Source organism: Nelumbo lutea, chromosome 1 (assembly GCF_056320005.1).
Source record: "Nelumbo lutea isolate HS-2025 chromosome 1, American lotus-T2T, whole genome shotgun sequence".
NCBI classification, from domain to species: Eukaryota; Viridiplantae; Streptophyta; class Magnoliopsida; order Proteales; family Nelumbonaceae; genus Nelumbo; species Nelumbo lutea.
Genome location: NC_142684.1, coordinates 63,318,732 through 63,390,820, shown reverse-complemented (window position 1 = coordinate 63,390,820; position 72,089 = coordinate 63,318,732). Strand labels below are relative to the sequence as shown.

General features: G+C 38.9%; 2 protein-coding genes and 2 long non-coding RNA genes across 7 annotated transcripts; 2 read left to right on the top strand and 2 right to left on the bottom strand.

Annotated features, from left to right (window-relative positions):
- The first annotated feature begins 16,409 nt into the window (after positions 1-16,409).
- On the top strand, positions 16,410-23,401 carry LOC148874907 (Homeodomain-like superfamily protein). Of its 3 annotated transcripts, none has more exons than XR_016102602.1 (6): positions 16,410-16,652; positions 18,843-20,962; positions 21,137-21,209; positions 21,387-21,540; positions 22,228-22,352; positions 22,945-23,401. XR_016102602.1 is itself a non-coding variant. In XM_088955405.1 (6 exons), exons 1-6 carry the CDS (start codon positions 16,566-16,568, stop codon positions 22,952-22,954), a joined length of 2,532 nt encoding a protein of 843 aa, XP_088811531.1. In that variant the 5' UTR covers positions 16,410-16,565; the 3' UTR covers positions 22,955-23,401. The 3 variants fall into 3 exon arrangements, 1 of the variants encoding a protein (XP_088811531.1); XR_016102527.1 differs by having other exon boundaries at positions 21,681-22,352; positions 22,945-23,245; XM_088955405.1 differs by having other exon boundaries at positions 22,265-22,352.
- Positions 23,402-25,192: 1,791 nt separating this feature from the next.
- Positions 25,193-27,464, top strand: LOC148874906 (uncharacterized). The gene is made up of 2 exons (XR_016098426.1): positions 25,193-25,377; positions 27,142-27,464. It is a non-coding gene; the product is annotated as an uncharacterized LOC148874906 (long non-coding RNA).
- Positions 25,807-28,566, bottom strand: LOC148874905 (uncharacterized). The gene is made up of 3 exons (XR_016098424.1): positions 28,201-28,566; positions 27,938-28,035; positions 25,807-26,347 (listed from the first exon to the last, which is right to left on the bottom strand). It is a non-coding gene; the product is annotated as an uncharacterized LOC148874905 (long non-coding RNA).
- A 6,831-nt stretch (positions 28,567-35,397) lies between these two features.
- On the bottom strand, positions 35,398-40,438 carry LOC148874904 (putative galacturonosyltransferase 4). 2 transcript variants are annotated; one of them, XR_016104833.1, is made up of 10 exons: positions 39,917-40,438; positions 39,785-39,819; positions 39,634-39,675; positions 39,425-39,548; positions 38,904-39,157; positions 37,645-37,916; positions 37,052-37,409; positions 36,381-36,956; positions 36,060-36,245; positions 35,398-35,968 (listed from the first exon to the last, which is right to left on the bottom strand). XR_016104833.1 is itself a non-coding variant. In XM_088963853.1 (9 exons), exons 1-9 carry the CDS (start codon positions 40,071-40,073, stop codon positions 35,693-35,695), a joined length of 2,094 nt encoding a protein of 697 aa, XP_088819979.1. In that variant the 5' UTR covers positions 40,074-40,438; the 3' UTR covers positions 35,398-35,692. The 2 variants fall into 2 exon arrangements, 1 of the variants encoding a protein (XP_088819979.1); XM_088963853.1 differs by lacking the exon at positions 36,060-36,245.
- Between the last annotated feature and the right edge of the window lie 31,651 nt (positions 40,439-72,089).

Genomic DNA, 72,089 nt, shown 5'->3' with positions numbered 1-72,089 from the left:
CCAATAGTGACAAGGTCCCTCCTCTTTGTGGAACTATAGTCACCACCATCTCATCCTCACCTTCAACATCCAAGTCCTCCAGCAATTGCATGCACATATTTAGCTTATTTATGCTAATATTAAATATGGATGGGTTTGGGTTTGGGTGGGTTGTGACCCTTTAAAAATGATTGATGACGGGTCATGGTGGGTTGGTATTCAACCCTTACCCAACCCAACTCACCCATTTGCCACCCCTAGCCAATATATGATGGATAAGTTTCTAACTTGTTGTTTAGGAGTTTTGCTAGAGTATACTAGGTTGTAGTTGAGATCAACCAACATCAGCGGTTGGTGTTTGGCATTGCGAATCTCATCATAAAGAGGTGTGTTTGGGTTGGCATAAATGGGCAGCATTTACATGTATGTAAGAAAGTCCTAGTTCTAGAAGGGCAAGGTGAAAGTTAGATCGTTAATTAACTATTAGGTTTCTGGGACCCACTCAGGTGTTGGGTTGGTTGCCTTGGTCAACATGTAAGTGACTTAAGAAAGAAAAATAAAAAGACAAATACAGTTGTGAGACTCTTGATATTCTCTCATTAGTGAGAAAGAGACAAATTATCTTGTCTTGGTTCATGTTAGTGGATGGTAGGAACCACTCTCCACTATCTCTTGTCTTTGTCTACAAGCCTAATTTTGTGTTAGAGTAAAAAGTCTCTTGGACTGCTAGAGAGTTATATTGGTGTCCTCTTTTGTGAGAAAAGAGAAGAACGAGATATTCAATCTTCTTGTTAAGTGAATAAGAGCACTTCAATCAACGGTTTTGGTTGCTACCTCACACTTATTCTATCAAGCATTTGATGGGTTTCTTGGCTCTTCAATAGTGGTTTAGGAGAGGGCTTGGGTAGCTTTGTTCGGTGAGATCTTTGTCATGTTTGTTGATTAAAATATTTCTTATTTGATGATTGTTTTTGTGCATCCAAAAGAGCTTCTTATCTCTTGAAGTATTTATCGTCTAGTTGGAACTAAAGAAGTTGTAACCCCATTATTTTGTTTAGAGTGGAAGATTCTTGTATTAGTGCCCTGTGGTTTTTCCTCTTCACGTTGGAGAGGCTTTCTACATTAAAAATTACTGTGTGTATTTACTTTTTATTATGTTGCTTATTATTGATGTTATCTTGAATCCCATTGAGATTTGAATCAGCTTGAAACAAGACATTTCACACTATAGTGCAAAATAGAGTATTGTGAATCCATAATACTTCAATTTAATACCAAAATAGTATATTATGAAGACAAAAATAGGGTATTTGCAAAAAGGCCTGGAAGAGACATTAATATGAAAAGCCTACCAACCTTGCTAGGCCTGGAAGCTGAACAAAAGAGCAAAAAGGCTCAATCATCATCATTGATAGTTGCCACTCGTCCAATTGAAACTAATAAAACTACTGAAAAAACTGAGAACTATAAAGGTAAAGAAAAAAAGTATCATAATAAACCTATTTTTTTCAAAGAAGTTCAAGAAAACTAAAGGCAAATGTTTTATTTGTGGGAAACTAGGCCATACCAAATATAATTGTTATCAAAACAAGAAGAATAAAGATAACAATCATAATAAATCAACAAAAAAAGATATCATCTGTGTGGTTTCTAAATCGTTACTTACTGATATTGATTATGTTGATTGGTGCATTGATTCGGGTTCTTCTCGCCATGTATGCAAATCCAAGGAACTATATATGGAGATGAAGGAAATGAAGCCTGACGAACATAGGATCTTCATGGGAAACAATACCTATTGTGATGCACTAGGTGTTGGGAAAGTGAAAATAGTAATCAATGAAAATACAAATCTAATCTTAAATGACGTAATGTATGCGCCTAGTGTTAGGCGAAATCTTTTGTTTGTACCCCTCTTGGATGAAAAAGGTTTTGAGGTTCGTTTTAGAGGAGGAAAAGTGTCAATTAGAAAACATGGGAGAGTCTTATTGTTTGGAACTAAGTCTGATGGTCTGTATCATTTATCTATTAATAAAGTGAATGTCTCTTCTACTTATTTTAATTGTGTATATAATGTGGATGAAAATGCCTATATATGGTACATGAGACTTTGCTATATTAGTAAAGACAAAATGATGAGGATGTCTTCAAGTAGCTTAATACCTAAGATGGAAATTAACTTTAAATATTGTGAACTATATCTTAGTGGAAAATTATCTAGATTACCATCTAATAAAGGAAGAAAATCAAAAGAATTGTTAGATATTGTGCACTCAGATGTTTGTGGTCCACTAAATGTCAAGACACACAAGGGAATGGAATACTTTGTGACCTTTATTGGTGATAGCTCTAGATTCGGATATGTTTATTTGATTAGAAGAAAATATGAGGTATTAGAAAAATTTAAAGAATACAAGTTAGAAGTAGAAACCAATTAGGAAGAATAATAAAGATATTAAGAAGTGATAGAGGTGGTGAGTATATATCTAATCTATTTAATGATTTTTGTATATAAAATGGAATAAAACATCAATTAACCATGGGTTATTCTCCACAACAAAATGGAGTTGCTGAACATAGGAGTAAAACTCTATTTGACATGGTAAGGTCAATATTATCACACTCCAATCTAGGAACACATTTCTGGGGTGAAGCATTAACTACACAATTTATATTCTAAACAAAATACCAACTAAAGTGAATAAATTGACACCTCATGAAATCTGGACTGGTAGAAAACTATACCTATATAATATTAAAATCTGGGGTTCTAGTGCCTATGTTAGAATTCCTAGTTAACTAAGAAACAAACTAGATAACAAAAGCATAAGATGCACCTTTATAAGACATTTAGAAAATAACAAATGTTACAAATTCATAAATCATAAATCTGATGGATCTATTGAACTCATAGAAAGTTGGGATGTCATGTTCTTAGAAGACCAAATAAAAGATGAAAATGATAGTGTCTTGACTCAATTATTTGAAATAGAAAAGGAAGATATACAAAAAGAAAAATGTACAATGGTTTTTGGAGCATTGCTTGAAAGCCCACTCAAAAGTTAAGAAAAAAAAAGTGTTCACTACAAATTAATAAAGGGTGTACAATGGGATGCAACATGGTTTTTGAACCATCGTTGACGTAGGACCCAACCACCTATATAAACCACTGTTTTCATTTTCTTCCAAAACCACTTTTTCCCCCAAAATCGTTGATTTTGGTCAACAAACCGTTGAATCGGTCAGTTAATCGTTCAAACGGTTTTAATTGTTTTCTAATTTTTTAAATTTTTAATTTTTTTCAAAACGGGTCGGCCTTTTGGGTCAAACGGTCAGACCATTCGAACCGGTAATTGGACCCCTAAACGGTTCAGCCACTGGTTTGTTTTTAAAAATCATGATATAAACAGTTCAGTTTTGCACCTAATTCAGAATTTCAAAAAAAAAAAATTGTTGACTTGGTCAACAAAATGCTGCCTAGATAATTGAACTGCTAAAAGTTCAACCTTGACAACGACTTTAGATCAATTTTATATTTTAATTATTTTTTATTTTTTAATATTCGATATTGTAATGGATCATTCCATTCAATTGAGCTATTGATGGAGAAACCATTGACCAAAACAGTTGTATTTCTGAATCGGTTTTAAAACATTGGACTACAAAACCTGATTCAGAATGCCAAGTAATGGTGGCTGTAAGTTGATAAAATTTCCAGTTGATTGTAGCAATTATTTAGATCAAGGGGCATTTTTGTAATGGCAAGAATAATATGTCCATTTGGAGAATTGGGATCTGTTCCTCACATGCAGAGCGCTCCTCATATTGACTTCACAGCCAAATCCCACCGTGTATTGAGAACATCTCTCCATGAATAATAAATACGAGATGTTCTCGATATATGACCAGGACTTTCTGTGAGGTGGGTGTGAAGAGCAAATCCAGATTCCCATCTGGATGCCTTCTTTTGACCAGCATTTGGTGTTTGTAGGATGTTGAAAAGTTGCATACAAAATTGTATTGTCCATTAACATCTCCAGGCCCTAGCAACAAAGCCAAAGCCTCTGGCTCTCCAGTGAAACCTTTGAATAAATTGATGGAAGCGGATGTAGTTCAGCATTTAAGTTTGAAAGCAACTTTTGTGATTCTAAGTTATTTTAACAAACCCAAGATAAAAAATTATTGACAAGCAGAGAAAATAGGAAGAAAACATAAAACAAAGCAAAACAAAGCATATAAGAGATTTACATGGTTTAGCTTATATATAGCCTTTGTCCACAAGCATGAGAGGAAAAGAAATACACTACCAAATAGTAGAAATTATAGCTATAGTGTTTATAGTCTTTTCACCAAAACCCTAGCTTCCAACTTCCAAGGCACAAGTCGGGTACCCAATTTGAAGATTTTATACTATATTAGGGCCAGGCTTTTGGGCTAGGTCCATCAAAATTTTAATAAATCCCCAACCAACCCAAGCTTGCCCAAGTTGTACCCCTATATAGTAAATACAACCAAAGTTTTTTCTCTCTCTCTCTCTCTCTCTGCTCTCTTTTCTTAGCTCTCAAGACAAAAGATCATTTTTGTGCAAGATAAAAAGTTATATAATACACACACACACACACACACACTAGTATGCGTGTATGTGCTTTGTACATGACAGTTCTAGAATTGAATGAGGTCAATAGGATTCATAATCCCATTGACCAGACTTTCCCCCCTTCACTTCATGAAAAACAAACATGCCCTAAGTAACATATCGTTCATTGTCTTCACCCACTAGAAAATGAACAAGAGTAGTAGCTAGGAGATCCTCTCTCTCTCTCTCTCCCTTCTTCTTCTTCTTCTTCTCTATTTCTTTCTTCCTTTCTTTCTCCCTTTCTGCACTACCAACAAATGTAGCAAAGAATGAATTCCGGTATGTCTGAAGCTGAGGAATTGAACCCTCTCACCTCTTCTCTCCGCCTCCCTCTTTCTATTTTTCTCTTCTTCTTCATTTCTTGTTTTATGTTTTTCTTCTATTACTTTCACTCATTTCTCCCTTGTAATCAACACCAATGGACTCCACCTCCCTCTTTAATAGCCACACTTGGTTGTTACACCATCTAAAACAATGCAACAACTTCCATTATTGCCAATTGCTATAATCAATAGAGATAGATCCTAAACCAACCAAAGCTTACCCGAGAAGAGCTCGAGATTTGATTCATCACTTCCTAGAGGAGAGTTCTATTTATTATAGCTCTATCAATGTTTAGTTCCATCACTCAACCTATTGCCATCAAAGGTAACTTCCATAGGAAGGCCAACATTCCTTTGGCCATGGACTTAAAAGGCTTAAGCCTTGAGGTGTGAGAGGCTTACACCTTGAGGGAAGCACTTAGATGTTGCCTTAAGGTCTGATAACTTTAGGTTGAGGCATAAACCTTGTTAAAAAGAGGTGTTAATGAAGGGGATAAAGAATCAAATTTGGAATTTTCTAAAATTTTATATGTTTTTGTATTTTTGGGCAATAAGGGTATTTTTGTCATTTTGACCAGTCCCATGTGGACTTGGGTTATAGAATTTTGTTCCTTTAGCTTAGTAATCATTTTCTTTTAATTTTAGGTTGTTTGCATTAGGTGGAAAGTTATTGTGTTTCTTGACGCACAAGACAAGGAGCGACATTTTTTTAATTATGATGAACAATATTTCGAATCACGCAAGCCACTCAATAATGTATTCTCTTCCTTTTGAAGCTAATGGATGAATGAAGATTTCTTGAAAGCTCATTTGTAAGTTTGTTGTATGGAGTGGTTCCTATAAACCCTATATTCTAGGACCCTTAGAGTGATTGTTTGGGATTTCTCTCTTTTTTCTCTACCCTTTTCCTTTTGTCTCTATTCCCTCTTTGTCTATCTTGTAATTAAAAGAGACCAATTCTATAACAGTTTTGGTATCAGAGCTAATGGTTAGTCACCATGTTCTCAAAAGTGACCATTAATTCTATAGGCTTAAGGTATCTTCTAAACAATCTCATGGGTCTAGAATAAAGGATTATCCATTTTTTGAACCATATGAAGGGCCAATGGTTGACTTACTTGAGAAGTTGGTGGAAGAAAAGATTTAGTAGTTGTATGGAGTGGTTCCTACAAACCCTAAATTGATTCTAGGACCCTTAGAGTGATTGTTTAGGATTTCTTTTTCTTTTTTCTCTACCCTTTTTATTTTCTCTCTATTCCCCTCTTTGTCTATCTTGTAATGAAAAGAGACCAATTCTACAACAATTTTGGTATCAGAGCTAATGGTTAGTCACCATGTTCTTAAAAAGTGACCATTAATTCTATAGGCTTAGGGTATCTTCTAAACAATCTCATGGGTCTAGAGTCAATGATTATCCATTTTTTGAACCATATGAAGGGACTATGGTTGACTTACTTGAAAAGTTGGTGGAAGAAAAGATCTAGTAGTGTCAACTATAGGAGTAAGGTTTTCAAGAATGTTAGAAGAGAAAGGGAAATACTTAATTTCAAGGGAGATGAAGACCTATAAGCATTCTTTGATTGGGTTGTTGAACTAGAAAAATATTTTCATTGGCATGATATGTCTGAAAAACAAAGGTTTAAATTTGCATGCATGAAAGTCATGGATCATGCTAAAGTATGGTGAATTCTTGAGCAATGATTAGAATATAGAGGTGGATATCTTATTACTACATGGGTAGAAATGAAGAAGTGTTTGTGAGAAAAGTACATTCCACAACACTTCCATGATTTATATATGGACTTGACTAATTTCAAGCAAAGCATGTCATCTGTAATTCAATATATGCATAAGTTTGATGAATTGTATATTGCATGTGACATTATAGAAAGTGAAAGGCATAAATTAGTTTATTAATTTCATGAATGCACTAAGGGATGATATCAAGAATAAATTGTCTATAGTTCAAATTTATGATTTAGATCATGGTTTTGAATTGGCTTTCAAGATAGTGAAGAAGCAATTGGTTACAAAAAAGAATTTGAAGCCAATGATTAGATAGTACAAAGTTGAAGATAAAGAAGATGATTTCTTGCATGTTGATGCCCATCCTAGAGCTAAAGTTATGAATGGAGAATTTTAACCTATAGATGTAAACATTGAATATCAAAAGGGTGGGGGCCAAGAATAGATAGGAATTGTTGAAGAAGGAGCTCCCAACACCCATGGCCAGCTTGAGGTTAATGATCAATAAGTGAAAGAGATAGAGGCTAAAGCAAGTTGAAGAAGTTCAAGTGCAAGATGCAAATTTTTTGGTTGTAGTAGATCTTATTGGGGATGGAAGTCATGACTTTAACTTACAAGTTCAAATGGAACCAATTCAAGAATGACAAACTTACATAGTACAAATTCTACCAACATAATGGAAGAAGTTCAAGAGAATTTGTTGAAGAACCAAGGGTAGCTAAATGCATAGAGATGGACATTTCTCATTTCTCAACTAGAGATTGGAGGAAAGTTCCAAATTTTGCAATTGAGATTTTGGATATAAAAGTTCGTAATAATGATGTAAGTGTTCAAGAAGCTAATGTTATTGATGATTTAAGAAATAAGGTTTTGGAAGGCAGTACTTTAGACATACATTGTTTTTGAGATCCATTTCTAGTTATGTATGTGGTATAGTCCAAGTGTGTTGAGGTGGGTATGGGAATGACTAATTCATTTTGTAATTGAGGTACATAAAAAATTCATCCTCAAGTTTTTTAGAGCTCAAAGACTTCTTTTTTTTTTTTTTGAAAGGGAGAGAATAATACAAGAGCTAAAGAACCAAATTCGGAATTTTATGAAAGAAATTGTATTTTTGTATTTTTGGGGAATAGGGTATTTTCATCATTTTGATCAATTTCATATGGCTGTAGCGTTTTGTTCCTCTTGTTTAGTAGTGCTCCTCTTTCCATTTTTAGTTTATTTGCTTTGGTAGGCAGAAAGTTATTATATTTTTTTTTATGCACAAAACAAGGAGTGGCATTTTTATAATTATGATGAATAGTTTTCCAAACCACACAAGCCACTCTATGGATAGATGTATTCTCTTCCCTTTGAAGCTAATCAATGAAGGTTTCTTTAATGGTCTTTTGCAAGTTCAATGTGTGGAGTGATTCCACTTCTCTCTCTCTCTCTCTCTTTGATAGTTTATTCCCACCCTACTACATCATGTTTAAGCCTCAAGGTGTGAGTGTAGAAAGGCATAAGCCTAAAAAACCTACAACAATTCAGTTATTTAATACAAAAAAATTGATTTATTTATGTTTGTTTTCTAAATTTAAAACATATGGTGGGAAGGGCACTTTTGTAATTATAGGTCAATTAAAATGATTCAAATGAAAGGCTAGTAAGGAAAATAAACTTTATAGTTTATCTTAGGCTCCGTTTAATTTGTAGGATAGGAAGGGAAAATATGAAATATTCTGGAATATTCCTCCCTTCCCATGTTTGGTTTGTGGGATGTCATGAGATGGGATGGGGAAAAGGTGGGATTATGGATCCTAATATTTGGGATGGGGAATCCCACCATTTTGGTGGAAAACAAGTGGCAATGTACGGGGAAACTTATTTAACAAAAAATGACACTCCTTGTAGTATTTCTAAGAGTTAGTACTAGATCCATAACCCATAAATAAATTATCAATTTTTAATAATATATTAATAAAATAACTTAATAAAAAATTAATAAATAACATAAAATAAATAATTATTTTTTAGAATAAAATATTAAAATTATTAATTAATTCATAAGTATTAACAAAATAAAATAATAATAGTAATCAATCAATAAAAAATTAAATATTAATTAACAAACTAATTAATATCAAATTAATAATCAAATAATAAATTAAAAATATTATTATTAATTAATTAATAATTTAATTCAAAAAATTAAAATAAATAATTAACCAATGAAGAATAATTTAATTATTTATGAATAAATTAATATTAAAATATTCAAATAATTAATTAAGTTATAGGTATTAATAAAATATAATATTAATAATAATTATAATCTAATAAATAATAAAACAATAATTAATTAACTAATTATGGATTTTTAAATAACTAATCTCTAATTAATAATGAAATACTGAATAATTAAAATACTATTACCTAATCAATAATTAATAATTAATTAACTAAGTAATTAATGGATAAATAAATAAGTATTTTACTATTAATCTATTTAATGATTAAATAAAATAAATAAATAACAAAATGTTAAATAATTAACAAATAAAAAATATATTTATTTATTAATTCATAGTAAAATATTATTAAAATAAGGGTTAAATACTTAAACACCCCCTAAGGTTTAGCAAATGGACACAAACCTACTTTATTGTTTAAGAAATTACTTAAAGTCCCCTGGACATTTCTAATAATGGACAAAATCCTTCCTTGCCGTTAGCACGATGTTATAATCCATTCAAATGTGATGCCACGTGAGACTTTTGTTTTCTCAAAATGCCTAAACTACCCTTTTATGTCCAAAATACCCTTCACTTTTGTAATGGCATCTAGACCCTTGTGGCTTGTGGCTTAAAAATGCAGAGCTCAAAGACGAAACCCTGCAACACGACCGTCTTCAGTTTGGTTTTCTTAGGCGATTCCGAAATTTTATAAATCAACCGACGGTAGGAGCCTTCAGTTCGGAAAAGCAGAATATTCAAGGAATGACGTGCAGGGGCTTCCTTGTATACCCTTCTTTAGGTCCTCGGAACTGGCACCATCCCCAAGCCCGGTGGCTATTGCAATCTTCTCCCATCTCATTGAAAATCTTTTGGAAATGCCTTGAGAGCACAGATGAGAGAAATATCTTCTCTAGAGCTCCAATTTGAACTCCCGCTTTCTTTCTTAGCTTTGACACTATTCGTGTTGAGCCACTTAGAATTTCTCCTTTAGTGGCTTGAGTCCACCTATCCAAAGGTTTCTGCTGCTTCAAAAACTAAGAGAACGAATCCCCACCACCTGGTTTCTTCTTAGACATCGATTTTGCTGTCTTAATAACACTATCCAACCCATGCAACCCTCTAAAAGCCTCGACAATCAACTCCCACTGTCTCCTCCATTTCTCATTTCTAAACTGAATCCATTGCTAACTAGTTTCTTTTAGTAATTTATGAAGTTCTATATCGATTTCGCATATAACAATTGTCTACTTCTTGTTCGTCCTTTATATATACTTCAAATAGAGGGAAACTAAACTGCTTTTAATTAAGCTTTGGCATCAAAATGAGGGTTGTCATTGCTACCGGAGTGTGTGAGTTGAGCATAGAAGTGGGTTACAAGGAACCCCTACTACAATTAAAACAAAAGATCAAACAACTTTTGGGTGTTCCATTTGCTTCACAAACTCTTTCACCATGTGAGTGGGAGTTAATGAATGGACTTGACATGGAAGGTTATCCGATTGTTGTTGATGGCACAAAAATCCATCATGCCATTGCACCGCTTCAATACCTTCTAGAAACTAGTAGTAAAATCCAAATTTTACTATCATTACAGTAGCAATTTCCACTGCCTCAATGCTCCAATGGGGTGCTTCGACATCTGTTTCTTTAGTAAATCATAATCCTCATCGGTCCACTCCTTTTCTTCCTCAATCACGAATCCATTACCATAGGGACAAGTCAAAAAGCAAAGCTGTTTTAGTTCATGGCAGCAAGAATATCATTGGATCTCCATAGATCAATGGAGTTTCCACCCCATGATGACATTCTAAATGTGATTCGACGTTGCGATGGGCTGCTGCTCCACATCACTGTCAGGTACAAGCATGTTCAAAACATGTTCTAGGGTCTCCTCCTTCACCATTACATGTTTAAAACAGGCATCACCACCATCATAATCGCTACCAAAAAGAATAAAATATTGTAAATCAATCCAAACTCGGCAATTGTCTCTTTATTGACTAGAGACAATAGTTGGGTTTCACAGGAGATTCAGAAACCCCGTAAATTGTCCAACAGGAGGAGTTGAAGTCTTCAGTCAAGTATTTTTCCACTATTTTCATTTTCTCTCTCTTCTCCCCACCAATTTTTGTCCCTTTGATTCCGTTTGGATACGGAGTACTGCCCCACCACTGCAACTCCTCTTACTGGGATTTGCAACAGTCACTAGAGATCTTGTTGGAATTTGTAGTGGTCATCTTCTCTTGTGTGTTCTTGCAGCGGTCACCATGTTACCTCTTTACTCAATAGAAGGGCAGTAAGGCCTTTTTACCTTTTCCATCCATATTTAAGGGGGTTGTCAATTGTCAGAAATGTCTGGGGTACTAAGTAGGGTAAGTTTGTGTCCATTTGCTAAACCTTAGGTAGTGTTTAAGTATTTAACCCTTAAAATAAATTTGAAAATCTTAATTCTAATAATTATTAATATTAATTAATTATAAAAAAACTATATTAATAGCTAAAATAGGGATGCAAATAATATCCCATTATCCGATTCCAAATTCGAATTCAATCCTATTAAGCCTGATCCGAATTCAATCCATTTATAATTGGATAAAATATGGATCTACCCCTATCTGATCCAATATAATCCAATCCGATTTGATTTAAATATATATGTTCATATATACTTAAAATGTATATTATATCTATCATTAAAGTTGGTCTTAATGTTGTATTTTCACTAAAATGTATATTATATTATTAAAGTCATTTTTAGCTCACCTTATTAATAATATATAATATTTTGGTTTTTAGTCTAATGTATTTATACTATTTAGTATCCGATTATAATCCGAATTTGATTTGAATCCACTAGATATTCGATAGATATGATCTATTCGGATTCGAATGTTAACAAATCAAATTCAGATATGTCTATATCTGATTCGATCTGATCCCTTTGCAACCCTAGCTAACAATAGTAAAATGTAAAATAAAAAAAAATACTAATTAATTAATAATTGTTTCTAGGGTAAATTTTCCCACTATTTTTCCTTTTGCAACCTAACAATGGAGCATGAGAAATTTTCACACATTTTCCCTTTCTCATCCCATCCCACCAAAATTTTCCTACAAACAATCAATAAAAAAAAATCTTCCCACAAACCAAGTGCAGCCTTAGGGTTTTAGAAGAGTTCAATTCAACAAGGGCCTAAAAGAACTTGCATCATTCTCTCCATTTTATGAAAAATCAAGTGAGAATTCTTTTTTTATTATTCTACAGTTTTGGGTGACTATGAATCTAATATTCTTGGTTTGTCATTTTTTTTCTATTTTTTCCACAAGAAAATACCATTCACCTTATTTTTGACTCTCAATTCTCTTCCTAATGGATTCCTTTTGTTTTTATTTATTTATTTATTTATTTTTGCATAGATAAAACCATCTAGTTGTTACTTTCTTTTAAAATGTTAGGTAGCTAAAAGTTTGGTATGAATTATATGGATGATTCATTAGAAGATTTCATTAGCTAATGAAAGAAACTTGATGAAAGGGAGTTTTTGATAATCTAAAACATATGTTTGGTCATTTGAACATTTGAGAATTCTGTATTTCGAAACATGATATAGTTGGCTTGAGGTTATTATTTCATTAGTTATTATCTTGTTGAATGCTAAAAGCCTAGAACTTGTTTGTTTTTATTTTTTATTTTTTTGGAAAAGAGAACTTAATTCATTAAACATAGAGGAAAACAACTACAGCCACCAAGACAATCATAAATAGGAAAACAACATAAAGCAACAAGACAACAGAAAAAAAAAAAAAAAAGACAAAAGGACACTAGAAACTACAGACTAACTACTACTTAAGTTTGACATAATTCTAGGACTGTTATCTAAGTCACTCAACAATACAGAAGATAACCAAGCTGGCACCCTGCTCAAGAGACAACCTGAAGAAGAGAGAGGCCTTTTTGGGCTGCCACATGGGTAGCTCTATTTGCTGATCTGTATACCCAAGAAAAGGAGATATCTAAGTCTTGACTTAGTAAAACAATGTATGCAGAAAAACAAGTCCTTTGGGCAATTTGATCCTTTCTTCAAAATGTTGGTAACTAACTGTTTGCAGTCAGTTTCCACCTGAGAAGCCTTGACTTTTGGCTAACGTAATTGCTTCCACCATTGCGAGGGCTTCAGAAACAGTTGGTGGTGATGCATGACTTGGACCAAAAGAAGTCGTCACACATGATCCACTGGAGTCACTCAACCACACCAAACGCAACTGAGTTTTGATTGACAAAAGTACCATCTATATTCATCATTAGACTTGGAGACTGTGGCTACCTGACCCAGAAGGGGATGGAATGAATGATGTATGGATGGAGTATGGAGTTAGAGTCGCCACCTAAATTTTTGGAAATGGGAATATAGGAAAATCCGGGATTTTCAAGAAAAATTAAGGTTTTATTGATGACTCGTTGCCCAATTGGAATGAGATTCTTAGGGTTCAGGGACCAAAGTACGGTGTGAGAAGGTGTTAGACACCCCACACATGCCCGGTTAACTCAGATTCTCTATTTCACCAATGTTCCAAGTAGAATTTACTCATTTTGGGCCTTAGAGAATAAATAACAACACACTAAATTATTTAAAACTAAATATTATATCCATGTATTAAGAGAAAAAAGATTTGCAATAAAATAAATAACCAAACATAGCTCTAAATGAATAGAAAACTATCTATACAAGCATTGATTCTAAAGGGATTAACAAGAAGTGATGAAGACTAAATGTTAAAAGAAAATTGCTAAATGATATATGCTGAAATGGCAAGAACAAGGTAGACGACATAATTACTTGAAGAATAAACTAAACAGTAAAGAAAATGGCTAAATGAGAAGGTCTATAGGTGCAAAACAGAATGGGGTTATTAAACTCCTAATCCAAACATAATATGACATACGGTATTCAGTGGTAATGCAAACATAAGCTATTAATGAACATATGGTATTCGGTGGTAATTACGACAGCCAAAGAGTGACCCACTTGGATGTATGACTGCACAAAACAGAATTCAATCATAAAAAGGGGCATGTGATGTGACAAATCTATTCTATATTTTTTTAAAATAATATATACTAGAAGATGTGAAATACAGATACACATGTAAATGATTAAGAATTCTAATAATGTCACGTTCATCTTTAGATAGCTAATAAACTAATCCTACTCGTCTATTTATTGATAACAAAGTAGAAACTGAAAAAAGAATATAATCAAAATTCTAATTTGTTAAAAAGACAAACGTTCAACTTATATTCATATCACACTAACTAATGGAGGTAATGATAAATGAAACACAACCTAATTTGTAAACTTGTTTATCAATAATCATGACTATCAATGAACAATATCATCTTGATCTAATATGGAAATAGAGAAAAAAAGATTAAAATTCCTAGAAAATGTAACGACAAAAGAGAATTGGTTGAACAAAAATGACCGAAACCTTACAAGTAATTAACTTTCTACAGTTGTATGTACCTTGCTCATGAAACATCCTCATGCAGTCTTTTGTGTGTCTCTTGCAACCGTTCCTTCTTTGGGTCTTTTCTTTAGAAATTCTTTGTCACTTGGTGTAGTATGTAGATTGAGGTGTAGAAAATGCTGCTGAATATGTGTATCTTTTACTGCACCATTTCTTGCTTTAAAAATGCTTTCGACCTGATCTCTTCTATGTGTATACGATCTCATGGGTGTCCATTAGCTTCAAATATGTATGGGAGACTCTAGGGATGTTGGAGAGTGAGTAGGCAAAGTCTTGGGACATGAAGGGAGTATTTTCTAGGCTAATGGGTGTATGGTTCTCTTCCTAAGCTAGATTGTGTGTCCTCTTGTGTGTGAGAAATGGGGTATTTATAGATTTTTGAGAGGGGAATGGAGGGCTGAGATAGGGATTCAAGGGAAATCAAAGGCTGAGGTTTAATCAATCAAGAGAATAAGTGGAAGATTTCACCAATTTATCTAAAATGGACATTCCAAGTTTAAGAGATTGGCTTGACTGACTGGAGGCTTCTAACTTGCCAAATCTCGGATTTAAAGATGATTCTAGAGGTTGGGAGAAATGTTTGGTCGTGGAATGCCCTAGGTTCGAAGTTGTGGTGGAGAGGATTCCAAATGGAAGGCTCAGATCGAGTCTAGCTTCGGGTCTTCCACTACAAATCTACTAATGTTGAATAGGTGTTCGAAGGAGAAGAAGATGACTTCAGTGAAAAAATGGCAAAATTCTTCACAATCTCTTAAAGAAGAAAGTTAGAATGTTTTTTGGAAACCTCCCAAGGAGATGCTGCAAAGATAAATGTTAATGCAAGTTTTGATGTACAGGAAAGGCAGCATTTGGAGTGGTGATTAGAGACAATCATGGGTTAATTTTGGCTGTTCTTTTTGGATCATGTGCTAGCTGTTTTTCCCTTCAAGTGGAACCAATTGCTTGTCTCAAAGGGCTCCAACTAGCAAAACAAAATTTCCATTGCCCTTTTGTGTTGGAAAGTGACAATCTGACAATCACGAATGCTCTGAAGAACATGGACCCTTCATCAACAAAAGAAGCTTTCTTTTTGTGCAAAGACATCTTAAACTTTTCAAAGAACTTGAATGTGGTTTTTTCTTTTGTAAAAAGGGAAGGTAATTCTCTGATTTAGAGAAGGAAATTTGAGTCTAGTTGTTTTGTAGATGCCATACTCTTATAGTTAATGGGCAAAATTGACTCTATTTGTATTTCTATTTAGCTTTTGTTTTTTAATGAATTCCTTGTTTACAAAAAAAATACATAATGTATATATTATATTATATAATTTATAAAATAAATTTATATTCATATTTTATATCATTAATATATATATATAATATTTTATATTATAATATAACCCGATAAGCCACTAGGCTATGCCTAGAGTAGGGGTGCAACTTGGGCAAGCCCAACCCAAAATTTTACATGGGTTGGGCTAAGATTTTCGGTCCTCGGGCTGGGCTCAGGCCCAAGAAGTCAGACTTTTTATTTTTATTTTTTGGGCCAGGCTCGGGCCTAGCCCTTAGGTAGCCCAAACCCTGCCCGAGCCCAGCCCAACTATACATATTCATACATACCGGGCTCGAGCCGGTAGTTAGAATGATTCCATTTCCAGATCGGTTTTTAAAACCTTGTATATATATACATACATTTGTATACATATTTACTTATTTACATACATATTTTGCATATATATTTATTTATATATATACATATTTGCATAAATACATATATATATAATTTAGAATGCGTTCAATGACCAATCCGAGCTCGAACCCAACAACCAAATACATCAAATTAGAGTGCAGGCTGGGCTCGAATTGAAAAGATTAGGCTTTACCTTGGGCTCGGTCCAGGCTTGGGCCTTAAGCCCAACCCGCCCGACTTGCACCCCTAGCCCAGACTCCAGAAAAAAGGGGAAACCTTTTAGTGGCAAAATGCCAGCGTAAGGTATATATAAACCTTTTAGTGGTTGTAGCGGAGACTTGGTCCCGCCTCGGCCTGTCCACTGCACCAGAAGTAGGAATCGTTAATCGTTTCGACGGGAGCGCCAAGGTATATATAACCCCACTCCTCTGACTGCCTCTGTCTTTGTAGATCCTGTGAGTCCAAAGGATGAAAACCAAAACCCGAGCATGCAAAGCCACGGCTTCCAAAATTCCTTCCAAATTATGTTCAGTGGCTGCCCGAGTCCTGAACAAGGTAAACTTCTTTTCCGTTTCTCTTCTTCAAAATTTCATATTCTGATGCTCCTGCTGATTGTTTTGTATCATAAACTTGGATTCCTGAGAGGAGTAAATGTTTGCAATCATCCTTTCCTGCTACCTTTCTTGCTTTATTTGTATTTGTATTTCTTTTTATCTGTTTCGGATTCTCTTATCACCAAACGAACAACCTTGGCATACCCTAGAATGGTGGTATGGCAGTTATTTTTGGTAATTGCAATGGCTGTTGCAATTCCAGTTGGCTAAATGATTGAACTCGGGTTTTACAGGCAAATAAAAAAAATTGGGGTTGGAGGTTATTTAGGGACTATAAGTGGCAAGCTTTGGGGAACGGTGGTTTAATCGAAATATGGATTGTCGGGGCTAAGGCTGTCATAAATTTCATGTGGTAGGCACCCATTGCGTCTCTCATTGAACTTGGGAGGAGAATTTGCAAGTGTTTTGGTAATCTATGAAAGTGCATTGCTTTCAAGGTTGGGGTAGGAGATGTGACCAGCTCAGGTATTTCCCTTGAATGACACTCGGTTTGGTTGAGCCTGTTGCTATATCGGGTCTTCCCATGGCTGTATTGTTTGGTGGGCTGGCAGCTATTAAAGAGGTGGTGGTCAGGGAGTGGTATGAAATCTCGCCAGGTCAAATAATATGGCATCTTCTATTTTATATGGCCCCTAATGGTCGGATACTGCTAGTCTGCTACTTCTATCAAGATTGGAAGACTCTGCTATAGCAACTCTTCTTACTCACCCACATTAATGAGGTCTACTTATCCCCTAACACTCAAGATCTTAGGACTTGGACTCTCCATCCCTCTGGCAATTTCTTGGTTAACTCTTTCTCTCAACTCCTTGGTCCAGATGCTCAGGTCTCCACTTTCCCAGCTAAGAAAGTTTGGGATAGGATTAACACTTGTGATGTCTCTCAAAGAAAACATAGAAGGAAGGAACTCCTGTCCCCTCACATCTGTGTGATGTGCTTACAAGATGGTGAATCGGTGGATTGTCTCCTTATCCATTGCTCGGTTACAGGTCTAGAGTCACTTCCTTAGTTTGGTTGGAGTTATCTGGGCAACCCTGCAGCATGTCATCGATTTCCTATGACAATGGAGAACTGGCAATCTTGGCAAGAGAGGGAAGTTCTATTAGAGCTTCATCCCACATACTCTGATGTGGGGTGTGTGAGAAGAGGGAAATTGCAGAATTTTTTAAAACAAGAAGAGGTCTATTATCGACTTGGAGTCTCGCGTCATTATGTTATGTAACTCTTGGGCCATTTTTTGTGATGATTTTTCTGGCTTCACAATTGGAGATTTAACAGGAATATATCACATGTTCTCAACTCTTCTCCAAGGCCAAAACCTTCCATTGCCTCAGGTCAGTGGTAGCTCAGAGGTGTGGCTAATGTTTGACAGAAGTTCCATGTGAAACCTGGGTGCAGTAGGCATAGGTGGAGTTATATTGTTGAGAGGAGGGTGTCCTTTGGGCCTTTAGTGGTCCCATTAGAGTTATATTCCTCTAACTTGCAGTATCTTCAATCCTAAGGAATGGAATCCACTAATTTTTGAGGAAGCTAAGGTGGTGGATGAAGTGGGAATGATCCTCCATGGTTCAATTGCTGGATCTCTATGCTGAAGGGCTTCTAGAATATCAAACTTTATGAATTTCTCCATTGGTTGGGAAGAATTAATTTACAGACCATTTTAGATTTTGATATGATTTTGTGTTCAATATGTGAAAGCTCTTCCTAAAACTCACATATAATTGGATTTGTCCCCTTTTGATATTAATGTTTATTTTTCATTATCTATTAAATGCTCTGTAATTGTTCAAAACTCATCAAGTATGAGACTGATGATTTAACAGAAAAATAAATGATGAGTTTAACAATTGCAGTCATCATAAAGGTCAAAAATAGCTATCACGGGTAATAATTTTTTGCATGTTTTTATCTATTATTTTGAGTACGTACATAGCACATGATTTTGTTTTTCCCCTCCAACTTTAGAATTTTTAAATCAGAATGTTAGCCAGCATGATTTCTTTAAAGAAGCAAAGTTGGCTAATTGTATGCATGGACTGGTAGATGAGTTCCTCTTGGCTTATTTATTTCATCAAATGATTCTCCTTCACCAGTTTACTGTGTTAACATAATTGCTCTGACTTATTACCAGCTTCTTGAAGGCAACCAGCCAACTGCAATATCATTGTCAGAAAGGAGTGAATTGGATGAAGATAATGGAGATGATACTAGAATTCCTGTAGATGGATGTGATGAAGGAAATGAAGGTGTAGAGAGGCTTAATCAATGTCAAGCAGCTAAGAGGCTTGGAAGGAGCATAAAAAATGTAGATCAGCTGACTGCAGGATCATTGTTGGAAAGGAGTAAAATGGCTGAAGATAATGAAGAGGATAGTAGAATTCCTGTAGTTGGATGTGATGAAGTTAATGATTCCATTAAAGGGGTAAAGGGGTCTGATGAATGCCAAGCAGATAAGAGGCTTAAGAAGAGTACAGAAAATACAGATAGGCCAAAAGTTAATCTGTTGGCTGATGAATCCAATCATCAACATGAAACTGAACCTAATAATGCAGATAAGCTGCCGAGCCATGGTATTTTGGCTGTTGAAATCAATGATGAGAGTGAACATAATACTGTCCCAAATAATGTGGGTGGGCTCAACTTTACTGATGATGAAGCCAATGATAAGAGACAATTTCATACTCTAGTAAATGCTGCCATTAGCCCGAACTGTAGTATTCTGGTTGATAAGGCCAAGGGTGAAGGTCAACCTAATACTGTACCAGAAACATCAAGGTGCAGTGATGGATATCATGGTATAACTCCTATTTCAACTTCAAGTAATAAGGTTGATGTCACCAAGCAGAAACTTTGCCTCTTGAATTCCCAGGACCTGTTAACTCTAGATTTTGTGGGAGCAACAGATGGAACAGAAGAAGGGGTTTGTTTAAAGTGTGCTGAGGGTGGGCAGGTGTTGATGTGTAGCAGTAATGACTGTCCAGTAGTGGTTCATGAAAAATGTTTGGGCTATCCTGCTAACTTTGACAATATGGGCAACTTTTACTGTCCATTCTGTTTGTACAAACATGTAACTGTTGAATTTAATGAAATTAAGAAAAAAGTATATTTGGCAAAAAAGGCTCTGTGTAGATTTTTGGGTACAAATTTGTCAGTGAGGTTAGATGAGATTGGGAAGCAAGTGGATACTTCTATAACTTGTCATGCCAATAATGCACATTTTAGAGAAGAAGAGATAATTCCAGAGGAAGATAGACTAAATACTCTGTTAAACAAAGCAAATATGCATGGAAATGGCACAGTTGAGAATGAGGCTGATGTCTCCATAGAAGACACAAACTCTGATGGTGAGACACATGATGTCTTAACAGAAAGAAAACAAGACAAGCCAAGGATGCTCAAAGACAACCAACATCTAACAGTGGAAGAACAAATGCCAGCCGAAAGCAATACTGCAGGTAAAAGAAATGCATCCTCAACAACTGTAAAACATATGCAGCAAATGGACCATAATCTCAGAAATTTTGTAGAAGATCATCTGCAGAAAGTGACGTCTATCGCACAGAGTGGTGAAGATCTACCTTGCAGAGAGGACTTTCCTTTGCTCAGTGATACGTTTGACAAGTGCTCAACCAAAAGGAAAAGAAACCACTCCAATACATTTGAAGGGTATAGATATATAAGAGAGGCTGAACAAAAGAGACATGTAAAATTTTGTGCTACGTCTGAAAATAGTAACTCACCCTGTGAAGGCACCATTTGCGCAGTAATCAATGACAGTGATCATCTAACAGAGGCAGAGGAACAAATGCAAGTACAGGGAAATATTGAACATAAAGGTAGTTCATCTTTATCCAAAGGAGAACATGCACAAAAAGTTGATTGTCAAACAAAGAGAAATGTGGAGGATCAGCTGAAAAAGGAACAATCTACTGCACACTATGGTGATAATGACCCAAATATGGTTAAAGAAGACCATATAAGAGAGGATGAAAGACAGCCATGTGAAAAAGCCAATGTGTGGTCCAGAAATAGGATCTTGCCCTGCAGAGACACTGAGACTTTACTAAGTGACAGTGACAGATATTCGGCACAGAGAATTCAAAAAGCAATACTCCAACCACAGATTTATGATCAACCAGAAGAACCTTCTTTGAAAGCAAGTAGTCTTGTGGATGAAAATGCAGAAGACCAGAATAGAAAGGTTATTGCTTCCAGCAAGTCAATAAAATACCAAAGGGCAGCTAATCATTCGTAAGTTCCTAATATGTTAAGTATATATTTATCTTAATATAACTATTTTACTGTTAATTATAAAAGTTCAACTTTTTTGTAATTCATTATCAATCTTGTAGCTAGAAAGCAATAGGAAGAGTCTGGACAGCACTGGTGTTTATTAGTTGACATTAACATCATTATGATTTACAGCCCCAGCTCTTCATTTTCTAATTCAAGACGTAAGAAACTACCTTGGAAGGCTGAAGAGGAAGAAACTCTAAAGGTGTCATTCTCTCAAACTCTTGTTTAGCTCTTTATTTAACTGAATGGTTATTGAAGTTTTTTGTGCAAGCTGCTTAACTACTATGTTATTCACTTTGGATCTGTTAAAGTTCCTTAAGGATTCTTCTGGGGTTTTAAGATTGTAATGTCTATAATGTTGTACTTAATGTTATTGTAGAAAGGAGTGCAGATGTTCTCAACTACAGTGAATAAAAATATCCCCTGGAGGAAGATTTTGGAATTTGGTTCTAATGTATTTGATGGAACTCGCACCCCAGTTGATCTGAAGGATAAATGGAAAAACATAAAGAAGGCTAAAGGGAAAGATGAAGGTAATTGTTATATTATTAATGTTTTATGTGTGAGCTATAGGAAAGGTTTAACTGGGCCTTTACTTTATTCTTTTGGTGGTGGAAAACTTTTGCATGGGAAACTGAATAATTGGTCATGTTTTCAAACTTCTTGGAAACAGGGATAACTCAATAACGAAAGAAGGAATTCTACCTGTTTTTTTGCTCAAGATCAAGATAAGAGAAAGTCTAAGCTCAGGGACAGTTTGTTTGGTTTGATATTTTTCACTATTTGTAATTCATAACCGGTTTCCATAAGGATAAGTGGAAGATTATTTTAATCAGATAGAAATCAAGAGGGATATTTACTTTCAGGGGTTTAGATTTTTGGATTAGGTTCACTTTTGTAGGCTCACCAGGAAAATTTTTGTTTTTGGTGGGATGTTTTGAGTGTGAATTTGGGAATCTTTTCAATGTAACTACTAATAAATTTCTGATCTTTTTGTACAGTTATCTTGATGTAGATGCTATGTAAATAATGTGCACTTTTCTTTTTGTATGCCAAATAAGGAAATGTCTATTTCTCTATATCACTTCTGTATGAATATTCAAATAAAATATGTAGTAAATGAGTTGAGCAGATAAATGTGGTTGTGTTAGAAACTGGGAGGGAGCTTTGTTGTGTTGCTAAATATGGTTCTTATCCTAGTGTTTCTCCTTTATTTTCAGAAGCTTGAACTGTGAAAGAAGGTGTTGCTTTTTGCAGGAAATTGGGCTTTAAATGTATCACCATTAAATCAGATTGCACCCAGCTGCTGCCTAGTTTTATCTCCTATAATAGTATCTGGTCAAAGGTAAGTGGGCTCCTTGTTTTCTGGATATTTGTTTCGTTTTGGGTGCTTAATGAATTCCTAGAGAGAGAGAGAGTTAAGCAACTAATCTTTCCTTGTCAGAACACAACATGTAACAACCAAGAGAAGTTGCTTCAACAACTCTCTTAGTCCATTATACTTATAGATGCTATGAACTGAATTGTTTATCAATTTGCCTTTTAGTGCATAAAATAGTCATAGAGTGAAATGTTTAAGAGTAAGGTAGTAATGTAGACATGCCATTCGGCAATCAAGGAGCCTGTATCCTTAATTGCTTATTCAATAAAGGATAAGCCGATAAGCAAATCAGCCATTATCAAATGACCCCAGAATGGATCTGATTCAGAAGAAATAATTGCCTAAAATGTACTCGACTTGTTTGGTTCAGAGAGACCACGCAGGAAGTATAAATGAAGGTGGGTGTTTATATTTTTTCTGGTAGTGGGGACCATAATTATTGAATGTTCTGAAACCAATTACTTTATAGGATAATTAAGGGTCTATATTTTTTCCCTCTTTTGTTAATTATCATTGTGACAAAAGTCATGGTCCGTGTATCCTTCATTTTTTCCAGTCCAACATGAAGGGATAATTTCTGCACATGCTCGAAGACAACATAAAAGGGCATCAAGATGACTAACAAGCTTCATGCTGATAATTTTGTGGTAGAAAGTGGCTGCCTGAACCTAATTCAAGCATTGGAAAGGGGAAACTCTCAAATGGTGAGGGATGCTTTTTTTTTTTTTGTGTGTGTGTGTGCCAGGACATCTTGGTGGCTTTAAAGTATAAAAACATTACTTTTTTGTTTTGTAAATAGAAATGTAAATTCAGTGGCTCATGCCTTTAGCCAAGAAAGGGTTAACTGAATCTGGATCCTTTTGTGTTTAGCTGCCCTTGGTGGGTAGACCTTTTTGTGAACCATGGCTCTGTGTCCCTGGGTGGTCTCCTTGTGAGCCATGACATCTTGGAGGCTTAAAGTATAAAAACATTACATTTTTTGTTTTGTAAATAGAAAAGTAAATTCAGTGGCTCATGCGCTTAGCCAAGAAAGGGTTAACTGAATCTGAATGCTTTTGTGTTTAACTCTCTTCGTGGGTAGAACTTGTGAGCCATGACTCAGTGTGACCCTGGCTGGTCTCTTGATGGTCTGCTATTTATTCTTCTCCTATCTTATAATATAACCTTCATGTTTATCAAAAAAAAATGAAAGGTAGACGGAATGGAGTTTTGATGGAAATCGAAACATTCAGTACCTACCTGTGAGAACTCCACTTGGGAAGAATGCCCAAACCGAATGAACAGGGGTTGCAATTCTTTAGCAAGGAACCCTCCCCAACTGTTGGAAACAGAAGTATAAGGAAGTAAAATCATCGCTAAAATGGATTAGATAAGCAACGTCCATGCAGCATAAACCAAATTATATCGCCATAGTCAATAGGGTACTTTGCAGGCATTATGGATGTGGAAACTTGATGCCTAATTGTTGAGAACGTTTAGGCAGCTACATTCAGAGCACTTGAACTTGATGTTTTGAGATGCAAGCAGGGATTTATCACGAAATCTGTAACATTTGGCAAATTGTTTGAGTCCCATTGTGAATTATAAATCTTGTGATCTTGAAAGGAGAGCCTAATTTCTATGATATCATCTTGTGCGTTGGTGCTTTGAGTTCCAGTTGCAAATCTGTTTTATGATCCGGACAAAGTTGAGAAAAATCCAGAAGTTAAATGTTATATTCGCAGTCATTTGGGTATTGCAGCTCGTAGCTTAGAATCACTGGCTAGATTCATAGTTCTCAGAATTACGACTCTGGGCTCACGACAGGGGCATTGTAGGACTTGTGAAATCCATTCGATTCACAGTTTTGTGGGATTAACCTGATTTTGGGTTTCTCATATAAATAGAGAGGAGTGTGTGTGAGATACAGGGAGAGGAACTTGGGGTGTATTGGAAGCTAGGGTTTTAGTGAGAAGCCTATAAACATTACCTGTAATTTCTACTATTTGGTAGTGGATTTCTTTTCATCTGATGCTCGTGGACATAGGCTATAAGCTCAACTGCATTAATCTCTTGTTTGTTTTGTGTTGCTTTGTTTTACATTTTCTTCTTATCTTCTCTGCCTGTCAATCGTTTTCTTGTTTTTGGGTTTGTTAGAATCACAAAAGTTGTTTTCGAATTTCAATGCTGATGAACTACATCCTCTTCCATCAATTTATTCAGAGGTTTCGTTGGAGCTTTTGCTGGAGGCATTGGCTTTGCTGAAGCCTGGAGATACTAATGGATAACACGCTTTTGTATGCAACTTTTCGAACATCCTACAAACGAGGTAAGGGTCCGTTTGGTTCGTAGTTGAATCGGAATCGAAATTCTCCAGAATCGGAATCAGAATGGTCTACTCCCATGGTCTGTTTGGTTCAGAGAAAAATGAAAATAAGAATTGAAATCAGCAAGAATGGGATTTCATTCCCAAGGGAGGGGTAGAGAATGACCATTCCCTCAAATGGGGGAATGCCATTCCAGCAAAAATGAGAATGGGATTTCAATTCCATCCAACCAAACAGTTGAAATCAGAATAGCCCATTCTGATTCTGATTCCAGACCCCTATTCCTATGAACCAAACAAACAGGGCCTTAAGTTCTGAAAGAAAAACACCAGATGCCGGTTAAAAGAAGGCATCAAGATGGATACAGGTGTGTGATAGATGTGGCTGTCCTGGTCGCGCGATATTATATTTTGTGTGGTTAGACTTCAACCGTGGAATTCGGGAGACATAAAATTATAACTCTCATAGGATATAATATCTATCAACCTCTCCATATGCATACAGCTTGGTATTGATAAGTCTTGTATAATAAACAACCTGATATAGAGGAACGCCAGAAGAGCAATCAACAATGAGGAAGTTGTTCATCAGTAATGCTGCTATGTGTGTTTGGTTTTTAGCCTTTCTCATCTTATCGATGAATTCCTGGTTTCTTACTCTTTCAGACGCAAGAGTTGTCCTAGGTAACCATTACTCTAATAGCTTCATTCTCTTAACTTCCCAAGGCTTTTTCCCTAGTAATTTTTGACTAATTTTAAGTGTAATAGCTCTAAATTCCCATGGGAGTTATTTTAATTTTATTGGGTATATTGACAACATACATTATCAAAATCATTTTTAGTTCATAACCGTCATTATCGTTCAAGCCTTAGGATCAGCTACATGAATCCTGTTTTGCTTAATGTCATATCCATTATTGAATTATGGGGTCCTAAAGTTATTATTAATTCAGTTTACTAATAGAAGTGAATATTTTGATTGCTTTTAGTACAATTAATTCAATCAGGATTTGATCTAAATGTGATGGATAAAATTCAATTTGAATCCCAATATCAATAAATCAAATTTATATTTCGGTATTATATCCAATCTAATATGCTTGCAGCCTATGGAGAGTTTAAGAGACAAATATAATAAGGACTAAAATATTGGCATTGTTGTCAGTTTAATTTGACATATAACAAAGGCAAGTAGCAGATTACATGGTAAAAAGATAGGAGGCCACAAGCAAACATACAGATGTGTTACAAACTTATGATTGATGCAATCTCATATTGGCTAGATATTTACCAAAATACTCTCAACTTACATTACATAGATACATGATTTTGAAGCCTATCTAGTATTTAGTCCTTTTTAACATAAAAGATTCATAAAAATTAAGAGACTGTTTGGCTTGCAGGAATAGGGGTCTGAAATTGGAATTGGAATGGGTACTGTTTGGTTGGATGGAATCAAAACCCCATTCTCATTCCTGGTGGAATGACATTCCTCCATTTGAGGAAATGGCCATTCCCTCCCCCTTCTTTGGGAATGAAATATCATTCCAGCTGATTCTAATTTCCATTCACATTTCTGTCTGAACCAAATAGACTATGAGAATAGACCATTCCAATTCCAGCTGTGAACCAAATGGACCCTAATACATTGAAACTGCAACCAAATTCAGTCATACAAATGATGGTGATAAACAAGAGAAAAAAAAAAACTGCTGTGACTGTCTGGCATGCAACCCTTAATGAAATGAGAACATATATATATGCATTTGAAAGAAAAACTAGAACATCACATCAACTGAGTTATTTTTTTCAAAGACTATTGTATTTGTATTTCATTCGAGGTTGCAATGCAACGATGGTTGCAGCAGATGTGAGCTCCACAACCAGAACTTAAGAAGTGTAAAAGAAAAGAAAAGAACCAGTCTTAGCTTGCTTTAGGGAAAATTCCCAATTAGTACCTTATACTTTGAGTTTAGTGTCACTTTGGTCCCCGGACTTTAAAATGCAACAATTCAGTATCCAATCTTTTAAAACGTGACAATCCAATACCTACCGTTAACTAATTGTTAATCAACCATTAAGTGACATTTTAAAAATGCATAAATACCCTTCGAGTGTTTTGAATGGAAAAAAGCAAGGATTTGGAACTGTTAATTTTTTGTCAACATTTAGATGGTTGATAAAGAAAATTAAATGACACTTGAAGGACATTTGTGTCCTTTTCAAATGTCACTTAACGACAGGTTAACCATTGATTAATGTCAAGTACTAGATTGTCACGTTTTAAAATTTTGGATACTGAATTATCATATTTTAAAATTCGAAAACCAAAGTAGCACTAAGCACAAAATACAAGGTAATAATGAAGAATTTTCCCCTTATTTTACTTTCCAATTCATTTATTTCTATTTTGTCGTTTTTTTTTTTTGTTGATGACTTCTTTTGCAGCGTCTTCATATGTTGGACGGCGAGATTTCCCATCTCCTCCTCCTCCTCCCATTGTAAATCCAGGAAGATCACCCATGCATGGATAACTACTGCTTTCCCATGACCAAGAGACCCATGAGCACGGCCATGTTTTGCCTACTATGCATCAAGACTAGTCGTGTATTATATGGATCTGATTTTATTGCTTAAATAAACGAAATTTGTACAAGTTAATTAAACATTTCTCAGAGAGAGAGAGAATGTGTCTCTTTTGGGAATAAATTGAGGAATACCCTATACAATTGTCTTATCTCTAAGATTCTGAAACCAATTACTTTATAGTTTAATTAAAGGTCTATATATATATATTTTTTTTTCTCTTTTGTTAATTATTATCAATGTGACAGAAGTCATGGTCCTTATATGCTTCATTTTTTTCTGGTCCAACATAAAGGGCCAATTTCTGCAGAAGCTCGAAGACAAGTCATAGAGAATAACAAAAAATAGTTAAGCCTAGTTGTCAGTTGAGAGTAAACTATATATCCTAATTGATTCAATTTTTCTATCTTAATTTCATTAGTTGTAGAAATCGCCAGTAAATCTTCCTAAATAATCAAGGACTTGCTGCAAGTTAATTTTCTTATTACTGAAAAATTATTTACCGAATTAAAAAGCCATCATAAATGGATGCAGAATTCATGAAGTAGAAATTAGAAAAAAAAAGACAAAAAATACAAAAAAAAAAATAGTGACCAGAGTTGTTTTGATACGAGATGATAATGTTATCTAGAAATTCAAAATTTATGTAAATACTTACAGTGATTCACAAAGTAGATATTGTTTTCTTTGTTTTGATTCCAAAAATTTAGGTATCACAGTTGATCTAAAAAAACCAAAATACCATATCCAAGAATTCTGAAAACAAAAAATCAAAATAAAAAAGGAAATCAATTAAATAATAATAAAAGAGGAACAGTAAGATGAGAAACAACATTTTTTGAATGGAATGAAAAAAATAAGATGCATTATGTGCATTACAGAAAACGGTGGGTCAACAGGAAGATGAATAGCGATTCTTACCATTTTAATGGAGGAAAAACCGATGAGTAGCGACGGAAACTAGGTGGAGCAGTGACTCTGACAATTTGGCAAAGCAGCGGTAGCAACTGGGAGGATCAATGGTTTCGGCAACAAAGGGGCGATGAAGATGACAGATTGTATGAGGATAAACTCTCCGGCATTGGCGATGACTAGATGGAGCAGCATTGATGATTAGATCAAGCGGTGGCAGCAACTGAGAGAACCAATGGCAACAAGATGACGGAGTGGAGGAGGAGAAACACAACAATGATTTTTGGGAGAAGCAGAAGTCGTAGAGACACTCTCGAACCTTTATATGTTGTGGGGGCAATTTTGAGATTTTCAATTTTTATGTACTTATCCTCCACTCAAAACATACCATGAGTCCTATATTTGAAATCCGAACACAGGTAAATTAGTCAATGGAATTGTGAATCCCATTGACCAAACTTTCCCCTTCACTTCACTTCACGAAAAACGAACACCCCCTCAGTATCACTTCTCAAACTTTAGTCAAATATTTTATTTTCACAACTCATGTGGTATGTTTGTATTAATTTCCTCTTTATGTGTTGAATGGTTTTTTTTTTTTTTTGAGTGAAAAAATGGATATTGATATATACCCAAATTCGTCTTATGAAGTCAAAAAAAAGACTGTAAATGGGCTATGGTTGAATATATGACCCTTGGGGCTTCTTTAATTTTCTACTTTTATTTTATATCAATTATAATGATTCTTTTTGTAATTAATTAATTAAAAGATAATTGTAATTAAAAATTCTTTTTAATAATAATTCTTGTTTTTAATTTTCTATTCATATTTTTTTTATATTATTTTCCCCTCTATCACACGGAACCCAACTAATATACTATAAAAATCATCAATAACAAGTCCGACGATGTTGCTGATGTGTGGGCACCATTTTCTGAGAAAATGGTGTTTTTTTTGTCTAGAAATGTTGCTGCCAACCTGCCAGGTAGGACATTTCCTAGAGCAACAACACCACCTTCTGTTTGGTACCAGTGCTCCATATCTGTTTTTGGCACTACTGCATTGGTATCTATTATATGAAGTCCATGTCATGCTATATCATGTCCTCATTGGCAGCAATGAGCTCCAATCTGAGAAAGCGTCAAATTCAACATTGCTCCAAACCACACTTTCTCGATTTCAAAAACGTGGCTTGGAGCACCATTTTTTACGAAAAAATAGTTCCAAACATTTTGACATTTTTTGAAGCACCGTTTTTTTCAACATGACGTTGATATATCACTTGATGAAGGGTGATTTGGCACGACCTAGCAAGAAGGGGACATGTAGGCGCAATCTGATCGAGGGGTGACAACTTAGCCAAGCGAACCCAGTTCGAGACCTTTGGAGCTCGGGTATTCAGCTACCTCGGCCCAAAAAAATCACTTCGGTGTAGAGGCACCTTGACACCCAATCTAGTTCGGGACTAAAGAATCGAAGTTCTAGCTCAGAGCTAATGAGCTGAAATGCCACATAACCGACTCCAAAGGCTTCCCCAACAGATCTCGAATTTCTCGAGACCATGATGAGAACTCGTCCCGGCTCCGCCTGAATCGGAGATAAACGATAAACCTTATCAACATATTACTCTCCTTAAAAAATGGAACAAACTTTATCTCCACATCCCGGAGGTCCTGGAGCTCTTTCGTAAGGCCCACGGCTATTCCAATATATAAAGACATGAAACCTCAAGGCAAAGGTAGTGATTACTCTACTCACTAGCATTCAAGCTCTCAAGCATTCAGCTTGCATTCACAGCATAAGTACTGATTTAAGCATCGGAGCGACCTCACCGGGTTAGATACCTGGGTTCTCTGATCTACTGTTTTGCAGATTGATCCAGCTCATCGCCCAATTGGAGTTCGGATTGCCATCCATCTAGGAGTAGCCAGATCACGCACCATCAATTAGCGTCGTCTATGAGAAGTGATCGAAAGTTCATCCCCAACTCTTTACAATTTCAAACTCAATCTCAACCTCAATGGCATCTTCCAGCCACATCGGAAAAAGTATTGAGATGAACATCACCGGGGGGCAAACTCAACAATCAACCTTCCCCCAAGGTCCTACGGTATGCATAGGTCAGTTCACTATTCCGCTCATAGTGTCCGGTGTCCCATCACTGTACACACCATAGAGCACCACACAAATGAGCGTCCCCACTTCCCCCAGTGGTAGGCGTGACTTTCTCTGAACCATCCGTGGTTCCCTCCAGAATCGGACATTCCTAGTTCCATGACCTCGTTCAGTGCATCCGAGCAATTCAGATCTAGGTGCAGCAGGTCCAACAGTACCAACAATACTATTTGTACCAGTGGTATCAACACTAGCTCCCTCCACTACAGCCGAACCAGCAACCGGATCCACCCTGGCACCTAGGGCCCCATCAGGACCAGAACCAGAATTGGCCTGGGGTCAACCAAAACATCAGTTGATCTCCCCATCGGGGTGAAGAGACCTCAAAGTACCGATTCCTATCAGGAGTCATGTTTCACCCCGTGGGAGGAGAGATGGACAGTGCACTCCTCCAATCTCACAAGGAAATCTCATAAACAGGTCCGGGGATAGTCAGCCCAATCCGCCTCGGTACTCCCAGCAAGAAAATGATGGCTCGTGAGCAGATAATAACCAATTTGAAGTTCGAGGTGCAAAGTCAAGACAAGACCTCTCTATCCCTCGAGATAGCTAGTTCGAGCCCCACAACCAAGAGAATCCAACGAGAAGGAAGTAGGATCTACCTCGCGACAACGCCAAAGTACCAAACCAGACCTAAGTGAGCAGTACCAACGTCGAACTGGTGAAGAAGCAGCAGCGACGATGTCGCAAAACATACTGCCCCTCGGCCAGGAACAACACATCGGCGAAGGCAAGCCAACAAGAAGAGCAAGCCAAAGGAAAGGTGGAAGTGAGCTCGGTGGATATGAAGACTGCGCCTCCACTACTTTGTCGATCATCCCCTCTATCTCCTGAGCTCTTAGCAACTCCAATGCCAAAAGATTTAAGATGCTCTCGTTAGACAAGTATGACGGGTTGTTTGACCCCAACGACCATGTGGACTCTTTCTAGTCTCAGATGCACCTATCTGGGGCTGATGAGTCCTGCATGTGTGTGGCCTTCTCCACTACGTTTAAGGGGGTAGTTCAAACTTGGTATCAGAACCTCGCGCCGGGCTCCATCAAAAGCTTGTCACACTTCACCGATCTGTTTACTGCGCACTTCATTACCATCAAAAAGTGTCCGAAATCGCAAGAAATCATTCTCAATGTGGTTCAGAGGGAAGGAGAATCAATCAGAAGCTATATTAAGCGCATCAATGATACTTGCTTGCAAATACTAGACCTCGACCCGGTGGTATGTCTCACTGTAGCAAAGAAAGGAATCACCCATAGGGAGTTTAAGTGGCATGTGATAGCTAACAAACCAAAAGACATCACCGAATTCCTCAAGTTAGCAGATCAGTCCATTGGTACCGAGGAGGAGATCAATCAAAAGATTGACATCCCACCGCCGGAAAAGAGGAAGAGAGAGAATGAAGGAACGAACAATGGTGGGTAGAAAAGGAAGAAAACCAAGTCCCCGAGAAGGGGAAGAAGCAAGTCAAGAAGCCAATCCCCCTCACAAACTCGCAAGTCAGGTCGGCGCTCCAAGACCTAACCTATGGAGAGAACGAGCTACACGCATTTGAATGCTAAGCGAGGAGAGATCTCAATGGCTATTAAGGACTCCTCCTTCGTCAAATGGCCTCCCAGGCTAAGGGGAGATCATGGAGTTGTGCTTATCTACTTTTGTTGGTGATTTTAAATTTGAACTTTGTTTGATTACAGAAGTTCATTATGTTCTCCTTCATCCATTTATATATTTTGTTCTTCTTGAAATATTGTATCTGGGTTCTAATTGGCTATGTTGGCAATTCTCAGTACTTGTATCAATTTCTTGAATGAATGAAATATGCTTTAAGCCTTAAAAAAAAAAAAAAAAAAAAAAAAAAAAAAAAAAAAAAAAAAAAACTCTATAGGGCTGGAATGTGTGAGAATGTGGGTTCTAGCCTATGGGCGACCACTTTGTGTGAAAAAATGCCGAAAGCTATATCCCACATAGCTGGAACTAACATTTGGGTAATGACATTTTTATCATTGTATATGGAAATGAGTTAAAAAAAAAAACTAAAACTAAAACTAAAATAACACAAGAGAGAGTATAAATAAACAATTTTTTTCTTGGTTTTGAAATTAGCATCAATTTATAGAACCTCACCAGGTCATGAAGGCATGACTATTAGTTGGATTGCTCTGTGGACTGTGGAGAAGCCTCAGTGCCAATTGTTCATCTATGTGGCAATGCAATTGGACCCAAGAGGGCCAACATATTTCTTTCATTTGTTCATCCCTTTGGCTCCGTTTGTTTGCGATACAAACGCCAAACTGAGGTATTTATGTACCCCGGTTCGTGTTGCAAGTGTTTGTTTGATATGTAACAAAGTAATGATTATCAAATCAAAAATGTATTTTTTGACACTTTTTTACTTTGAGAAGAGAGCATTACTGTACCTATTTTTTTTTATACAATTTTGTGTTCTTTTGATAATTAACTTTTTGACCAAAGTTAAGGCATTGGAGCATAAGATAGTTGGAGCAAAAACAGTTTAAAATGTGTCATATTTGCATTGATAAACCAAAAAAAAAGAATAAATATGCAGTGTACATATTTGTATTTGCATTGCAACCAAACGCAGCCTTAACATCAATATTTAAATTTCAACCCAAATACAATTGTGGGGCCAATAAGGAAGCAAACAGATTGGATCAGGTTCAAATTGGGATAGATTCGAATCCAATCTGGCAATACATATCCCTAAATTCACTCCAATCTCAAGATCAAATCAGATCTCACAAATGGATATTCGAATATGAATTCGTTAAGGATGCCAAATATTCAAATCTTATCCAATCTGATTTAATATCTGAATTTTTAATAAATTATTAAAAAACTATAACAGTTTATATAAAGAAAAATAAAAAACAAAAGTATTTTTTCAAGTAAATAATTTATTGGGAGTGATTCAAATTTTAATCAGATCTTATATCCAATCTGATTCAACCGAAAAATCTGACAATCAACTATCTGAATCCAGTAAAAATGGATATTGGATTGGATGACGGTCCAGTCCATTTGCACGCCTTGGGGTCAATGGGGCATAAATAGATGATAGTGCTAGTGTAGCTGGATAGATGAGAATAAGATGGGCCTCACAATAACTCCACATGGCAGAAAGAGGTGGGGTCGTGTGGAAAGCTTTACTGCTTGCTTCACTTTAATATCTCTTTTGTCTGAACAACGAGCTTTATGCAACAGATCTCCTATGGTGTGCATGCATGAACTGAGGCTAAACTGAAGAAATAATGTTTTACCTACCACCTCAGAAACTGGGCCATTAGAGTCCAGCTATCATACCGAAAAGGTATCTTCCCTAAATAATTGATAACCAATCAACCGGTATTGTCTTATTTGCCCATTTATGGAGAAACAACAAACAAAGAAACCGATTTAATCGATTTTTATTTTTATTTTTTTTCCAAGGTGTTCTGCTGGTTGTAATGAAGATTTGGGATTGAATTCCGCCTGAGTTGAGGAATGGGTTATCCCCGTTGTATAGCCAACCATCCATTGCAACGTCAAAATTACATTAAAAGATTACATTTTAGTGTTTTCTTGTCTTTTTGGCTATTACTAAAAACACCTTTCTCTCTCTCTATGTTTAATTTTGTTTACATTTATTAAATAAATATTTATTAACAGTACCACGTAGGAACCCATCATCAAATGACTCATTAATTGCATGTGTGTAGTGCATCTCTCCCGTTTCAAAAAATTTCATTTTAGAGTTTCCTAAAATAAGTAAGTATTTATTAACATTTTATTGATGTGGTGTTTAATGACGCCTATGCATCATAAAACATTTTCATTAAATGTATTTCTCGGTTTTGTAATCACACAAATACAAAACGTTTATCAAATAAACTTAAACGGAACTAAACAAACAACATTTGTCATTGTTTCCAAACACCACCGTAAATATCGGAAGAATCGGTACAATACATGAATGAGTACATGGGAAGAAAAAGACATCGAAGCGCAATCGTTTTGGCTAATGATGCATCATTCGCAACAGTAGACAAATCGTAGACGCCACCAACCCAGGTTCACCAAACGGAATCGCTCGAAAGTCGAAACCCCAAAACAAAATGACAGCACCACGTGGAGCCACATATCTGCCAACAACTGCTACAATCCAACACAGACAAATAAAAGATGACAAAAGATGGCCAGATCTTGTCGTCAATGTCAATTGAGTTCGGGCCCTCCATGTGATGGTAGCCCCCCCTATTATAATAATGTGGGCCCAAAATATAATAATGTCGGTATCACTTTAAATTGCCCATCCAGTCATCCACCTGTCGTCACGGACTCACGGGCATTTTCCTTACATTCTCACTTCCCCAGCAAAAGTTGTCCAACGACGAAACCCCATTTTTCAAGCACCACAGCTTTTCCATCCAGAGGACAAACGCATTTTTATCTGGGACCCATAGTGGTGGGTCCGGATCCTATGAATTACCACGTGGCAGGCTATCAGCAGAGCTCACGGCAATTACACCAAACTCAATGAAGGCCAATCTGTCGGTAGTGCAGTGAAAGAATCAACCCGCAACCGCTAACTTTTTTTTGACATTTACTAAAATACCCCTATTTATTTATTTACTTAATCATCTTTTCACTAATTGTTTTTCACAACAACATGATCACCTAAACCTCAATTAAATAAAAAAAGGGCATGAACCCATAAATCTTTTTTCCAAAATTATCACTAACACTTCGTATAAAAGCAAAATGATCCTTTTTTAGTAAAAATGATATTTTTATTTTTATTTTCTTTTGATTAAATTTATTTGAATAATCATTAAATTTAGTAAATCCAATAGGAGGCGTTTTAATAAATGACCCTTTTCTTTTTATTCTTTTTGTTAAAACAACGGTTGCTAAGGTAAATTGAATTAACTACAATCTCTGCGTTCTCAAAGCAAGAGTATGATTCATTGATCACATAAGAAGAAGAGCTAAAAAGTTCGATGGGCTTCATACGACTTACGGAGGAGAGTACAAAATCATAAAACGTATAAACTTATGTTAACTTCAATCACTAATCACTGAAACATTTACAAATGTATCTGCACTTTTTTCCCGGATGGAACTGGAAACAAATTTAAGAGATGAGAAAGATTTGTGAATTGGGGGGTGGGGGTGCCAAGACTGCGACTGACTACACTTGGGTTCAGTCTTGAAAGTAACAACTTTTGATTCAGAAGAAAAAAAGAAACCAAGGTAACACAGAGATGCAAAAACCATATGTTACATTTGGCGTTGGAAAAAAATCGAAAGTTGGAGGTGGGATACATGGTCTGCTTACGGATTGATGTTGCACTCTCGCAAATAAACTTGACCATAGTTGATGAATCTTGCCCAGTAGTTCCGGTACCTGGGAATGCCTATCTCAAGCCATGGTTTCATGTTTCCGTTGTAGTGTATCACTGCTGCTCGCTCAATCTCCTTCTGGTTCATACTTGGATTGTAGCCAAGACCCAACACATGCCAAGGCCTATCAAGGGGGAGTGTGCGGTTCCAAAACGTTATCAGACCAGGTGGTAGAGTTCCCAACTTCCACAGTCGTCTGTCATGGTTCTGCGCACAAAACAAAGATTTGCTTTACAATTTGGATTTTCTTTTAACAGTGTTCAAGAACGACAACCATTTGAGTTAAGACAGTGCTAACATGAGGAAACATATGCTGGATGCACGCCGCTAACATCACTCATTACAACTTGAAACTTTAACTAAGGAAGTATGTATCCTTTTGCTTGCATTTAGTTTCTGGTAATGGTATTTCAAATTCTCTCAACTACTATGTCAAAAGAAATCTGCCAGCATTTGCAAGAGGGGGTTGCGGTATAATTCTAAACTGCACAATTTCAGTAGATAATTTCAGAATTCAGACTTCAGTTTCAATGCTAGAAGGCTTTCCTTCTTTTGGTTCAGATAATCATGTGTCTAATAGTTTTAGTAGAAAAGAGAAACTATTCAGATATTCCCTTACCAGATTCTGCCATGTATGATACACCCCTGTTATGTTCTGCTTTTTCCACTCCTCCAGATCAAAGATATTCATTCCATATGCCCAACCACAGGCATGGGGATCAAAGTTCTTAGAAATGAGTGGATTTGAGAAATTGAGGTACCGATCAAAACGGTGAAAGCTTTCTCCACAGGTCTCTACTGCACCATTAACCTTTCCTTTTAAATTGACCGACCAAAGTCCAGTAAGGTCTTTCTGCACCACTGTATCATCATCTAAGAAGAGAACTTTGTTGAGCTTTGGAAAGATCTCTGGCAGGTAAAAGCGGAGATGGTTCAAGATAGATAGGTACTTTGGGTTCCGGAACTTTAAATTTGAATCAGAGTTTGCACGATGAGCCTTGAAGTAATAATCTATCATGGATGGAGAAAGAAGCTGCTTCAGTACTGGACTATAACTTGAATTTAGCCATGTGAACTCTTCAAGGTTCTGAACCTGGATAGTAGCTTTGCCTGGTGGATTAGCTAGAAACCACATTCTCATTGCTGCATAATTAAGTCTGTCGGTTACAATGTGGAAAACATGTTTTTCTGGATCCTGAAGAAGAAAATAAATCACCGTTAATAACGAATCCTTGTATACTTAGAAAGAATATCTAATTACATATTATGTTTGTAGACCATCAACTTTACCTTGGCATGAAAAACAGTTGAGTTTACAACGACTGCAGATGCCAATATGTTATCTGAGAATAGTGCATAGTGGTACAGCCTATTGTCTTCTAGTTTCTCTTGATTTGGAAATTGCTGTTGGCCAGGATCCAAAGAAAAGTATTCAGTTGAAAGGCGTAAAGGAAGGCAGTGAAGACCCTTGGGAAGGGTCTTTGCTGCAAGTTGTGTCAAGAAGATGATCTGCTTCTTGTGCACTTTAAGCTGCTCTTCTGTTGAGTGGAGGATAGCACGGAGCTTCTTTACCACAGCAGCACAATCATCTTGGATTTGCTTGCCCTTAGCCAATGTTTGCTCCATTGCTTTCATTTTGTCATAGGCACTGGATTCATAAATCGCATCTTAGAGATTGATCAAAAATAAATAAATCATATCTTAGAGAGTGGAAGTAACAAGAACATGAATCTAAAGAAGCAACTATACAAGGCAACTGATTAAATTGCCAGAAAACAGAATCATTAATACACAGTCATGCATGCAAGCACAGCCAACACCCTCTTCCCCTTCCCCCCTTTGAATGGAAACTCACTAATAATCTATTTAAAGAAGGGACTTACTTCCTTGGAAGTTGAGAATCCTTGACTGCATCTCCAAGTGCTTTCTGAACTTCTTTGACCCGCAGTCGGAGCTCCCTTATGAAGTGTGGGTTGTTTCTTGTAGCACCAAGTCCAAGATAAACCCTTGCCCTGATCAACTGATCTCTAAGTTGTCGGACATGAGCATCAGGCATAACTGTCTGGTCACTCCTCCTCTCAGTGTTTGTTGTTAGATGCTCTTTTGAATCACCTTTACTAGAGGTTTTTGCAGATTGCTTGCCACTTTTATCGTCCTGACAGAATCAGGAAAGAAAAAATTAACTTCGCCACTCAGGTTTATTTTCTCTTTTTTCATTTAATTTGAGAACAGGCAGTCATCTTCTTTTTAATATCATTCTAACAACCATTTTCCTCACCAGGATGATAGAAGGGCTATTAATCAATGTTTGAATCCTGGCTATCCAGTAGGTCTTGGGATGGGTGAACAGTGAACTGGACACAGACCATACCTTTGGTGCTTTTTGTACAAAAGTAGCAGCTCTCAGACTTGAACCTGTGTTCTCACACTTGTCAGCCCAAATTTTACCATTGCACCAAGCAATGACCCCTTTTCCTATCAGGATGAGGATATAGGAAATTCATTTCAAGTTTGATAGAAAGTTGCATTTCATTTTCTATACAAAATGGTTCAATATATACAATTAACAGTCTCTGGCCTAATGGAATTCTATGAAACATGCACTTAAAAACTAAAAGAAAAATTAAAGAGACTGCAAAATGGAGAATTTTCCCAAACAAAGACATCGTATAGCTCTAGGTTTTCATGTGCAACTCAAATGATCAAAAGTTGCTTTATTTTCAATTTCATAAGTCCCATGATAAATTAGGATTATTAACAGTTTTCTTCTGTATCATAATTCCATTGACTTCCGGCTTTTTCAAGCTCCACATCTCAGAACTCTATTTTGCGTAACATAAACAATAGAATGCATAAACTGTAGCAGCAAGTATTTTTAACAACTCTGGACTTCAGGCCAATTCTAATCAGCTTAGCTGAAACCAAATTTTGGGAGAGTCAGAACCCTCGGAGGTAAATATTTCCTCCACCAAAGTGACTCCAAACCAGAAAATGCTTATGTATCCATCACGAACCAATAAGCCAATGAAACCCATGGCATGATAAATCTAGACCAACAAGCTATGGATGACTCAAGGTTGGCACATTCTCTAAAGGACTAAAATTGACAGTACAACAACAGAAAAAAGGATTCAAAAATTACCGTCACCATCTTATCAGAGGCCTCGTTGGAAGTCTGCTCAGCCAAATGAGGTTTCTCTTCCTTCTCCATGTTATCATGTTCTTCACCTTTCTTCTCCACAGTTGACTCATGTTTCTGTAAGCCATTGTTTGTGTTTTCTCCCTCAGCTCTGTCAGTTACCTGCTTGATAAGGTTCTCCTTTTCCGACTGAGTTCTTTCATTAGTCGTTGACAGTACTCTGGTCTTAAGATCCCTGGATTCTTCCAATTTCGATACTATAAATAATAAAAAGAAAATGAAGCAACCAAGAAGAAACTTTTGTTGTAAGTTTTTCATTCGCCAATTGTCGAACTGTAAATAATAAACACAGTTGAAGGGTTTCATCAGAAGTTTAGAACTAAGAAATCAAGAAGAAAAACTGGTTCAAGTTTAGAACTATCAAACCCAAACTGTACAATTCCCAAAATTAAAAGAAAATCCACATTACATTTTGAGAAAAAAAGGCATGTCCAGATTAAAACGCGAGTTCCTGCAAATATTACCATTTGCGGATTCAATGATTTCGCCGGAGTTATCCCCTGTCGATCCATCAGAACTTGAAAATGCAGTGCTTGTGTTATCAAAATAAACGAATCCAATCGGTTCTTTCAAATTATTAGATGGTTCCTAAAACAGAAAAAAAAAGATTTCAAATACATTTTTCGCATCCAAAGCAATGTAAATGAGTCAAGAAAATCAAATAAAAAAATACCTGTCGAAGCAAATTCAAATTTCCGGTTTCACCAACGAAACTCTGAAAAGAAGACCGCCAAGAAAAAAATAAAACAGATTAAATGATTACACTTCATAAAAAATAGTTCAAAAAACGCGAAACCAAAATTTCAGATAAAGAAATCACTCACGATAGTTGAGAAATCCTCAATGAATTCGCTTCTAGCTGCAGAAACACCAAAAAAGAAAAGATCCAGTTAGCTCAAAAACTAATCTTTTTCCTTTTAAAGTTTGCAGTTTCTTGAAAGAAAAAACAAGCTTACTGGACGAATTGGTGAAGCTTCCAAGCCTGTCGGTGTACAGAACAATCGGAGCAAGAACCGTAACGAAAAGCAAGAATAGAACCGGTTTCCTCAGCTTCATCTTTTTCAACAAAAAATCCGGCTTTCCGGCAACAGCCCGCCAAACACCCCCGTGCATTCAAAGAAAACCACTCACCACCAGAGGCAAAAACCGCTCATTGCCCGATAAAGCCATGCTCTGGGACAAATCTCATCGGAAATAATAAAGAAATTACAAAAAGTAAAACAAAAAATGCTTGTTGAGAAAACAAAAACGGGTTTGTTCTTCCCAGAGTGCTGGTCGAAATACAGCGGGCTTGGGGCTTCTGAGAAATATTATTTCCGAAGTTGCAAATCAGCAAAACCGCTTTCAAGAAGACAAAACCGCTTTTTATCCTAAGAGAGAGAGATGATGTATGTTCAACAGTTGTGCGTGCTGTAAACCAAGATGTCGGCGCGTTTAACGAGTTGGATTGAGACGCGGACGCGTTTATTCACTCGCTTGAGCGGCTTGATTAACGGCTATTTCAGACGTCACGCTTTATTATGGCTTGATTCATTGATATTGATTGAATCGAGACCCCCACCCGACACCTGGCACCTGCTGAATGACTCTTTTGCCCTTTGAGGGAGTGTTGACTACTGAGTACTGGTGACTTTGATGAGTGATGAGTATGGAGAGTAAGGATCCGTTTGGTTGTAGGGTGAAATCAGAATCGAAATCAAAATCTTTTTATACCCAGTTTATTTACCATTAAATATGTACGGAAAAGTTGGTCAATGGTTTTTTTTCTATACAACAAATTTTTCACGTTCTTTTTCCTTTAAACAAAGAGCCTCACGATAAAATCATCTTTAATTTCTTGAATAAAACTTATCCATCTCCCAAAATAAGTAGGGACCATTTTGCTCATTTTAATACTAAATTTTTATAGGTAGAAATGTCATTCTGTTACTCAAGAATCCTATAAATCAAAATAGCATGGATAAGTGAATTTACCCAGCTAAATGCTACCCAATAAATATTTACCTTAATAGATTAACTTGTAAAATTGTAGATGAACAAGGCCTTAATAGAATTTGATTTCATAAAATATGGAAACTCCCAAAAAAGAATTGGTGTTAGCAAAATAGAAATAGGTTTGATGGATTTTTAAGCCCTTTGTCTTTTTTTATTGGTAAGAATGAGATTCTCACTCCCAAAAGGAGGGGCTGGAATAGCCATTCCCCCAAATGGAGGAATATCATTTTATGAATTTAGGTTTACCAATGACAACTCATGGGTGCCGACTCGACACATTGAGAGTATTGATACTAATATAAAGTATAAGAGATGTTCCCAATGTATATTTAGGTGAATGTGATCATGACAATCGGTTAAGTTCAAAGGAATGGGGGTTTTGTAAATTCTAAAGCTACCCACCTCCCTAAATCTCCCCCCCCCCCCCCCCACACACACACACAATGGCACAAGAAAACATAGAATCTTGTTGGGTTTAAAAGTTAAAACTCACATCTAATTTCCTCTAATATATAAGTAATGAACAAATAAAATAACATGAAGAAACGTAAGAAATTTCTAATTATTTGATTAAAACATATATAAAACACAAACTATCAATTATCATTTGCATAAAATTCAAAGTATTATTAAATTCAATAACCATACATAACTTCACATGCCTTCCAATAACATAATATGAGTTGGGAAGGGTTCGATTTAATCTAATACTTCACCCTATTTAAATTGATGATTCATTGACCAAGAATATATATAAAATCCCAAAAACCAGTACCTGTCCCAAAATCTATTTTTCAAATAAAAAAATGGCCCCACGGGATAAGACAGAAATTACCATCCCCCAATCAATCCAGTTAACTAGACCCTAATTTTTTTTTTTTTTTGGGTAGAAATTAGCAAGATAAAGTTCATTCAAATAAAACAAAAAAACATGTAAGTTAAGGAGACATTAATTGACTAATGAGCATTGAGTTCTTTTTTTTCTTTTTTCTTTTGCTTTTCTTGCCCACATATAAATTAGCATCAATTTCGAACTGACACCCACCCCAACTGTATACACTGGGCTGAAAAGCCGCCACCTGCCTTATCGGCATAAATCCAGCCAGGTTGAGCGAACTTTGTCAATGAATCATCAATCGGCGAAATCCCGTTGGCTCTGTCTATAAGAATCAAACACGTCATCAGTGGATCCTCTTCAATAATAACTCGTTAAAATCATTAACTACTTGGGTTGTTATATTTGAGTAAGACCGACAAGAAAACCTGATCCATATCCGATTTCTGTTATTAATCCAACCCGAAATAGCTATCATTAAAGCTCTTCCAGGTTGAAGTTGAAATCAAGGCTGTGTTTAGTTGCAGTGCAAATTTATTTGCACTAGTATAAATGTATTAGAGTGCAAATGTAAAAAATGTAAATTCTCGTTTAATTTTGTTTTGGGTTTTATTTTATTCTGCTTTATATTTTAATTTACTTCATTTGTGCTGTAATCAAACAAAATAAGCTAAAATTTGAAACAAAAATAGGTCAGAATCTACACAAATCATTTGCGTTGACATGGTTTTGCATTGCAACCAAACACAGCCCAACTGATTTTGATTTTAGTAGAACTAGCTAAGGGCATAAATAGTTTTCAAATAAACAATTTTATTGTAAGGGTTGTAAGATTGAAAGACATTATAAAAAGAAAAAAATTGTCTTTTAAAAAACGAAAAATAAATAATTTTCATTAAAATAAAAAATTATTATTTTTTAAATAAAACATTTACAACCTCTCTTTTCTAGCACCAGGCCCTATCGAGTCCCATATAACCCCTCTCTTTGATACAAGGCCCCAACCAATCATCTCTCTCTCTCTCTCTTCTCTTCATTTTGATCCACATGTTGTCTAACCAAAATAAAGATAGTCTTAGTTGAACATAGTAGCTATTTAGTAAGCTATCCAACTAAAATTAAATACATGGGACCCACAACCTAAAATTAAATAAATAAAGTAATTAATTTTATGTGATTGAATTATGTTAAATTGATTTAGATAATTGAATTATGTCAAATAAATTAAATTCATTTAATGTATTTTTAATATTTTGTTAATTAATTTTAAAATAAGATATTATATTTTTAAAATATTTTTTTAAATCATTAAATAAATTAATTTAATCTAAGTAATTAAATAACTATATTAAAAACTTAATTATATCTAGGGGGGGTCAATTGATCAGCTTTGGTTTGGATCCAATCTGATCCAAACCTTATCAAATCGGATTTGGACGGTCCATTATAATTATTGGATTGGGCCAATCCAAAATAAATTGTCTATATTCTTATTGGTTTGAATTAGACCTAAACCAAAATTTCAATAATCCGATCATGAGGCCAAACCCTTGTCCAATTTGAAATCAATCAAAACTATAAACAACATAAAATCACTATTATGAAAGTACTTTTACGAAAGCATTTTTATGAAAACATTTTTATAAAAACACTTTTATAAAAGTACTTTTATGAAAAGTATTTTTACGAAAGCATTTTTATAAAAATACTTTTACAAAAGTACTTTTATGAAGGCACTTTTACAGAAGTAGCTTTATAAAAGCACTTCTACAAAAGTACTTTTACATGAGAGCACTTTTATGAAATCACTTTTACGAAAATACTTTTATGAAAACACTTTTATAGAAGAACTTTTATAAAAGCACTTTTACGAAAGCACTTTTATGGAAGCTGATGGTGAGCGATTTGGATGCTCCTAGCTGGAGGACAACTTAGATGTCTGTTGCTTAGCTGGCCAGTCAAACTGCAAAAGAGGAAGGCTAAGAGGGCCCGGGGTGGCTTACTCGATGTGCGCACTCCGATGCTTAACTTAGTACTTCATTGAGCAAGCTGAATACTTGTATCCTAGAATGCTAGTGAGCAATAAATCGCGTGTACCTTGTGTCATTGGGGTTGATGCCCTTATATAGGTGAGTTGCCATGGGTCTTATGAAACACTTTCGAGATCTTCGGTGCATGCTGTTAGGAGCAACGTTTTAAAAATTGACCCGGAAAAGGAACCGTTTTGGGCACCGTTTTCCGGTTTGTGGTTCAACTGTTTGGGTCGAACGGTTCAACCTGTGATGTCATAAATAAATTAAAAAACAAAAAATATTTATATATAATAAAAAATTACATAAAAATTAAATAAAATACACAAAAATATAGGAAAAAACAACATATAAAAAAATAAAAACATCTAAACATAAAAATAATAAAATACAAAAAAATATGAATGGCGAATGCCCAACAGAGTTCACGAATATCACGCGATCTCTTCCACTCAATCATCCCTGAAGCCCAACACTTGGTTGTCTAGTCAATAGTCTTCTTTGACCAAAACCTTCTAATAGCATCCTTCTCCACTGGGCCAACTTGTTCACCATCCTTGTCAATGAACATCCATTTCTTGAGTGGTTCCATGAAAGCAATTGCAGCTAACAAATTCGATTGCATAGGAATAGAGGTCTTCTCCGAAGCTTCATGAGAAACTGTCAGAAGATCTACAGCTAACATACACCCACTGACTAAGACACAACCTCAGATTCTGTAGTGGCTCAAAAAACAAGGGATTCCTCAACCCTAGATTTTCCAGTGGCTTTCAGCTCCAATGGAGTGGTCACTGGTGCAAATGGTGATTCGGTTCCTTCAAAATCATAGTATTGCAACAAAAAAAAAAGAGTTAATTAAAAGTCATTGAAATGGCTAAATGAGAAATAAAAACTAAAATTTAAAGTTCTAAACTGCATAATGGTGGATCTGAATTGAGCAGTGGTCGTCGGGTCACTTAGTTACCTGGAAAATCACAGTGGTCATCGGCAGCCATAGTGAAGATAGTCGTCGGAGGTTGGAGTCCACAGTGGTCACTGGCAACCGCAGTGAAGATAGTCGTCGGAGCCATTCCTTTCAAGATGCGGTTGAGAAAGAGTGAATATATCAAAAGTCAAAGCTTTAGTTGCCAGCTGCCACTACAACTTTGGTCACTAGTGGGTGCTTGCTTGGATTCTAGGAAGGGCGATGCTGGTGTATCGCCTCCCTCGTCTTCAGTGAACACCTGAAGGCTTTTGGTTTTGGGTTTGGCAAAACAAGACCCTAAGAGGCTAAGACTTTCAAAGGTAAGAAAATCCTATTAGGATATATGTGGCATTTTATTTTTATTTTAAAATAAAAAATTATAAAATACCAAACCACTTACCGTTAACCAGGTCAATGGTCTGATCCACACCAGGAGGTGGACTTTGTGCTAGCCGATAAGGCTTATCGAGTCCGTTCGATCCAAGCAAGATGAGGATAAGGCTTATAGATGTGCGGTGTGATTCCAAAGAGGTTGGGGATAGCTAGCTTACTTCTAGAAGTTGGCTACATGTCACCTCCATAGGTTGGGTCATCACAAGCTACTCGAGCCTTAGTCCTAGCCGAGGTGACCTGTATCGCTGAGGTGGTAGGGAATGCCGAGTCATCATCCAATCAGTAGGTTGCTTTCACATGTATGTCCATGAATAGGTCGGGCCAAATCACCCCTCATCAATTGCCCTCCACTTCCCGTGTCGGGGGTCCCGACCTGGTGTAGGGATTTCATGACGAGCTTAGGTAGATTTGGCCCGATCTTCGTCTTCGTCGAGGTCTGGTCTAGAGGTCAAATTTTAATGACCCAATCGGCTCAACCATAAAGTTAGATCGCGTATCGGGGATGCGCGGATGACACTCAGACTAAAAATTTCACGAACGTCAAAACAACACTTAATCGATTTCAGCCTTGAAAGTTGTGCGGCCGGTTTTTATGACCCATCAAATCAAACTGATCTGAGTCATCCATGATTGACTACAACGGCTATAAATAGGGGCCTTGGGGTCCCATTCACTTTGTCTTGACCTGAGTTCTTTGCATTTCGGAGATTGCGTGTTAGCTTCTAGGTCAGTGGTCTTTCTCCCATCTCCGAGGTCATTCTCCTTTCTCCTTTCTTGGGTATGTCACCTCTCCTTGCCTTAGTTTTCTTGCTTTGAGTTTGTTTCTTGCTTTCAGTATGTCTAGTAGTAGCACTGGTAGTTTATTCGGTGATAGTGGGGAGTCCGGTCAGGCCGAGGTGGGAGCCTTGGCTAAACGTCTTGGGTCCAACCTGGCTAAGGTTACCTTGACACAAGACTCAGACCCCAGTCCATCTGAGGTGGATGGCTCGGTTCATGATCCCAACGATTGGATCCAAGCCTTGGCGGATCAATTTAAAATTCTAGATAACTACAGTTACAAGATTGTCGTATTCGAGGAGCAATTGATCCCAACAAGATTGTCATATTCGAGGAGCAATTGATCGTCGGGCTCCGTTTCCCTCTTCACCCATTCGGTATTGAGGCTTTGAAGTTTTTTGACATCACTGTTGACCAACTCCATCTGAACTCAGTTAGCACCTTGGTCGGAACTATCTCCCTTTTTCATGACTATGACCTCCCTCTAGATTTAGACGTCTTCAGCTCGCTTGTACCATCAAGAAAAATCCAGCCGACCCCAAGGGAATAGAGAAGTATAATTATTACCTCGCTTACTGGCCTAGACACAAGCTTCTGCACGAGTATCCTTCTAAGGTCCCGGCTTGGAAGAGGAGGTACTTCATTTTTACTATTGATGGGGGGATGGCCATTCCCAACTCACTAGAGAAAGGGCATCAGTGACACCAGGGACCAGGTAAGTAGAAAGATGAGGAAGAAGATGCGCTCCATGGTGGAACTCGACCTGAGGAGTCGAGGGGGACCAAGAGAAGAGTTTACTGCCTCACTAACCCGAGGTGGTTTCGTCGTCCGAGCCTCAGTCAATTCATCATGGGGCTGGATCTTCTAGTGAGGGCACCTAGGGGGTCCAAAGCATCCTAAAAGCCTAAACCAGCCTCATAAAGAGTAGGGAGGTGATTTTCCTGAGGAGGTCTCCAAGTTTGCCAGGCTGCAACATTCTTAGTCAGGTGCCAAGGCGTTGAGTCACATCATGGTGGTATGTTTCTGATTCTGACACTATGCTTTTGTTCGCGTCCTCTTTCATACTTAGTGGATTTTTCTCTCTTTGCAGGCAAATTCTATGATTCACTCACTTCTCCAGCAGTCTGACCAGCATGTTGTGTAGATGAAGGCCTTCGAAATGAAGCCATAAGCTGCCGAAGTAGCCCTTGCAGAGTGTCAGGCTCAGATGGTGAAGGCCATCAACACCATTAGGAAGTTGGAGGCCAAGGTGGCAATGTGGAAGAAGCAAAATGATAGACTGGCGAAGGAGGCCGAAGAGCAGAAGGTAGCTTTTTCCAAGTGTGAGGCTGCTCTTACCCGAGGGATCAAAGATGTCAAGGTAACTGCAATCAATGCCTACAAGGGCTCGCTAGAGTTTAACCAGCTAAGGGAGAACCTCCATCTAGATGCCTTCCAGAAAGGTTTTAAACTCTGTCATGTTAACCAAGCGTAGGTTACCCGAGCTTGACCTCAGAGTCATCACTACAATCAGAGCTACCACCGAGATGGTTTTGGAAGCTAACGAAGAGGCAAACTCTGAGGAAGAGAGTGGCGAGAACCTTGACGAAGGAGCGGCAGAGGAAAGCCAAGATGCTACTGTTGAGGCCATGGAGACCGAAGAGCCCAAAAATTCTTCTGAAGCTGCTGGTGATGGGGGCGATGAGCCCCTTGATGTTTAACTTCAGCCTCTTTTCTTCGACCCCCTTGTGAAAACAAACATTTGCTCTTAGTGTGTGTGTGTGTGTGTGTGTGTATATATACATATATATATATATATATATATATATATATATATATATATATATATATATATTTAGGAAATGAAATACAACTCTCTTTTTTTTCACCTCGCATACAACACATTTTTAACAAAAAAAAAATTTAAGTGTAGGTTTCCACGAGGTGCCTAGCTTCAAAAATAACTAGCCATGATAAGGGGTAACCCGAAGTAACTACGAGCCGAGGTGAACAGACATTGCAGGGTATATGATCGGAACTGCCTGTACACGAGTGAGGCATAAGTAAGGTTTGCCCGAGCTGCCCATATGCTTAGAAAGTGACTGAGTCTTATTCATCTTTACTGTCGAGGTCATTATTGGCTCAACACTGTGGCCCTTAGGCTTTTAGAGTGACTCGTGGTCCACTCTTCATTATATAATTTTGCCGATGTGCGGCTTGACTGAATCGCTTGAGTGAGTGGTCACTTGGACTCAGAAAAATTTGACAGATGCTTGGTTCCTGAGCTCACAACTAATATCTCCTTAGGTTGTCGACATTCCAGGCACGGGGCACGCCTCCCTTCCAACGTCTCGAGCTCATACGTTCCTTCACTGAATACTTGCCTTACTCAGTACGGACACTCCCAGTTCGGTCCGAGCTTACAGACATTGGGCTCAGGTACCATCACTTTCTAGAGTACGAGGTCGCCAACTCAAAACTAGCATCGCTTGACCCGGGCGTTATAGTACCGAACTACTTGTTGCTGGTAGGCTATAGTCCGAATGTAGGCCAGGTCGCGTACTTCTTTGATCAAGTCGAGGTTCATCCACAACTCGTTGTCATTGGCCTCCTCATCATACGCCTCTAGTCGTAAGTTGGTACTTCAATCTCGGTTGGGATGACGGCCTCTGTACCGTAAGTCAGGTTGAATGGTGTTTCACCCGTCGCGGTCTTGATAGTAGTCTTGTAGGTCCATAGGACACTGGGCAACTTGTTGACCCACAAACCCTTAGCTCGCGCTAGTCGAGCTTTCGGTCCATGGAGAATTGCCCTGTTCGTCACCTCGGCCTATCCATTTTCTTGTGGATGCAACACCGGTGTAAAGTTTTGCTGGATCCCCATCTTGGCACACCAATTTTGGAACTTGATATCCTTGAATTGCTTCCCATTGTCGGAGATCAACACTTTTGGTAGTCTGAATTGACACACTATGTTCCTCCAAAAAAATTTCTATACGTTTTGGGTTGTGATAGTCACCAAGGGTTCGACCTCTACCTACTTCATAAAGTAATCAACCGCTAGACCAGGAATCTTCTCTGTTTGGTTGCAGGTGGGAATGGACCAAGGATGTCGATTTCCCAATAGGCGAAAGACCACAGGCTGGTCAGATACTTCAGGTTAGCAACGGGCTGGTGAAGTATGTTGGCATTTCTCTAGCAGTTGTCACACTTCCAGACGAGCTCGAGCGCATCCACTTTCATAGTAGACCAGTAGTATCCTTTCCTTAGTGCTTTTTGGGCAAGCGCCCTGCCCCCCAGGTGTCTGCCATAGAGACCTTCGTGGATCTCATGTAGCACCTGACTTGCTTCTGAATGTCGTAAGCAACGCAGGTAGGGGAGCGTAAATGATCTCTTATACAGTCACCCATCAATGAGAACATATCGGGCTGACTGACACTATACCCTCCAAACTGCATTACGCTCTGCTGGTAGGGTCCCGTGGAGTAGATAATTGACAAGTGGGTCGATCCAGCTCAGTTTTTCTTACAACACAAGAGTGACCTCTCCTGCCACCCTAACAATGCTACGCCGAGGCAGGTCTTTGATGTACTCCGTCCTCATAGTGATGTCGCTAGTGCTAGCCAACTTTGAGAGTGTGTCAGCCTTAGCATTCTTTGACCTCAGTACTTGTCGAATGAACCAAGAGTGGAAGCTAGGCAGGAGTTCCCTCACTTTGGCCAAGTAAGCCATCATGGCAGGTTCCCGAGCCTTGTACTCACCATTCACCTGGTTCACGACCAGCTGAGAACCGTTGCATCCCACGACTTACTTCACTCCGACGTCCTTCACCAATGCCAACATGAATATTAGTGCCTCGTACTCCGCTTCGTTGTTTGATGCTTCAAATTTGAATCGGAGAGTGTACTCTAGGTTCATTTCACTTAGCCCATACAGTATGAGTCTAGCTCCACTTCCTCGCTGATTAGACGAGCCATCGACGTGGAGGATCTAGGGCTCCTCATTCAGGTTGGGACTTCCCTCACCGGAACAGGTGTTGTGTTGGCTGATGCCTCTGAGGTGCTGATCGGCTCAGCCACCTTAGGGGTTAGCATGTTGAACGTGTACTCCACGATGAAATCCGCTAGGACTTAAGCTTTAATGATTTGTGTGGCTCAAATCGGATATCATTCTCGCTCAGCTCGATGATCCACTTCATTAGTCTGCCTAAGACATCGGGCTTCTGAAGAACATGCCTCAGTGGCCTATCAGTTAGGATGATGATGATATGGGATTGGAAGTAAGGGCATAGCTTCTAAGGTGCAAAGACTAGTGTGTAGAATAGCATCTTAATGTCGAGGTACCTGGTCTTAGCTATCTGCAAATCTTTACTTATATAGCAGACGGGCCTTTGGACCCGATCTACTTCTCTTATTAGTACCGAACTGACCACCTAGTCGCTCGTAGAGAGGTATAGTCTGAGCTCATCTCTAGGCTTAGGTCAGATTAAAATCGGCGAGGTACTTAGATATTTTTTGAGCTTGTCGAATGCGAGATGGCAATGCTCAGACCATTCAAAGTTCTCATTCTTTTTATTGGCCTTAAAGAAAGGTAAACGCCAACCAACCGATTTAGACAAAAGCCAGTTCAAGGCAGCTACTTGGCCAGTTAGTCATTGTACTTCTTTTATGTTCTAGGGTGGTATCATATCTAAAATGGCTTTTATCTTTTTCGGGTTGGCTTTAATGCCACGTTGGTTCACTGTATACCTAAGAAACTTGCTCGACATGACCCCGAAGACACATTTATTCAGGTTGAGATTCATGTTAAATTTTCTTAAGATTTGAAAAACACAGTTTAAATCATCAAGTAAATATGAAGAAAATTGGGTCTTCACGACCATGTCATCAACATAACACTATTTTATTTCCAATAAGAGGTCCAAAAATTTTGTTTACAAGGTGCTGGAAGGTCGCTTCAGCATTTTTCAGTCCTATGGGCATCACTTTATAATAGTATAGCCCTAGTTCACTTACAAATGTTGTTTTGTCCTGGTCGGCTAAGTCAATCCTAATTTGGTTGTAACCGAAATAGGCATCTATGAATCTCAGCAACTCATGACCTGAGGTCGCGTCTACCAGGCGGTCTATTCTTGGAAGGGGGAAGCTATCCTTTGGGTAGGCTCTATTGAGGTCGGTGTAATCGATGCACATGCACCATTTGTCATTGGCCTTCTTTACGAAGACTGGATTTGCTACACAGCTCGGGTATTGGACCTCTTTAACAAAGTCTGCTACGAGGAGCTTCTTGACCTTCTCATCTACTACCCTCCACCGTTCTGGGGTGAGGTTCCTTTTCCTTAGTCTAACTGGCCTGATTAAAGGGTCCACATTAAGCTTATGAGTTATTATACTAGGGTCAATGTCGGGCATTTCTACTGCCGACCAAGCAAAAACATCTAAATTACTTAATAAACAACTTACCAGTTGTGACCGAAGTGGTTCATTTAGGTGAACGCCAATCTGGAGAGTCTTTGTGGGCTCGGTATCTAAGACCGGGACCTGGACCGTATCCTCCATCAGTGTAGCTCGCTCCTCGGTGTGCTCGGGGGAGGTTCCAGCTCGACGTCATCCACCAACTTTGCCTTGCCCTTTAACGCCACGACGTAGCACTTCCATGACTCTAACCTGTCACCCGGTACTACCCCCACTCCGTAGCTTGTTAGGAACTTCATTGAAAGATAATAGGTTGACACCACCGCACATAGTGCATGCAGGATGGACCGACCTAAAATCACATTGTAAGGGGACAGGGTGGTGACCATGAGGAAGGTGTGATTGAATTGGACTGTATTGGGCTTCGCTCCCATTGCTACTTGTATTGTGATCCTGTCAAGAGGCTTCACCACATCCTCGCTGAAACCGACCAGGGGTGTGTTTGTCGGCTGGAGATTCTTCTGATCTAGCTTCATCCTGTTTAACACCTCCAAGAAGATAATGTTCGTGGACCTTCTAGAATCTACCAGGTGGTTGGTCACAGTCGTTCCGCCTGCTTGACTTTGTGCATCTTTTCGCTACTTGGTAGGTCAACTCTCTGTCTCTCTGTCTTCATACTTGATGAACTTTCTCAAGCAACCACGGAAAATCATCTCCTCGATCTAGTCCTTTAGGGTGCGGCAACTCTCTGTGTCATACCTGATGTCCCAGTGAAAGTGGCAGTACCGGTTTGTGTTTTTGTTCACGGGATCTCCTCTCATCTTGGCTACCCCCTTGACATAGTCGATGTCCTTAATGGACATTGGAATCTCGCCCTGCTTGACATTAATGGCGGCGTAGCTTGTTCTATGAACTGGCGGCGATCCTAGATCGCTGACCTGATTTAGAATCCCGAGGTGGAAACCGTCTTTTCCTTGGCGACCTGCTTCACCTAATGTGTGGTGACCTGCTTTGCTTCGGTGACTTACTCTTTCACTGTTGGTGCTTGCTGTTGCTTTCATCTTCTGTTCTCTTCCTTTTCCTGACCTGGTACAACTCTAACTGGGACCCGAGAGCCTCTTCCGCTTTGATAAACTTGTTGACTTCCTTGAGGAACACCTCCATGGCACTTGGTAGGTTCAACTCGAGGTGACAATGGAGATCAGGGTGTTGTACTCCTCTTTGGGCCACAATAAGCTGCATGACTGAGTTAAGGTTTAGTACCTATAGTCTTTTTGAGTTGAACCTTTTGATGTAGTCTCTCAAGGACTCATTCTCTTTTTGGACCACATTCAGAAGGATTATCACGGACTTCAAACACTTCTTACTGGTGATGAAGTGCGTCGTGAAGAGTTCGACAAACTGCTTCCAAATCTTGATCGATCCTAGGGGTAGAGTTCGATACCACAACCTTGCGTCCTCTCTGAGGGTCATTGAAAAGGCCATGCAAAGGCTAGCTTCATCAGCCCCCGTGAGCAGCAACAGGGCTTGGAAACTATCTACGTGATCGTTGGGAATCTATGCTCCCGTTGTAAGTCTCCAAGGTGTGCATCTTAAAGCTTTTCGGCCATATGGCCGAGAGGATCTCTAGTGCTAGGTGGAAGGTCGGCTCAGCGAAATGGGAGCCGATTGTGCTGCTATCGAGCTCACTTCTTCCCTCCTCTCAACTTCAATCATTGGGACAGTGCTACTCTTACTTGAGGTGTGGCGTGCTCATCAATGGCATCGCTTCTTTGCCAACTCATTGGTGTTGTTCACCTTGGTGTTGGCCAGAGTCTCGACCCTAGTGTTCTCCTGATCTCGGACATTGTCATGAACAGGGGTCTGATCTTGGTTGCCGATGTTCTCAAAAATACGGGCTAGATCCTAATGGATGATGAAGCTAGCCTGATGTTGTTCACCTTGCCGATTGGAAGGGTCCCGGGCTGGGTCCTCACCCCTTACCCCAGGCTGTTGGTTGTTGGGCTACCTATCGTCCTGACGGCGGTGCTACGGGTCATGCTGATCATGATGTTGTTGTTCATTTCATGATCATTGCTGATGATTGCTCTGTTGGTTGCGTTGTGGCAGGTTGTTTTGCTGGTCTACTATGATTTGACACGGTGGTGATGAATGCCGACCTAGTGTTGGGTCCTAATGTGGAGTTGGGCCTTGAGGAGGAGTTGGGACCCGGGATGGCACCAACCCCCGGGAGGTGACTGGCATCTATGCTGTTGGTTATGGTTCTATTGGTTCTAATCGAGAGGAGGAAATTGGTACTGTTTGTACTACGGAAGGACGCTTGCTCCAAATCTTTATTCCCATGACTACATTTGCAATTCCATAATTCGTACGCTTTGCATGAGCTCATGGAACTGTTGTGCTTCTATCCCAACAGGAACCACAGAAAGCTCTACAACTGGGAGAGCGGCGTTCACATGAGGCAAAGGCAAACAGACTTGCTATGAGAAGAATCCCGGGTTCTGTGCTGCTGATACCCTAGGAAGAGTGAGGGGGATAGTGTACTATCTGATGGTCACAAAGGGGGTCTCTAGATTAAGTGCAAGCTAGTTCTGCCCCCTAGTGACGGTAATCTCTACACTCTTGCCAGTGCTTGACGAAGCCATTAATGAAATTTGCAGAAAGTGAAATGGTGCGTGATCTGGATGCTCCTAGCTGGAGGGCAGCTCGGACGTCGATTGCTTAGTTGGCTGGTCAAGCTACAAAAGAGGAAGGCTCAGAGGGCCCGAGGTGGCTTACCTGGTGTGGGCACTCCGATGCTTAAGTTAGTACTTTGTTGAGCGAGCTAAATACTTGTATCCTAGAATGCTAGTAAGCAATAAATCGCATGTACCTTGTGTCATTGGGGTTGATACCCTTATATAGGTGAGTTGTTGTGGGTCTTATGAAACACTTATGAGATCTTCAACATGTGCTGTTAGGAGTCCGTTCCGCACCAAGAGGTGGACTTTGTGCTAGCCGATAAGGCTTATCGAGTTAGTCCGATCCAGGCGGGATGAGGATAAGGCTTACAAACATGCAGCGTGATCCTGAAGAGGTTAGATACAGCTGGCTTACTTCTAGAAGTTGGCTACGTGTCACCTCGACAGGTTGGGTCATCACGAGCTGCTCGGGCCTCAGTCCTGGCCGAGGTGCCTAAGGTACTCAAGGTGACCTGTATCATTGAGGTGGTAGGGAATGTCGAGTCATCATCCATTCAACAGATTGCTTCAACGTGTCTATGCATGAATAGGTCAGGCCAAATCACCCCTCATCAGAAGCACTTTTAGAAAATCACTTTTATGAAAGTACTTTTACGAATGCACTTTTACAAAAGTAATTTTGTGAAAGTACTTTTGTAAAAACACTTCTATTAAAGTACTTTTACAAAAGCACTTTTATAAGTCTATGGAAGTACTTTTTGAAAAGCGCTTTTACAAAAGTACTTTTATAAAATCACTTTTCCAAAGTACTTTTATAAAAACACATCTACAAAAGTACTTTTATAAAAGTACTTTTACAAAAGCACTTCTACAAAAGTACTTTTATAAAAGTCTATGGAAGTACATTTCAAAAAGTGCTTTTATAAAAGTACTTTTACAAAAACACTTTTCTAAAGTACTTTCACTAAAGTTCCTTTGTAAAAGCACTTTTATGAAAATATTTTTACCAAAGTATTTTTTCAATGCTACAAGTGCTTTTATATAATTTTTGATATTTCATTCGATTTGGATTGAATCCAATCCAATCCATTCACATTTTAATAAATTAGATTGGATTTAGACTGAATTGGGTCTAGTCCATTTATAAGTGGACTCACAATAGACTAAATCGGATTGGACCAAATCCATCCAATTGACACCTCTAATTATATGAAGTGTTTGTTAGGAAATGGGACGAATCAATTGTACTATGTCTTTCATTGAAAGCTCATTGATTCAATAGCTTCAACAAAAACGGTTCTTGTTAGGCTTGTATAGTCTACTCCATAAAGCATAAGCAAGAAGAAATTTGACACAGATATAGGTAGACCCATAAAACTCTCCTTTTAGGTAAGATAATAATTCACAAGGTCCCATCTCATATGTCAATATCCTATGAGGGTTTTCTGAAAAATGTTGGGTAGGGTTGGCCGATCATTATACGTCACTAGTTTTTATTTGTCATTTTAAATCTCTCTCTCTCTCCACCAGCCCCATCGATTCATCGTGCCCCTCATAACTCCCTCTCTATCTCTTTCTATCCCCTCTCCATTTTATCCATGTGTAATATAAATTAATTAATTGATCCAACTCAACTTGGTTAAATTAAATATATTTTAATAAAGATAAAAATAGAAAATAATGAAAAGATATCAAAGTCTAGCTGATGTTGCACGATCCGGGCACTCCTAGTTGGCGGAAATTTGGCTCCTAGCTGGTGACGGATGGTACTTGAAATGAAGAGGAAGGTGAAGAATTCCCGGGGAGCTCGCCCGGCGGGAACACTCCAATGCTTAAGTTAGAACTCTGAAAGAACTGAAGAATACAAAGAGAGAGCTAAGAGTGCAGATGGTGCAAGTTCAGTACCTTGGCTCCTCGAGGGTCGGGGTCTTTTTATATTGGGGATCTCTCAAATCAGGCGTAACCGCCTCTACCACAGCCATTATTGCCAGAGCCGAGGTGGTGGATTCGGGTAGCCATTGCAGGGTATGGACCTGTCAGGCGTGCCACATCTGGCAAAAGTGGCAGGCACGATGTGGGTGCAACCTCCAGATTCGGCAAGTACTATTGTTAGGCAGATCTTTCCTGCAGGTTGCCGAGTTACTTTGCACCGAGTTGCCTTGGTCCAAGCTACCTTACGCCGGGGCGCTGGGGGTATGCCGAGGTGCTTATGCTTGAGGCGAGCCTTAGGTAAGTATGGACAGGAGTGTTAATGGGGCTATCCAGAAGTGCTTCCACTTCGGGATACTTACCCGTAGGTTGTGTTCCCTTCTCAGGAAGGAAGAGTTCAAGGCCCGCTAGGAGGAGCTCGGAAGTCCTTGAAGGGAGCTCAGGGCGCTCCTCCCTTAGGGAGAATTCAGGGTAAGCTGGATGCTTCTTCTCGACGAGTTGCCACGCCCACCAAGTTGTATCGCCGGGCTCTGGCGAGTTCATTACGCTGAGTTATGCCCAGGCTGCCACGCTGAGTTGTCACTTATGCCAGGTTGTACCCACATGTCCCCATGTTACGAGGTCGAGCAAAATCACCCTCTATCAATTGCCCCCCACTCCCCGTGCTAGGGGTTTTGACCCAGCGCGAGGAGTCCGCGATGTGCTGGGTGGATTTGGCTCGGAGCTCTGGCCTTCTGGTCAGGTGGCTTATTGGTCAGACCAGTTCACTACTCGGCTCAATCAAGGGAAACCCAGGTCGCGTATAGTCTACGTGCGGACATCACGCGATCTATGGACTTCGCGGAGGTCAAAAAATGCGCTAAACCGATTTCACCTCGGGGGTCATGTAGCCGGTTTTCTTGAGAGCTGTTAGATCGTCTTGATCTTGACCATTGATGCCCAAGTACAGTGGCTATAAATAGCGGGGGTCCTGGTCATTTTTCCCTCGCCATAAGTTCTCAGCATTTGTCTTGAGCTCACGTCTAAGGTCTCCGGCTCAGGTCTATTCTCCCTAGTTCGGTTGTTTTTCCTTGGTGAGTCCCCTTAGCTTTTCTTTCAGTTTCCTTTCCTTCCAGTTCGTTTTCATTTTCTCCACTATGTCTAGTTTCGATAGCCAGCTGGATGAGCCCGAGGTGGAAACCTCGACTCAGGGTGACCCCACCGAAGTCCAGTCTCACGAGGTACGGGAGGCCTCGGGTAATCTGGCGTCCACCTCTCGTCGAGGTCGGATGCTAGATAGGTTCGGTCCCTCCACTATGACACTGGATAGGCTCTGATACCTCATCCGACAATACAATCTACCTAGGGAGTATACCTATAGTCTTCCTGACGAGATCGTGATCTTCCGGGAGCAGCTTATAGCCAGGCTCCGTCTTCCTTTCCACCCTCTTATAATAGAGGTCCTGAACCACTTCAACGTCACAATAGACCAACTTCACCCGAACGCCGTTCGTAACGTGGTCGGGACCATATCCCTTTACTTCGTGTACATCCTTCCTTTGAACTTAGATATTTTTTGCTCGATCCTCTCAATAAAGAAGAGCGCTTCAAGCGTTCTCCCTAAGCACAGGCGGGCCTACTACCTGTCCCCTCGCCTGGGTTTCAAGTTACTGCACAAGCTTCCTAGCAAAGTCTCGGCCTGGAAGCATGACTACTTTGTAGTCCGGAACACCGCGGGGTGACCTTCCCCCACTCATTGGAGGGCGGCTATTCAAGACCCCGACGTTATCCTGGACAAAAAGACAAGGGAGATGCTCCAATCATGGGTTGAGCTCAGGTTTAATTACAAGGATTATATCATCGAGAGAAAGCTCATACAGGTCGGCTTGAGCCCGGGTAGGTCGTCTTACCTAGAGTTAAAGCATTTTCCCTTTGTGGTTTGTACCTTTGAGTTACTGACGCCGAGCTTTATTGCAGGACCAATGGAAGAAAGAAGCTCAAGGGGGGAGAGTCTCTTCAGCCATATAAAGGGGAGGAAGAAGCGAGCTACCAAGAGAGTTCACGTCGAGTCCCTATAGGCCTCCACTTTCGAGCCCGAGCTTCCGTAGGCTCCTACCTCTGAGCCTGAGCTCCCTGATGTTCCTCCAATCATCGACTTGGAGGAGATATTACCACCTTGGAAGCTTGAGACATCAGCAGAGCCTACTTCCAAGGTAGCTATGGAGCCCGAGGTCGCCACCAAGGCCGCTGATGCAGCGGCTGAATCTTCCGTTGAGCCCATTCGCATAGCCAAGATGGCCATTTCCAGCTCGGGGAGTCAAGAGGGAGCCCAAAGCATCCTGATTCCTCAGTGCAGCCTTCAAAAGAGCAAGGGGGTTGTCTACGCCGAAGAGATCTCTGTTTGGGCCAACCTCACTCCTGCTCAGCTCGAAGCACAGGCTGCCACCCATACAATGGTGGTATGTTATAAAGACTTCTCCCCCTATCTCCCTTCTCTTTTTTTTTTAACATCTCTTTGGTGTTAACCAATTCTCTCTGGTCAGGTGAACTCCACCGTGCATGCCTTGACCCTTCAATCCGAGAGGCACCTGAAGTGGGCTCTAGCTACCGAGGACTCGGCTCGCGCAGCCCACACCGATTTGAGGGCAGCTCGCGACCAAATCTATCGGCTGGAGAGCGATGCTTCAGCTCTGAACAATGTCATCGAGGTGCTGATGGTGGAGAAGGAGGAGCTGGCACACGAGAGGGATGAGCTGAAGAGCGAGGTGAACGCCCTCAAGGCAGGCAAGGGGGCTTTAGAGTTCGAGGTGAAAGTCCTCAAGGAAGATAAGGGAGTCCTAGAGCACGAGGTGGAGTTCCTCAAGGCTGACATCGAGGAGAAGACCGAGATCTTCACCCAGGCCATAGAGGAGACCAAGGTGAAGGCCGTCATGGACTATGTCAAGTCGAACAGGTTTGACACCATGCTGGGGGAGGCCTATCGTAAGGGCTTCAAGCTCAGTAGGTGGTTGATAAGGCACACATACCCCGAGCTTGACACAAGTGCCATCACCACTTCACGGATCACGAGTGACATAGCCCGACAAGCTACAAAGGATCCAGATTCTGAAGAAGATGATGGTGATGATGAGGTGGATGTCACTGACCTGCCCAAAGCTCCTGAGGAGGTCCCGAGCAGAAATGATGAGCCAAAATATTTATCCTTGTACTATGAGCCTGCGAGCTCAGTTTTAGTTTCTTCTTTTTCTTCTTTTCTTTTTTATCGAGCTCATCGTATAGAACTCTCCATTAATGGAATTTGTTTTTTTGCCAAGTGTTGTTACTTTACGAAGTGATTGTATTATCTGAGCTATCATAGTTAAGTGCACGAAGTAGGGTTTCTCAACTATCACCTCCCCGAACTATCTCCCAGTACCTTGTAGGGGTGGTTTTTATAACGTACACCGAGGTGAGCGACATAGTAAGGCATATGCCCAAATTGTCTTCCAGTACTTGACTTGCCGGCTGTCCCTAGCGGGTCCAACCCATTATATGCCGAGGTGGACTAAGCACCATAGGGTCCATACCCGAGGTGCTTCCATCCCTGGCATACTATGCACTGCAATGCCGAGGCCCTTGGTTAGCTCGGCGTTTTAGCCCTTTGGCTGGGGGGAATGACTTTAGTCACTCCATCCTAGAGTCTGCCCATGCCGAAGAGGCGACTGGGTCTTATAGTGCTGAGGTCATCGTTAGTCCGGCATTTGGGCCCTTAGGCTTTAGGAGCGACTACAGTCCACCCCCTCCTAGAGTTTGCCCATGCCGAAGAGGCAACTGGGTATTATAGTGCCGAGGTCATCGTTAGCTCGGCATTTTGGTCCTTAGGGTCTGGGAGCGACTACGGTCCACCCCCTCCTGGAGTTTGCCCATGCTGAAGAGGCGACTGGGTTTTTTTGTGCTGAGGTCATTGTTAGTTTGGCATTTTGGCCCTTGGTTTCAGAGAGTGACTCGTAGTTCACTCAGCTCGATGATCATGGGTAATATTGCCTTAAGTTAACAATGTAAAATGCCCGAGGTACTTTTTTTCCTTCTAGGGTTTCGAGCTCGTATGTAACTTCCGCAAGCACCTGCTTTACTCGGTAGGGTCCTTCCCAATTAGGGCTGAGCTTACCAACGCCAGGCTCAGGCACCATAACTTTACGAAGAACCAGGTCTCCGATGCGGAAGTTCTGCTTTTTGACCTTGGCGTTATAGTACCGAGCTACTCTTTGCTGGTAGACCGCGGTCCTGATATATGCAAGGTCTCGTACCTTGTCAAGTAGGTCGAGGTTGGTGCGTAGCTCATCTTTATTTGCCTTGTCATCATATGCTTCTAGTCGTAGCGTGAGGACCTCGATCTCAGCTGGGATGACTGCTTCAGTGTCGTAAGTGAGATTGAAGAGAGTCTCGCCTATTGCGGTCTTTACTGTTGTCCGATAAGCCCATAATACGCTAGGCAGCTCATCTGCCCATAGTCCCTTAGCTCGGTCTAGGCGTGCCTTTAGTCCTTAGAGGATAGCTCTGTTCGTGACTTCCGCTTGACCGTTTGCTTGAGGGTGTGCCACCGAGGTGAAGTTCTGTTGAATTCCCATGTCTTGGCACCAGTTTTGGAATTTGATGTCCTCGAACTGCTTATCGTTGCCAGAGATCAGTACCTGAGGTAGTCCAAAATGGCACACTATGCTCTTCCAGAAGAAGTTCTGCACATTCCAAACTGTGATTGTTGTGAGGGGTTCAGCCTCAACCCACTTAGTGAAATAATTGATTGCTACCACTAGGAATCTTCTTTGCCCTATTGCTGGTGGGAATGACCCGAGTATGTCAATCCCCCACTGTGTGAATGGCCACGGGCTAGTAAGGTACTTTAGGTCAGCGGTAGGCTGGTGGTGGATGTTGGCGTGCTTCTGACACTTGTCGCATCTTTTGATGAGCTCGGTCGCGTCTTCCTTCATTGTTGGCTAGTACTACCCCTATCGCAGTGCTTTCTGGGCGAGGGCCCTGCCCCCCAAGTGTCTGTCGTACAGGCCCTCATGAGTATCACGGAGGATGAGCTTGGCCTTAGAGGGTCGCAAGCAGCCCAGATAGGGGAGCATGTAGGATCTTCGGTACAGTCGTTCGTCTATCATGACGTATTTGGCTACCTAACGCTCTACCCTTTTGGCGGCGTTACGATCTATAGGGAGGGTTCCGTGTAGTAGGAAGCTCGCACGCGGATCGATCCAGCTCAGCTTTGCTTGAATGACGGGAGCGACCTCCTCTGCACCGCCTCCCCCCCCCCCCGAGAATGCTAGGTCGAGGTAAGCTCTCTATATACACGGTTCTCATGGTGTTATCACTAGTGCTGGCTAACCGGGATAGGGCATCGCCTCAGTGTTCTCTGATCTGGGATTTGTTGGATGAAGTGTGACAGGAAGTTGAGCAGAACCCCTCTTACTTTGGCTAAGTAAGCTATCATGGTTGGCTCGCGAGTTTCGTACTCACTCGTAACCTAGTTGACCACGAGCTGAGAGTCACTGTAGACGACAATGTGCTTGGCTTTCACTTCGTTTGCTAGATCCAACCCGGCTAGTAACGCCTTGTACTTTGCTTCGTTGTGGGATGTCGTGAACTCGAACCATAGGGCATACTCCAATTTCACACCGCTTAGCCCGTATAGAACGACCCCAGCTCCACTACCCTACTGGTTTGACGAGCCATCTACGTGAAGGATCTAGGGCTCCCATCCTAGTTCGCGCTTGGATAACTAGGAGAGATGCTGCACTGGTTACTACTTCACGGTGCTCAAGCTCAACTGGCCTGGGAACCTCGGGCTCGCCCGAGCTGGGGACCTCGTGTTCGACCAACCTGGGGACTTCGGAGCTTTCTACGACAAAATCTGCTAAGGCTTGGGCCTTGATAGCAGTTCGTGGCTTGTACTGGAGCTCATACTCGCTGAGCTCAATGGCCCACTTCGTCAACCTTCTGGAGACCTCGGGCTTGAGCAGGACTTGCCTTAGAGGTTTGTTGGTAAGGACGATGGTGGTGTGAGCTTGGAAGTATGGACGAAGCTTCTGAGCTGCAATGACTAGTGCATAGGCTAGCTTTTCTATCTCTGGGTACCTCGTCTCTGCTCCCTGCAACACTTTACTAACATAGTAGATGAGTCGTTGGACCCGATCTACATCTCTTATTAGTACCAAGATGACCACCTCGTCACTTGCCGAAAGGTACAACTCTAAAACATCACCCTCTTTGGGTCGGGTTAAGACTGGGATGCTGGCGATGTACTTTTTGAGCTGTTGAATGCGAGCTGGCACTCTTCAGTCCATTCGAAGCCTTTGCTTTTTATTGCCTTAAAGAACGGCAGGCAATAGTCTGCCGACTTGGACATGAAACGACTTAAAGCGGCTAAATGACCATTCAACTTCTGAACCTCCATCAATTTTTGAGGTGGTCTCATTTCTATGATAGCCTTAATTTTGTCTGGGTTAGCCTCAACGTCGCGCCGGTTAACGATGTACCCTAGGAATTTATTGAAGGTGACACTGAAGACACACTTATTCGGGTTCAATTTCATGTTAAATTTACGCAGAATTTCAAAAACTGAATGCAAATCTTGTATTAAATCATGTGAAAATTGGGTTTTGACAACCATGTCATCAACATAACATTCTATCTTCTTGCCAATTAATGGCTCAAATAATTTATTTTCAAGTCTCTGAAAGGTTGCCCCAGCATTTTTCAACCCAAAGGGCACGGCCTTGTAACAGTACAGGCCGAGCTCGGTTATGAAGGCAGTCTTTTCTTCGTCAGCGGGGTCCATCCTGATCTGGTTGTATCCCAAATAGGCGTCTAAGAAACTCAGCAACTCATGCCCTGAGGTTGCGTCCACCAGACGGTCAATCCTGGGCAGTGGGAAGCAGTCCTTCGGGCAAGTTCGGTTCAGGTCGGTATAATCGACGCACATGCGCCACTTATCGTTATCCTTTTTTACTAGAATGGGGTTGGCCACCTAGCTCGGGTAAAGGACTTCCCTGATAAAGTCGGCTGCGAGGAGCTTCCCGACCTCCTCATTGACTGCCCTCCATCGCTCTAGGGCTAAGTTGCGTTTCTTCTGCTTAACGGGCTTGACTACAAGATCAGTATTCAGCTTGTGAGTTATGATGCTAGGGTCTATGTCGGGCATCTCTGCCACGGACCATGCAAAAACATCTAAATTTTTAAGTAAAAAACTTACTAGTTGGGATCGTAGAGGCTCCTCAATAGCAGCACCTATCTGAAGTGTCTGAGTTGGGTCCTCTGTCGATGCCGGGATGGAGATAGTCTCTTCTGTGGGTGCAGCTCGTTCCTTTCATTGTTCCGTTGGTCTCTCCAGCTCGAGGTCGTCGGCCACCTTGGCTTTCCCTTTGAGGGCGGCGACGTAGCACTTGCGGGACTCAAGCTGGTCACCTCGCGCTATCCCGATTCCGAAGTCCGTGGGGAACTTCAATGCCAAATAGTAAGTGGAGACCACAACACGTAGGGCATGGGTGATCGGCCGACCTACTATGGCATTGTACGGGGAGGGGGTTGCGACCACTAAGAAGTCATGGTTGAGCCTCACTATGCTAGGCCAAGTGCCAACTTCCACAGGTATTGTAATCCTTCCCAGGGGCCTGACTTCCTCTCTACTGAAGCCTACCAGGGGAGTATTTGTGGGCTTCATGTCGCTTTCTTGGAGTTGGAGCCGGTCGAATGCTGCTTTGAAAAGGATATCCACCAAGCTGCCCGAGTCAACGAGGACATGCCTGACTTCAAAGTCATTAATCATTATCCTTATGACGAGCGCATCATCATGGGGGTAGTGGACCCCATGCACATCATCCCCTGTGAAGAAGATCGGGTCTTCTATCCTTGGCCGCTTTGGGGGATTCTGCTCTTCTCTAGCGGCCTCGCGAGCCGATGTCCAAGCTGCAGCCGATGTGCAGCCCGCGACAATCGAACCTCCAACGATCACGTGGATAGTCCCCCGAACTGGTCTCTCTTCCGGGGGCTGCCTCTGTAGTTGCTCTGCCTGCCTGTTGGGTTCGGGAGCATCTCTACTATGCTCCCCCTGCTGACCTACTTTATTATTATTATTATTCTGTACAAAATTCCTCAAGTATCCGCGACAGATGATCTCCTCTATCTCATCGCGGAGGTTTTTACAGTTTTTGGTACTATGACCGTGGTCTTTATGGAAATTACAATACAAATTTTTATTCCTTATATTAGGGTCTGCCTTCAACCGAGGTGGCCACTTCACATACGGGGCATCCTTGATGGCCATAAGGATCTCGGCCCACTTCGCGTTCAGGGGCATGTAGTCCGTCCTTTCTACTGCTGGAGCTCGGAAAGGCTATCCTGGCCTTGCCCCCCAAGCTTGGTCCTTCTTCTTCTTACTATCGCCCTAAGTTGAGGGCTCTATCTCCCTTTTTTCTTTTCTCAAGGGCCTGTTCACCTTTCTAGTTGATCTCCTCCTCAGTCCCTATAAACTGATACGCAAGCTTGAGGAACTCGGTCATAGTCTTGGGCTGATTAACAACCACATTCCACTTGAATTCTTTATAGGTGATGCCTCGCTTGGGTCCAGGTCTGGTATTTGCAAACAATTGTCATTGAACTGCTTGATATAGCTTCGGATGGACTCTCCTTCATTCTAGACTATGCCAAGGAGGCTCTCTTGAGTTCTTGGGCATCTCTTGCTGGTGACAAAGTGGGAAACAAAGACTTGCAAGAACTGCGCCCAGCTTCTTATTGATCCGGGCACAAGGTTTCGATACCATGTGCAGGCTACCCCTTTGAAGGTGGTGGAGAAAGCCACACACATATAGGATTCACTGGCCCTTTCTAGGTCCATCTGGGACTGGAAGGCATCCACATGGTCGTTCGGGTCGAAGGATCTATCATACTTATCCGATGGGGGAAGCTTGAAGTCCTTCGGCATAAGAACAGCAAGAAGCTCTGGCGACAGAGGAGAAGGAACTGAAAGAAGTGGAGTAACTTTTATTTCGCCCGAGCTTACCTCTTCCTTACCCCAGAGCTCGGGTAGATCGTGAGTGGGAGCTCGACGAGCTCGGCGGTGCCTCCGCTGCTTCCTTGCTAGCTCGGCGTTGGTGCTGCTGCCTTCGGTATTACCGAGCTCGATGGGCCCAGGTAGGGGCTCGAACTACTGTTGGTAGCTGCGAACTAAGGGGCCTTGCCTCAAGTCTGCGGCCAGCACTTCGAACTAGTTTTTAGCAAGTGGGAGTTTGAACTGTGAATGCTGAGCGACGCGGGCCTAACTGGCTGGGAGTCCCTCGACCTGGGTGCAGACTGCGAGGCAGGGGTAGCTGGTCTCTCTTTCCCGCCATGAGACGATGCTGAGGTCTCTCCCCGACGAGAAGGAAGTTCGTTCTGGTGGCGGGGTTTGGTTTGCTACGTGGCCGAATCTGAGGAGGGAGTGACTACTAGGCCTGAGGCAGTGGGGGAAATTGCTGTTGATACTGATACTAGGAAACTTGGTGCAGCACTTGCTGCTGATAAAGTTGAAGCTGCTGGAACTATTGCATTTGAGCTTGCATAGCTCGCATGCTTTGCATCAGGTCCTCAAGCTGGCTTTGGCTGGCCACCTAAGGGATGATGAAGGGTTCAGCGAAGGTTGTTCTGATCGTAGGGGGAAGCGGAACATTCACGGGTGCCACTGTCTGAGGCACATTCAGACTGGGAACTCCGTCCGTAGAGAGGGGGACGATGAACTGTCCAATGCAGACAGTGGGAAGCTGGGGATGTTCCTTAGAGGTGTTTCGGTTTGCACCTCATCTGCCATTGCTGGAGGAAGCCATGGATGCTGAGTTCTGAGAGTTGCAGAGATTAGAGGAAGGCCTTTTGAAGCGGTTCCCACAAAGGGCGCCAAATGATGTTGCGTGATTCGGGCATTCCTAACTGGCGGAAACCTGGCTCCTAGTTGGTGACGGACGGTACCTGAGACGATGAGGAAAGTGAAGAATTCCTGGGGAGCTCACCCAACGGGAACACTCCGATGCTTAAGTTAGAACTTTGAAATAACTAAAGAATACAAAGAGAGAGCTAAGAGTGCAGATGGCGCAAGTTCAGTACCTCGAGGGTCGGGGTCTTTTTATATTGGGGATCTTTCAAATCAGGCGTAACCGCCTCTACCACAGTCGTTACTGCCAGAGCCGAGGTGGCGGATGTGGGCAGCGGTTGCAGGGTACGGACCTGTCAGGCATGCCACATCTGGCAGAAGTGGTAGGCACGCCGCCGCCTGACAAGAGACGTGGGCGCAACCTCTAGATTCGGTAGGTACTATTGTTAGACAGATCTTTCTTGCAGGTTGTCGAGCTACTTTGCATCGAGCTGCCTTGGTCCGAGCTACCTTACGCCGGGGTGCTGGGGGTACGCCGAGGTGCTTATGCTTGAGGCGAGCCTTAGGTAAGTATGGGTAGAAGTGTTAATGGAGCTGTCCCGAAGTGCTTCCACTTCGAGATACTTACTCGTAGATCGGGGTGTTCCCTTCTCAGGAAGGAAGAGTTCGGGGCCCACTGGGAGGAGCTCAGGTCTTGCGAGGAGCTCGGGAGTCCTCGCTTGGAGGGATCTCGAGGCGCTCCTCCCTTAGGGAGAATTTGGGGTAAGCTGGATGCTTCTTCTCGACGAGTTGCCACGCCCACCGAGTTGTATAGCCGGGCTCCGGTGAGTTCATTACACCGAGTTATGGCCAGGCTACCACGCTGAGTTGTCACTTATGCAGGTTGTACCCACGTGTCCCCGTGCTACGAGGTCGGGGCAAATCACCCTCCATCACTAGCTATTAGTAATATTAGGAAGAATATTAAAAATATAAATTAATTAATTGACCTAAGTTCACTTTGATTAAATTAAAAAGATTTTAACAAAGATAAAAAAAAATCACATCTTCTATTGCTCACATTAAACAATAATAAAAATCATAAAAAGTATTTTAAAGATGTTAGTATAACATTAAAAATGCAGGAAATAATAAAAATGTATAAGAACAAAAATAATAAAGTTGTTAAATTAATAGAATCGCATCTTCTTCTTTGCTGAAATGACTTGTGTTGAATATTTTTTTTAGGTACGACTTGTGCTAAAGTTTTTTTTTTTTTTTAACCACCACTTATGATAAATTTAAGTTAAATTAATTAATATAATTAACTTGCTGTAATTTAAGGTTTAAATTATATTGACATAATTGATGGAAGAGAAAACGACTTAAGTTATAACACACTACACATCTACCACAATCAGAGTAAAAAAATAAAAAAACAAATTCCATACATATAAATGAAATAAAATTATAAAATATGTGCACAAGTCGTTCCAATTGGGGCTATATGCGCACTTAAGTTAATAAACTAAATGTTTTAAGTTTATTTAGTTAGTCTTTATTAATTAATTTTTTAAGGTGGTTATGGTAATTAAATGATTAAATTAAATTATTTATCTTATCATATTAAACTAATTAGGTTAAATTAAATAAATTAATTAATGTTATGTAATTGAATTATGTAAAAAAATTAAACTCATTTAATGTAATTTTTAAAGATTTTGTTAATTAATTTTAGAGTTAATAATTATAATTATAAATTATTTTTTCTAAATCCGTAAAATCAATCAATTTAATCTAAGTAATTAAAATAACTATATAAAAAACTTAATTATATCAAGTGGTTGTCATGAGATGGGTGGGACGGATATCTCACATGAAGATGAGACCATTTGGGCGTTGGATCAATTGTATTGTTATCCGAGATCACATCTATGCCCCACAATATATCCCAACCGTATATTGGGAACATCTCCCACTGACAATTTCGGGAGATGTTTTCAATGCACGCTGAGATGTGTATGTGGGACATTTGTGGGGCACCCTCTATAGGCCGTAGATGTGATCTCCTGCTATTCATGAATGATCCAACCAGATCCGGCCCAAACCAATACAATGGAACCCAATCCCCCTTCAATCCAACCCATCCCACCAATATGCATAACCTGTAGTAGGTGTGAAAAAGATAGAAATGTTAATAGTAAAAAGGATACAAAATGATGGGAGAAATGAAAAAATGAAAATAATAAGAAAATGCAAGCCAAATTAAAAAAAAAAAAAAAAGAGAGAAATCATCATAAATATAAAACGGAAAAAAAATGAAATTTAGACCGAAAAAGAAAATGAGAAAAAAAATCATGAGTATGAGATTGAATCATTGAAAGAAGGAATTTTCGACATCAAAACTCACAATTGATGTCGTACATTTCCTTACGTAATTTGACTTATTACATTAAAAAAGCGATAAAAAGTTAAAAAACTAATATGTTAAAATATTATAATAAAGTAGTTTGTTTTCTAAAATAACATTTTGAAGTTCAATTTGAAAAAAGTATAAATAAAAATACATACAAAATACAAGGATTTACACTCTACACTCTTACCAAACTGAGCGTCAATAACATAGAAGGGAACCAACAAAACAGTTTACAGAACTGGAAACATAAAAGAAGAAACAGATAAAGATAACAACAACACCTAAACTACAAGCAACAGAAAGAAAACAGAACAAAAACAAAAGCAGCTACATTGCAGAAATTGAATGAAAAGGGAGATCAACCTCCAACTCCAACAAAGAAAACAGCCACTCAGGAAACTCCGATGACATTTGTCATGTCAACAAATCACCTCTTCGTGTCTTCTCACAAAATTATAAAAACTTTTAAAACGATCCGCCCTTAAAAACCATATCAATTAAAAATCAAGAGAAAAATTAAATAGAGAAAAAGGATGTGGGGATAGAGTCCAGACAAGGCTGTATGGGGAAGGGAAGAAATGATGTGAAAGAGAGAAAGGAAAGAGAGCTGGTGCCTCTCGATCCTAGAGCCTATGAGGGGGTAGAACCTAGGGCTCCGAAGGCCATGTGAAAAACTGAAAATCAATAGGTTTGCTAATCGGGTCATCCAATTATATAAGTGCATACAATTATTTTATATTCTAATTTTAAATAATTAATAATTATTTATATTTTATATATTAATTTTAATAATTTTTTATAATACAAAACTTACAATAATTAATTTTTATAGGCTTATTTATTAAATCGATGAAATTGACCAAATTGATGAGCCCAATTCAATCCAACTTGAGTTGCTTGGTTTTCTACTATTTCTACTTGGCTTTGGTTCAAATTCCCAACTCGACAAAATTGGGTTAGTTTCAATTTGGCCATTTGTAAACGAATCAAAATCATGGGCCTAAGGGCAAAACAAACACTCCTTAATGAAACCGTGGTCCTAAGGCCCCGACCTCGATTCTAAAATTAACCCCCATCTCCGATCCTTGGCAGGGATAGGTTCCCCGTGGGGACCCAAACCCCCAAAATGTTTTCAACTAATTGTATTTTTTTAAAATAAATAAAAATTTTAAATTATAAATAATGTTTTAAATATGTTTTGATATATATATATATATATATATATATATATATATATATATAAAATATAATAGTACATTTAATATACACACACACACACATCACACACACAATTGTTTTATATTTTTTATTTTTTTAAATAATTAATAATTATTTATATTTTATATACTACTTTTAATAAAATATTTATAATACAAAAATAACAATAATTAATTTCAGTTAGGTTTATTTATCAAATTGATGAAACCAACAAACCCAATTAACTTAATCCGAGTTGGTAAGTTTTCTAGTATTTTAGGTTGACTTTGGTTGAAAAATTTCCCAATTTGACCAAGCTGGATCAATTCCACTTTGTCCATTTATAAACTAAGCAAAATTAATGACCTAACCATTGATATATATTAATATTTATATTTTAAATATAACTTTTAATATGAAAATTTGGGATTTTTTCCATATTTCTTAGTCTAAATGTTTTATATCATAAATCTAATTTTTTAATTTATTATTTAATAAACATATTGAAATTTTTAAGATTAAATTATATTTTTAAGTTTAAATCTTTTGAATAGACTAACCAAACCAAAAAATCGACCCAAACCAATACAACTTGAGTGGGTCGGTTTTCACAAAAGGTTAGCCAGTTTCAACTGACCAACTCCCTAACTTGACCAGGTCAATTAGCCTACGACCGCACCGAACCAACTCATGAACACTCATAATTTCAGCTAAATTAATAGTCTTATCTCTAATAAATAACAATAGTTTAATCTCCAACAATTATTGAAAAATTATAACAAAAACACACAATTATTGAAAATATATATAATGAAAACTACAATAATTACAAAAATTACAAAAATACAATAAGGACTAAAAATATATTAACTTAGCCAATAAATAGTATAATCTCAAATAATAGTTTAATCTCTACTAAATATTAATCAATAACATATAACATAAACACAATAAAAACAATAAGTAAAATAAATTAAATTTAAAATTTTCAACAATAGTAATTTAATCTCCAATAATTATTGAAAAAATTATATTAAATAACTAAACAAAATAAATTTATACAAACTTATTGAAAATGATTTTATCACAAAAGACAATAAATATTAATTTTAGTATATATAATTATAAAATAAATATAGACTAAGAGTTTAAAATTATTTTTTTGAAAGTTATTTTTCTTGAATTATTACTTGATATAAGTGAAATTAACTATTTACAATATTATGTAAAAATATTAAATTATTATTAATTTCAATATTACGTTATAATTATTTTTCTACTTTTTAGATTTTTTTTAAATTTATTACATAATTTATTTATTTTAACTATTTAGAATCTAGTTATGTTAAATATTTTTTATTTAAAATATTTAGTTATTTAAATACTTAAATGATATATAAAATATTTAAATTTTAAAATATTAATTATTTATTGAATTTAATTATCCACAAAATCATAATTTATACTATGATTACATAATTTCATTATTAAATTTGTAATATATTAAATTATAATTAATTTAACTATTATGTTATAATTATTTTTTCTACTTTGTAGAAATTTTTTAAGTTTATTACATAACTTCATTATTTTAACTATTTAAAATCTAGTTATGATAAATATTTAGTTATTTAAATATTTAAATAATCTATAAAATATTTAAAATTTTTTGTTATTTGAATTTTATTTATTTAAAGCTATTACATATTATTAAATATTTAAAAAACATTTAAATTGATAATTATGAGAGAAACTCTCTACTAAATTAGAGATAATTTTGAAAATAAATAGGAATTAGAGATAATTTAGAAGATAAATAGGAATTAGAGATAATTTTGGAAAAAAATGGGGGATAGTGGGTGAGGTAGTTTAGGAGTAATTTTAGGAGAAGAGATTATTTAGGTTATTGTGAAAGTGATTTTCATTGGTTGTTTAAAAAATGACATGGAATTAAAAATAAATAAAATTTTCAAAAAAAGGAGAAAATAGATAAATAACTTCTCTCAAATGAGAGACATGCTGACATGGCAGGACCAATTTTAATATCTATCTATCTATCTATCTATCTATCTATCTATATATATATATATATATATATATATAGAGAGAGAGAGAGAGAGAGAGAGAGAGAGAGAGAGAGAGAGAGAGAGAGAGAGAGAGAGAGAGAGTTGGCCTCTTCATTTCAAGTTCCAATTAAATAACAATTAGGGGTGCAATTTGGGTGGTTGCAACCCGAGCTTGACCTAACCCAACATGAACTGGGCCTAAAAACTTGGGATGCAAGTTGGGCCTAGACTAGAAAACTTAGGCCTGACCTGAACTTGAGTTGAGGCCTTGAGCTAGGGATGTAATTAGATCGATTGGATTAGATTCAAATCAAGGTACATCCAAATATAATATAAATCTTATATCCAATCCTATTGATGATTCAATAAGTCTCACCCCTAGCTTGGATAACCCAAGCCTGAGCCCCCAAACCAACGCAGGCCTAACCCAACCCAAGTCTACCTAAAAAAATATACACATGTGTTTTATATTTGTATAAACAATTATCTTTTTTTTTTCTCTAATTATGTGCATATTTGTAGATGTATAAAGTACATGTTATGTACAATTGTAAATGAAATTTGCACATATTGTTTGTTCCACGGTAAGGCTATGAAGGTTGGTCAAGTCTCTGAAGGT

Bases quoted from the DNA above. Each gene is read 5' to 3' on its own strand.
- LOC148874907 (XM_088955405.1), top strand. From the start codon at position 16,566: ATGAAAACCAAAACCCGAGCATGCAAAGCCACGGCTTCCAAAATTCCT. The intron at 16,653-18,842 runs GTAAACTTCTTT...ACTTATTACCAG, and splicing joins CTGCCCGAGTCCTGAACAAG to CTTCTTGAAGGCAACCAGCC. The intron at 20,963-21,136 runs GTAAGTTCCTAA...TATGATTTACAG, and splicing joins CAAAGGGCAGCTAATCATTC to CCCCAGCTCTTCATTTTCTA.
- LOC148874904 (XM_088963853.1), bottom strand. From the start codon at position 40,073: ATGCACGGGGGTGTTTGGCGGGCTGTTGCCGGAAAGCCGGATTTTTTG. The intron at 39,676-39,784 runs GTGAGTGATTTC...TCTTCTTTTCAG, and splicing joins TTGAGGATTTCTCAACTATC to AGTTTCGTTGGTGAAACCGG. The intron at 36,957-37,051 runs GTAAAGTTGATG...TTTCTTCTTCAG, and splicing joins CAACTGTTTTTCATGCCAAG to GATCCAGAAAAACATGTTTT.